General features: G+C 37.7%; 7 protein-coding genes across 7 annotated transcripts in view; 3 read left to right on the top strand and 4 right to left on the bottom strand.

Moving 5' to 3' along the window:
• LOC115949801 overlaps positions 1 to 162 on the bottom strand; it is a 644-nt gene extending 482 nt beyond the window's left edge. Inside the window, exon 1 of the mRNA XM_031067078.1 lies at positions 1 to 162. This exon is cut by the window's left edge and continues 4 nt beyond it. Within this exon, the coding sequence (XP_030922938.1) occupies positions 1 to 162 (162 nt within the window).
• Positions 163 to 20,458: 20,296 nt separating this feature from the next.
• Positions 20,459 to 21,499, top strand: LOC115949800. The gene has a single exon (XM_031067077.1). It carries the CDS (start codon positions 20,459 to 20,461, stop codon positions 21,497 to 21,499), a length of 1,041 nt encoding a protein of 346 aa, XP_030922937.1.
• A 5,763-nt stretch (positions 21,500 to 27,262) lies between these two features.
• LOC115949799 lies at positions 27,263 to 40,755 on the top strand. Its single transcript, XM_031067075.1, has 4 exons — positions 27,263 to 27,326; positions 27,551 to 27,613; positions 37,848 to 38,045; positions 40,295 to 40,755. The coding sequence occupies exons 1-4, from the start codon at positions 27,263 to 27,265 to the stop codon at positions 40,753 to 40,755; spliced, it is 786 nt and encodes a 261-aa protein (XP_030922935.1).
• Positions 40,756 to 40,945: 190 nt separating this feature from the next.
• On the top strand, positions 40,946 to 41,977 carry LOC115949798 (uncharacterized protein At2g29880-like). Its single transcript, XM_031067074.1, has 2 exons — positions 40,946 to 41,290; positions 41,456 to 41,977. The coding sequence occupies exons 1-2, from the start codon at positions 40,946 to 40,948 to the stop codon at positions 41,975 to 41,977; spliced, it is 867 nt and encodes a 288-aa protein (XP_030922934.1).
• A 3,865-nt stretch (positions 41,978 to 45,842) lies between these two features.
• LOC115949797 (uncharacterized mitochondrial protein AtMg00860-like) lies at positions 45,843 to 46,772 on the bottom strand. The gene is made up of 2 exons (XM_031067073.1): positions 46,686 to 46,772; positions 45,843 to 46,220 (listed from the first exon to the last, which is right to left on the bottom strand). Exons 1-2 carry the CDS (start codon positions 46,770 to 46,772, stop codon positions 45,843 to 45,845), a joined length of 465 nt encoding a protein of 154 aa, XP_030922933.1.
• Positions 46,773 to 49,977: 3,205 nt separating this feature from the next.
• LOC115949796 lies at positions 49,978 to 50,712 on the bottom strand. Its single transcript, XM_031067072.1, has 2 exons — positions 50,529 to 50,712; positions 49,978 to 50,255 (listed from the first exon to the last, which is right to left on the bottom strand). The coding sequence occupies exons 1-2, from the start codon at positions 50,710 to 50,712 to the stop codon at positions 49,978 to 49,980; spliced, it is 462 nt and encodes a 153-aa protein (XP_030922932.1).
• Positions 50,713 to 66,915: 16,203 nt separating this feature from the next.
• On the bottom strand, positions 66,916 to 67,611 carry LOC115949795 (phylloplanin-like). The gene is made up of 2 exons (XM_031067071.1): positions 67,431 to 67,611; positions 66,916 to 67,208 (listed from the first exon to the last, which is right to left on the bottom strand). Exons 1-2 carry the CDS (start codon positions 67,609 to 67,611, stop codon positions 66,916 to 66,918), a joined length of 474 nt encoding a protein of 157 aa, XP_030922931.1.
• Positions 67,612 to 72,089: the final 4,478 nt, after the last annotated feature.

The raw sequence follows: 72,089 nt of genomic DNA, 5'->3' as shown, positions 1-72,089 counted from the left end.
GAAAACGACTTTGTTGGTACCACTGGCATTTGTATTGCTGTTGCCTGGGCAATAAACAGTGCCGTGGATTTCGATAAGGTAACCCATGCGTCCGGCTCCAGAGATTGGAACTGCTAGTGCAGCAACCATAAGGGAAACAAAGAGAGCTAATTTCATTGCCATGGTTATTTTACTATTAGTCTCTTACAATTGACTTGCTAAAATGCTGTGGATTGGAACCAATTTATAGCATATGAGAGAGCAAAAGTAACTGTTACAATAAGAAACAACATAACTACGGTTCCCCAATGTTTTTGCCTAAAACCATGGACTACTAGGATGTGGTTTTGTAATCCCTAAAATGTGGTTTTAGGATTACCCCACACACATATATATCTTATATTTTCCTATCAAATGGTAAATAACATGGACGGAACTAGGATTTGAACCTAGGGGGCCAAAGCATAAACCAAAAAAATTTTAAGTGACATGGTTTATTTAAAAAAAAAAAAAAAAAATCATGGTAGACAAAACAATTGCACTTTATTACCATAAATATTTAAGTCAAGAAGGAAATAATATGAACTAAAAAAGTTGAAAGTTACGGATGATGCCGTAAATATCACTAATGAGCTACATGTTCTTAATTCGCACGCTCGCAACGATACTTGCACAGCAAAGAGAGAAAACCTAACAGAGAGCACTGGTGTGGTGCTTGTCGAATACCCTCCGAAGGTCAAGTTAGAACTATTCTCATAACTCTAGATTGCTAGAGAGGAGTCAATTATGCGTACCTTGATTTGTGAGGGTATTGGGGCTTTTATAGTAGTAGAAGGTTGACCTCTCCTCCTCAGTGTAGAAGTCTTTTTCTCATAGGAATCCGCTTGAATAGTCCCAAATGTGATGGACAAGACATTTTCTTATAGAGAAGATATTCATTAATGCGCATATCTTCTAGAATCCTTTTTGTGCTATAATTCTTATTTGCCTTGGGATCCTGTGGTGGTTAAGTGTGTGTCGCAAGTATTTCCATCTAGGGCTTCTGGCTGCCATGTGGGTGCTTACGTGGGCACTTGATCTGTTCCTGTTACATCCGTTTATGTAGAATCGGTCCATAATAGACCTTTGCACAATTGGGCTTGCCCTTTATCGGCCCTCGAACGTGGATCTTTCAAGCCCACTTCATGGAGATCCGTCAACCTAGATTTTTACCTTCTTCAGTTACAATATGATATTCTAACCTTTTTGAAGAAGAAGAATAAAAAAAGAAGAGGACTCCAGATCTCTAGATTTTGGGTAATTAGAATTAATATGTGAATTTTATCACGTTGACCAACTCACCAATATGATAAACCCAAACTTTTGAATGCAACTGAAAATCACACTAATGAAGTTTTCAAAACTTTGTTTAAGGATTTTAAAAAATTGGGATATTAATATTAAGAGTTGGTGAAAGTTCAATTATGTGTATAAACACCCTTGAACGTTTAGACCCCCAATTTACAAATAACCAATTCAAGCATAATGTCAAACAACTAGTGTGCGGAAAATGAACATAAGCTATAATATAGAATTGGATAAACTATCTAAGCCAAATTAAAATCACAACTCACAGCAGATAATAAAAGACAAAGATAAAAGGGAAGGAAGATGCAAACACAAAGACAACACGCGATGTGTTATCGAAGAGGAAACCGAAACCCTCGGTGTAAAACCTCTCCGCCGCCCTCCAAGCGGTAAACAATCCACTAGAAAATGTAATTGGGATACAAAGACAGCAATAGACCCTCTAAGCCTAATCTACCCAGTGCACCTTGTAAGGTTGAATTTAATCAACTATGTGTTGGCTTTATTCCGTGACAAATTTGCTTGTAATACAGCAATTAGAAACCTTGTATTTAGGTGAGAATCATGTAAGGGTAGTGTGTGAGAGAGTGTGAAGAAATGCTCAAAACTGTGCAGTGAAGCAGGGACTTGCGGCTTGATCTCGCGGGAGGCTCGCGGCTTGCAAGTCGCCAAAAGTTGCACACGCGTAGAGCATGCAGGGGAGTTGAACAGTCATGTCACCTGGAGCACTACAAGACAAAAATCCAGACTGGCCATTAAGTTAGCTCGCGGCTTGAACTCGCGACTCAGTCAAGTCGCGAGGTCAAGTTACCAGCTAGCCCTATTTTGGAAAAATTGACTTTTTGCATTCCATTCTCACACCAGTATAAATACCCCTCATTCCCACAAAATATGTATGGCCATTCAGAAAGAAAAACCCTAAGAGAGGTTTCTTCAAAACACCCACCCAATTAGAGAGAGCTACTCATTCCTAGAGAAATCTTTGTGGTCTCTTTTCATTCCCTCTCTCATTGTCATACCTATTGAGAGGAGATTTCTATCCAAACACTACCCACACCCATTTAGAGTGTTGAGTGTTTTTGAAGTTTTGGGAAGCATTGGAAGATGCCAAGGATGGCGGATGCTATGGATTATAGCGGAATCCGATAAGCTAGAAAAGAAAAAGGTTCGGCGCAACCTCGTTGGAGCAAGAAGTTTGGAGGGCTTAGGTACATTGGGTAGATTAGGCTTGGAGGGTCTATTACTGTTCATGTATCCCAACTACATTTTCTAGTGGATTATTGACCGCTTAGAGGGCGGCGGAGAGGTTTTACGCCGAGGGCTTCGGTTTCCTCTTCGATAACACATCGTGTGTTGTCCTTGTGTTTGCATCTCTCTTCCCTTTATCTTTGCCTTTTAATTTCTGTTGTGGATGTGATTTTAATTGGTTTAGATTGTTTACCAATTCTATATTAAGCTTTTGTTCATGTTCCGCACATTAATTGTTTGATATAAAGCTTGAATTGGTTAATTTGTAAATTGGGGGTCTAAATGTTCAAGGGTGTTTATACACATATTTGAACTCTCAATTGGTATCAGAGCGGGTACACTTGTTTTGGTTTTATTACCTAAGTGTGATCCTTGACCCCTTGTGTGTTTTGCCATGGATAATACTTTGTATGCTTCTATGGATATTGTTGATTGTAACATGCCATGTGTTTGTGAAAATACCTCTATGAGTGTTAATCCTCATAAGTGTGATGACATGTTATTTGAATCTATGGATGTTGTTGACAAAATCTTGAAGAAAAATGCTAAGAAGTTTCAAAAGAATTTAAGCAAGTTATTTTGTGAATAGGATGATTTGATTGCTAAACTCAATGAATCCAATGAATTGGTTAAGAAATATAAAAAACTTGCTGAAATTTCTCTTGAAAAGCTGAAAGAGTTTGAATGTTTGAATGTGGACTTGGATGCTAAACTTGTTTTGTCTAACAAACTTGTTGATGAGTTAAAATATGAAAATGAATCTCTTAAAATGCATGCTAAGTGTTTGATTGCTGAACCTACTGCTAAAAAGGATGATAATATTTGTTGCAATCATGTTGTGGTACCCGATTTTGTGTCTAGTGTGTGTTCTACCTTAAAGGACAAATCGGTGTACATTCCTCCATATAAAAGAAATCAAAAAGTGGAGAGAAAGACTGTGAAGTCAAAGCCTCTGTTTAGGTCTCAACCTAAGGTTTTGGATGGATCTAAGTTTGTTCTAACTTGCTACCATTGTGGTGTGATTGGTCATATAAGACCCCAATGTCATAAGTTGAAGAGGGAACAAAACCATATTGCTAGATCCCTTCCCAAAAGGCCTAGTGGACCTAAACACATTGTGTGTCACCATTGTGGTGCTTTTGGTCATCTAAGACCTCTTTGTTCTAAGTTTCATGTTCTTAAAAGAATCAAAAGAAAAGAGAAACTTGAACTTTTTGGAAGTTGTGCTAAAAAGAATAAACCGGTTTTGAGTGAAAATAGTATGTTGTTAAAGAAAATGTTTAATGCTCTTAACTCCTTGACTATGTGCATCTCCAGTTCTCATTCTTCCAACCCTCGTCTCGCTTCTCTTGAGACACTCATTCCAAACAATCGTTCCGTTTGGATGATGAAGGGTTCATATGGTTGAGCTTGTGCTCTTTTTGGTCCTTGACCTAATTCTTTCGATCTTTGTAGGACCCTTCTTGCATTAAATGTCATATCATCATGCATTTTGTGCATCTTGCATTTATTTGTATGCATTGTTTTGTTCTTGATCTTACTTTTATGTTTCTGTTTTGTGTGAGTAAAAAATCCAAAACCACATAAAAAGTGAAAAATTCAAAAAGTTTGATTGTATATGTTTGAGCACATATCACATGTGAGTTTGGCCTTATACTTTTGTACAAATGGCTTTGTGCATTTACGAGCTTAGCTTGTTATTTTTGCACTAATATCTTTGTGGGAAAAATCTTGACATCTTTGTGTGATTGTTGTAAATCGATCTTCAAGCTTGTCATGAATGATTAGTCAATAGTCATGTTGGTTTTGATACATGCGTAAACTTGTGCTTATATCTCTTCCCACTCTTTTATTTTTATTACTTAAAGAGCTCAATAAATGTAAATCTCAAAATGAAAAGAGATAATGAGCTGCAAAAGCCGTTGCACATACTAGTATTCGACTAGGAAAAAGGGAAAGCAAATTATATGAAAATGTATGATGCCCAAAAAGCCAAAGGCTTGTTCATCAAATTGAAATATAAAAAATTTCAGGCATCAATCTAAAAAATGAGATGTATTGCTCAAAATGAGTTGTATTGATTCAAAATGATAAAATAATATGAATTGTAAGAAGGCAAATGAAAAGATTCAATCTTATGTAATCATTTTCTTGTGGGAGGTCATATATGTTCATTTCTATAATTAAGATAGACCACTTGACTTAGTACTAGTTGTGTATGACTTGATTGAATTGATCATTGAAGCTTCACTCTAGACTAAGGACTATTCCACATTTGATACACACACATAACACACTTGCCTAATGTTCAATGAATGTCTTATTCATTTGTTAGATTGTACTTGTCTAAATGTGATGTGTGTGTGCTCAATCTTATATGGATTAATCCAAAAAAAATTTTGATCATTTTATATGTTTTTGGAAGTGATTTTTATCACTTTTTATGTTTATATTTAGTGCTTACTTTGTTTTTCAATATTTAAACATGTTCTGTTTTGAAAAACAAGTGTCAGAATTTTTGGCTACTTATTTTGGCTACTTGCGTGAGCTGCCAGTTTTGGCTACTCAGTTTGGCGACTTGCAAGCTGCGAGTTTAAGTTGCGAGTTCATACAAAGAGGTTTCGCGGCTCTCTCGCGACTTGGCTCGTGACTCGCCAGTCGCGAAACGCCCAGAATCAGCTTTTTAAAGAGTTTTTTCGTGGGAAACTTGTTTTAAACCTCTCCCATCTTTTCTAAAACCCCTCTTTCAATATTTTTACATCAAAACCCAACCAATTTGAATGATTTTTCATTCCCTTAACATCTCTAAGGTAATTATAAACTCTTTTCATTAATTTTGATTCTTAGATTATGTTTTGGAGAGTTTTGTGCTCTTGGTTGGGATTTTCATCATAGGGGTTGGGAAAACTTATTTTTTGTCAAATTTCTTCATGGGATTGGTTTCTTTTGCTGATTTGCATTGGATGTTGGCCTCTTGTGGCAGAAAGAACATGTATTAAGAGTGGATTTCATGATGTTCTTACATTGTTTCATATTTTTGTTCATAGTGTGCATGCTAGGTATTTGATAAAATGCCTCTTAGACATTTTCTCGCTTGTTTGGACTCCAATGAGTACCAAACTTTGGGGTTTCTCATGTTTTCTCATTATGAAGATGTTTGGTTCATTGGTTGTATATTTAACACACCTTACCCCACATGTGCATTTTTCATGCATTGGTCATGCATTGCACACAGCCACCTTTTGCACACACCTTTGCTACCCTTGTCATGCATTGGTCTAGACCTTACTTCTTCATCCTAGTATGTCATGTCTACCTTATACTTTGTAACATTTTACATTGTCTTAGGTTTGAGCTTCATTTTCTCATTCATCTCGCACCCCTCATGCATCATTAGCATTGTTCGTACCTTCATCTCTTGCCCTCGTTTCTTCTTAACCCTTTGTCTATTCCTGACAAAAAGGGGGAGAGTATACTCTAGAGAGTATATCGGAGTGTTTTGTCATTTCTATATGACTCTTGTGCACATCCTTAGGGGGATAAATTCTATCTCTCATGCACATTTGTAGGGGGAGAGATATTCCATAGGGGAGATGCATATACCAAGGCATTGAGATAATAAGAAAACTTTGCTCTGTTTGTTTTCTTGTTGGCTTTATTGTGCTTTGAGTTATGCTTTGTGGTTCTCATCACATCATATGTTTGTTTTGGACATGCATATATCCCTATGCTATTGTGCACCATTGAATGCATATTCGGATGATCATTTACTTTGCTATGTGACCATTGTAGTCATTTCTATATGACTGTTTTGGTGTATGATCAAGTTGCTCACATGTTTCACATCATGTTTACTTGATCGCAATTTACTTGTTAAATTATACTTGTCCTTTTATTACTTGCTTTACCTTGAGAGTCTAATGTGTTTTGTGCAAGTGTTTCAGGTTACAAGTATATATGTTCCAAGTGCATCATAGCTTCTCATCACTTTGAAGGGGAGAAACTTTATGCACTTTTAGTTTATATTGTTTAAGTTTATATTCAGTTTTTTGTGTTTTGTACCCATGTTGCTTTTGTAAGCTTTTAGGGTTTATTTCTTGTAGGCTTTATGGTTTGTACCATGCTTTATGTAGCCTGTATGTTTTTGTTAAATCAGTACCTCTATCCAAATGTCATGCATTTTCTAGTTAAGTACTGTCACTCTTGTGCCCTTGTAGGATTGTTCCTAGATGCATATACTTAGTGTATTATGCATTGGTTGAGTGTAGAACATGCAAGTGACTTGCATTGAGCTTGTTTACTTGTTTGTTCAAGTGTTCATTCCAAGTGTGAATGAGTATTGTGGTCACTATCTTGTAGTGATTGCTTTGTTGATCTAGCCATGGTTTGTTTCTTAACTCCATCTTTGTTTGATCACATATTGCCTGTTTCATATGCATTTCATGCTTTTCTGCATAAAATGATCATGGTGTATTGTTGTGTTTCAGGAGATTTATGGTCATATGATTCAAGAGTTTCACAGCTTCTAGATTTAGGTGTGAGCGAGTTTTGCCATTGTTCCCAAACTCACGTTTAAGTCTAGAGTCTGTTTTAGGGTGTTTTGTCATGGAATAGCCAAAGGGGGAGATTGTAAGGTTGAATTTAATCAACCATGTGTTGGCTTTATTCCGTGACAAATTTGCTTGTAATACAGCACTTAGAAACCTTGTATTTAGGTGGGAATCATGTAAGGGTAGTGTGTGAGAGAGTGTAAAGAAATGCTCAAGACTGTGGAGTAAAGCAGGGACTCACGGCTTGATCACGCGGGAGGCTCGCGGCTTGCAAGCCGCCAAAAGTTGCACACGCGCAGAGCATGCAGGGGAGCTGAGTAGTCATGCCACTTAGAGCACTACAAGGAAAAAATCCAGACTGGCCATTAAGTTAGCTCGCGGCTTGAACTCGCGACTCAGTTAAGTCGCGAGATCAAGTCGCCAGCCAGCCCTGTTTTGGAAAAATTGACTCTTTGCATTCCATTCTCACACCAGTATAAATACCCCTTATTCCCATAAAATATGTGTGGCCATTCAGAAAGAAAAACCCTAAGAGAGGTTTCTTCAAAACACCCACCCAATTAGAGAGAGCTACTCATTCCTAGAGAAATCTTTGTAGTCTCTTCTCATTCCCTCTCTCATTGTCATACCTATTGAGAGGAGATTTCTATCCAAACACTACCCACACCCATTTAGAGTGTTGAGTGTTTTTGGAGTTTTGGGAAGCATTGGAAGATGCCAAGGATGGCGGATGCTATGGATTATAGCGGAATCCGGTAAGCTAGAAAAGAAAAAGGTTCGGCGCAACCTCGTTGAAGCAAGAAGTTGGAAGACTTAGGTACATTGGGTAAATTAGGCTTGGAGGGTCTATTGCTGTTCATGTATCCCAACTACATTTTCTAGTGGATTATTGACCGCTTGGAGGGTGGCGGAGAGGTTTTACGCCGAGGGCTTCGGTTTCCTCTTAGATAACACATCGTGTGTTGTCCTTGTGTTTGCATCTCTCTTCCCTTTATCTTTGCCTTTTATTTTCTGTTGTGGATGCAATTTTAATTGGCTTAGATTGTTTACCAATTCTATATCAAGCTTTTGTTCATGTTTCGCACATTAATTGTTTGATATAAAGCTTGAATTGGTTAATTTGTAAATTGGGGGTCTAAATGTTCAAGGGTGTTTATACACATATTTGAACTCTCACACCTAAGCCCTCCAAGCTTCTTGCTCCAACGAGGTTGTACCGAACCTTTTTCTTTTTTAGCTTCCCGGATTCCGCTACTAGACCATAGCATCAACCAATGTAGATTGGTTCCTTCCTAACTGCTTCCCAGTAAACCAAACAACCCTCTCACAGTGATGAATATGGTGAGAACAAGGTTTTGGTAAAATGTCTCTCAAGAATATGACAATGGAGAGGAAGAGAGTTGAGGAATTTGAAGAGACTCTAATGTATAGATTGTTGGTGAATCAATCTTGTTTTTCTTTAAGGTTTCTCTCTCAAAATTCTTTCTGGAAGCTCTCATACATTTGTGGGTATAAGGGGTATTTATACTGGAGTGAGAGAGGAATGTGAAATGTCAAGTTTTACAAAACAGGGGTGGCTCGTGGCTTGGCCTCGCCACTTGACTAAGTCATGAGACCCAGTCGCGAGATAACTGTATGCCCAGTTGTCCTGTTTTGTCTTGTAGTGCTTCAGCTAGCATGATTGTTCACCTTCTGGCACACTTGGCACGTGTTCTGCGTTTGGCGGTTTGAAGCCGCGATCTACTCGCGAGAGCAAGCTGCGAGTCTCTGTTTTCTTGCACACTCTTGAGCTATCAACACTTTATCTCACTCACTACCCTTACATCAAACCCACCTAAATACAGGGTTACTAAATGCTGAAATACAAGCAAATTTGGCATGGAATAAAGCCAATAAAATGGTTGATTAAATTCAATATTACAATCTCCCCCTTTGGCTATTCCGTGACAAAACCCTAAAACAGACTCTAGACTTAACATGTGAGTTAGAAACAGTTGAACAAAACTCACTCACACTTAACTCTAGTAGCTGTGTAGCACTTGAATCATAAGATCATGAAACTCCTGAAACACAACAATACACCATGATCATTGTATGCAGAAAAGCATGAAATGCATATGAAACAAGCTAAAGGTGATCAAGCAAAGATGAAGTGAAGAATCAAATCATGGCTTGATCAATCAAGTGAGCACCACAAGGTAGAGTTCACAGTGCTCATTCACACTTGGAATGAACACTTGAACATACAAGTTAACAAGAACAAAGCAAGATACTTGTATGTCCAACACTCAACCAATGCATAATACACTAAGTATATGCATCTAGGAATAATCCTACAAGGGCACAAGAGTGACAGTACTTAAAACAAAATGCATGACATTTAGATTAAAGTACTGATTTCAACATAGCATAAAAGGCTGCAATAAACAAGGTACAAACCATAAAGCCTACAAATTATGCATAAAAACATTAACCCTAAAAGCTTACATAAGCACATGGGTACAAAACAGGTACAAAACACAATATAACAACTTAAACTAAAGCAAATATAACAACTTTAATTGAAGAAGAATGCAAAAACACTGCCCCTTAGGTAATATCCTCCCCCTCTGACTAGGCCTATCACTCCCCCTTTTTGTCATGGAATAGGCTATATATTCTCTTCTAGCCTTCTCTGAATTTGATCCAATTGAGTTTGAAGTGAGGTAAACTTCATATCCCATTGAGTGCTGTGATGGTGTAGAGTAGATGTGAGTCCATACATCTTTGTATTCAACTCGTGTACAGAGGATACAATGTGATCAAGTTTTTCATCAAGGGAGAGAGTGCTGAAATGAGAGCCACTATGAGATGCGGAAGGTTCCGGTTTGGCTCTCTTCCGACTGTGTCCAATGCTTGCGTTGAATGTACGCATGTTGATTGGACTCGGTTTTAAGAGAGGAGATTCATCTGCCGTTGGATAAATACCCTTGAGCTTCAAGATCCTTGAAATGAGACAGCAGAAAGGAATGCACGTTCTGGAAATAGTTCGTAGAACCGTTTTGTGCAGAACATGAAAGATATGAGCACAGATGTCAATTTCTACATCAGAGATTAGATCATGAAGAAACAGAGCACGTTCGAGGTTCATATACCCAGTGCTTGATAAAGGGTACAAATTGTGAAACATCACAATTGTAAGCACTCTCAGTTTTGGAGGAAGAGAGGAAACACTGATGGATTTTCCGTTGGGTGAGAACTTCAAGTCTTGTCCAAGACTTTCCTTGAGAAGCTCCTCATCAGGACAAAGATCATCATAAACCGGTGAGTGTCGAAATATTGGTCTGTTGATGTGAAGGATCTCTGCCAAATATGCAGGAGAGACTGAAAAGCTCTTTTCCCTAACCCAGCACTTAAGTTCATCTTTTTCCACAATCGCGTTGGCATAAAATTCCTTTACCAAATCTTCATACGCGTCATCCAGATCAGAGAGAAGGTAATTCCAATCCTTGTGAGCAAACCATTTCAGAATGTCAGTGTCATGAAGTGATGATTGATCCACAGTTCTTTCTAGTAATGGTGTAGCATTTTGGAAATAATTCTCATGAGACTGATAGGCTGCACAGGATCTGAACTTGTTGGGATCGAATCTCTTTGATGAAGAACGAGTCTCTTTTGTTTGGGGTGAGTAGTCATCAACATCAATGACGTGTTCCTTCCCTTTGGAACTGCCTCCTTTCACAACTGCTTTCTTGAATGGTGACATGTCTAGTCTAAATCATGAATAGAAGAAGTGACAGAACACAATCCAACAGACATTATTAGCAGAGGGTTAGAGGCAATTTAGGGATAATAGAGAAACCCTAATAGCTCGATGAAAATGACCAGAGAATAGCAATGAGGGACAAAAATGGCCCAAATGTAGCTACACAGTAGAGTGGGTCAGATTAAAACCACACAATCAGCATAGTAAAACACACATCCAACACAGGAACAATTTGAATCAACACATCAACAACGTATTAGACAAGATGAGAAACCACTAGCAAACCCTAGCTAATCACATGATGAAGACCAAAACCAACAACTTATTAAAGCTCAAACTGAATCAATAGCTTTCACAAGCTGAGCATGAACATAGAGCAACAGTCGAAACTCAAACTCATCTCAAAAACATAAACAAATGCGAAAAATCCAGAGGGAAAACCACAAAATCAAGTAAAATAGAGTTCAAGAAAGAAAACCCATACCTGTTACTTGAAGATTTTGAGCTGAAATGAAGCAACAATGGAGTTTGAAAGTGGGTGCATGGAGTGTTTGAGAAGGAGATAGTTGAGGAAGAAGATGAATAGTCACAAAAGTTCGAGGGAAAACTGAAAAAGATTTAAAAACGGCCCCTATTTTTGCCAAACACGCATTTTTCGCGACTGAAGTAAGTCGCCATAAAGTCGCCAGTTCAAGCCGCCAAATAACTCAAAGACAAAAATTTGAAAAAATTTTCTAAGTGTTTTTCGCGACTGGAAGGTCTATTCGTGAGAGAGTCGTGAGCTAAGCCGCGAAAATCTCTGAGTAACTCTCGCAACTGGATCTTCCACTCGCGAATAAGTTGCCAAAAATGACATGTGAGAACGCGACTGAGGCTCGCGACTTGAATAACCCGCGACTGAGTCGCCAGAACAGGGCAAAACTGAATTTTTGAAATTTTCAAATTTTGAGAACAAAATACTTTCCAAAAACACCTAAAACACTCAAAAATTTTTTTGTGCTTGAATTAACAAAGATTGAGCATGTGAAAATACATTTCATCAAGTACAATTACACAAATGATTATGGCATTTATCAAACATAAACTTGTGTGTTGTGTGTGGATATCAACAAGGAGATAATCCTTAGTCTAATGTGAAGCTTCAATGATCAATTCAACCAAGGCATACACAGTTAGCACTAGATCATGTGATCTATCTCAATTATAGAAATATGTATATATGACCTCCCACAAAACTTGATAACGTATCTTGGAGCTTTACATTTGACTCCACTTTCAATCATAACATTTGATCTTTTTGATCCTTTTTGAGACAATCGCCTCTCATTGTGAGAATGATATTAGATATTTTACCTTGATGAGATAGCCTTTGGCTTTTTGAATAAACATTCACTTGAATTTTAGGTCGCTTACCCTTTTTCCTAGTCAAATACTAGAATGTGCGACAGGCTTTTGCAGCTCAATATCTCTTTTCATTTGGAGATTTACATTTGGTGAGCTCTTTTTAGCAAAAATAAAAAATAAAATAAAATAAAGAGTGGGAAGATATATAGACATAAGTCTATGCATGTCTCAAGATCAACGTAACCATTCACTAATCATTCATGACAAGTTTGAAGATCTATTTACAACAATCACATAGATTTCAAGATTTCTCCTACAGTGATATGAGTGCAATGAAACAAGCTATGCTCGAAAATGCACAAAGCCATTAGCACAATGGTACAAGGCAAAACAAGTTTTAAGACAAAAACTCAACAATGTCAATCAAACTTTCTAATTTTCTAATTTTTATGTGATTTTTGGATTTTTGACACAAGAAGAAAAAGATTGATCAAAAACAAAAGAAAACCAAAAGAATGCACAAATAGACAAACAAACAAAATCATGCTGCACAAAAAGCCAACAGAGTAGTGTGTGCCCCAACACAAGCAAACTTATCATATCATAATTATGTGAAGCACACAGCACACAAGAGAGTCAAGGAATTGTACCAACACCAATGGTCTTACGGAGTGATTCAAACTGTGGACCATCGAGAGGTTTGGTGAAGATGTCCGCCTTTTGATTGTCGGTGTGTATGAACTCAAGACACACAACTTTTTCTTCTACTAGATCTCGAATGAAATGGTAACGTATCTCTATGTGTTTAGATTTTGAATGCTGGACAGGATTCTTGGAAAGATTGATGGCACTGGTGTTGTCACAGAAGACACATATTGTCTCTTGAGGAATTCCATAATCATGAAGTAATTTCTTCATCCAAAGAAGCTGAGTGCAGCAACTTCCAGCGGCGATGTATTCTGCTTCAGCAGTAGATAGAAAGACGAAATTTTGTTTCTTGCTCATCCACGAGACAAGATTGTTGCCAAGGTAGAAGCAGCCTTCTGAAGTACTCTTCCGATCGTCTACACTACCAGCCCAGTCAGCATCTGAATACCCGGCAAGGCAAGCATTTGAGTCTTTTGAATACCACAGACCATAGTTTGAAGTTCCATTAACATATCGAATGATTCGCTTGACTGCAGTCAGGTGAGATTCCTTTGGATTAGCTTGATATCTGAAACAAATACCAACACTGAATGCAATGTCTGGTCTACTAGCTGTAAGATAGAGTAAACTCCCAATGATACTCCTATATAAGGTAGGACTTACTTCTACTCTAGAAGAATCAACATTCAGTTTAGTAGATGAGCTCATGGGAGTAGAAGCATGTTTTTTGGAGTCTAGTCCAAACTTCTTGATAATGTTTCTAACATACTTCTCTTGTGAAACAAATATGCCCTCCTTCTGCTGTTTGACTTGTAGACCCAAGAAAAATGTGAGTTCCCCCACCATACTCATCTCAAATTCCTTCTTTATCTCTTCAAAAAATTGAATAGCACGATCTTCAACGGTAGCCCCAAACACTATGTCATCAACATAAACTTGTGCCACAAGGAGATAATCTTCATCATTTTTGACAAACAGAGTTCGGTCAGCATACCCTCTTTTGTATCCTCTATCCAAGAGGTAATGTGTAAGCCGATCATACCAAGCTCTAGGTGCTTGTTTTAAGTCGTAAAGGGCTTTCTTCAGTCTCAACACATGATCAAGAAAGTGAGGATCCTCAAATCCTTTTGGTTGCTCAACAAACACTTCTTCATTTAGATATCCATTCAGAAATGCACACTTAACATCCATTTGGTAGAGTTTGAAGTTCATAGTGCATGTAATGGACATTAGAATTCGAATGGACTCGAGTCTTGCCACAAGAGCGAAGGATTCATCAAAGTCTACTCCTTCTACTTAAGTGTATCCCTGAGCTACTAACCGAGATTTGTTTCGAATTATCTCTCCATCTTCATCAGTTTTGTTTTTGAAAATCCATTTTGTGCCTATGACATGAACATTTTCAGCCCTTGGAGCAAGTTCCCACACATCATTCCTCACAAACTGATTCAGCTCTTCATGCATTGACTCAACCCAATTCTCATCTTGAAGGGCCTCTTCTACCCTTTTTGGTTCAAATTGAGTAAGATAGCAGTGATATGTTACATGATTGGCTAGCAAGATGTTTCCTTTTCTGAGGCGAAGACCTTCATCTAGAGACCCTATGATGTTGCTTTCCGGATGGTTCTTAATTACTCTTGAAGATGGCTTCTTTGATATGGAGACTTCATCACTTCGAGAGATAGAAGGATGGAATTCCGGAGGAGTAAGAGGACTTGACGTTCTAGACATCGATCTCGTTTCCATTCTTGGGTTGATGGGAGTCGATTCTTCTTCTGGTGTAGGTTCTTCACCTTCTATATCAAGAGCTTCGACCTCAACATCGGGTTCTCTGGTGCTCAGCCCTTCACCATCATCAATCATTTCCACCTTAGGTAAGGCATCATCAATCTTGACATTGATGGACTCCATCACTGTCTGAGTTCTCTTGTTAAAAACTCTATATGCCCGACTCGTAGTAGAGTACCCAAGAAAAATACCTTCATCACTTCTCGCATCAAACTTCCCAAGATTCTCTCGATCATTTAGGATATAACATTTGCTTCCAAACACCCGAAAATACTTCACTCTAGGCTTCTTTCCATTCCAAATCTCATAGGCGGTATTCTTTGTTCCTACTCGGAAAAATATTCTATTGCCAATGTGACACGAGGTGTTGACAGCTTCTCCTCAAAACTTTTGAGGTATTTGTTTGTTAAGCAACATGACTCTTGCCATTTCCTGAATCACCCGATTTTTCCTCTCTACCACTCCATTTTGTTGTGGAGTTTTGGGGGCTGAAAATTCTCTTTTGATTCCATTCTTTTCACAGAAAGACTCGAATCTTGCATTCTCAAATTCCCTCCCATGATCACTTCTAATTTTGGCAATAGGGACCCCTCTCTCGTTTTGTAGTTTCTTGCACAGAATCTCCAACTTCTCACATGCTTCTGATTTTTCTCTAAGGAATTCAACCCAAGTGTATCTTGAGTAATCATCCACAATGACCATAATGTATCTCTTTCCTCCTAGACTTTCAGTTCTGGTAGGCCCCATTAGATCAACATGAAGTAACTCCAAACACCGAGAAGTAGCCATAACATTCACCTTGTGATGACTTGCCTTTGTTTGCTTTTCCATTTGGCATGCACCACAAACGGTCTTCTTCACCTTTCCAAACTTAGGAAGTCCCTCAACAGCTTCAAGTTTGGACACTTTAGCTACTTGTTTGAAATTAACATGCGCAAATCTGTGATGCCAAAGTTCCAACATATCCACCCGAGCACTCCTACATGAAATGGGTGCCGTGGGAACTATTCCATAACAGTTATCAGTAGTCCAATTTCCCTCCAAGACTTGAATCCCTTCTTCATTGATGATCAAGCATCCCTTCTTAGAGAATTGTACCAGGAAATCATCATCACAAATTTGAGTGATGCTCAGCAGATTTGCCTTCAGCCCTTTTATGTATAACACATCTTTCAACAACGGTAATCCAGGTATCTCGATAGTTCCTTTGCCTAGGACTTGAGCATGACTTCCATCACTAAAAGGTCACATAGTCACCAACCTTTTCTTTGAGTGTCTTAAACAGTAACTTATCCCCTGTCATATGGCGAGAACAACTACTGTCAAGATACCACAAACATGCATTAAACACCTTCAATGAGGTATGCACAAATAAGCTCACATGTGACAAACATTCTTGACCTTCAAACAAAAATTTATCATCAGATTTCATGCTTCTTTCAGATTGACCTTTCAATTTCAGATTCTCAATCATCTCACACAACATTCTATTCTTTCTTTTATATTTCTTAATCAATGATTTAGATTCAGATATGCTACTGTGTAAGACATGATTCTGATTTTCAAAAAATTCCAGCATGTGAACAAATATTCTAGCACGTTTCTTAGTTTTTAATAACTCTACAAGATCATTGGTAAAACACTCTTCAGACATATGCATAGAATCATTTTCACAAACACTTGAACTACAATTCAGCATAGTATTTTCCATAACAGCTACCACAACACAGGGGTCTAAGACCACACTTAGGTAATAAAACCACAACAAGTATACCCACTCTGATACCAATTGAAAGTTCAATTATGTGTATAAACACCCTTGAACGTTTAGACCCCCAATTTACAAATTAACCAATTCAAGTATTATGTCAAACAACTAGTGTGTGGAAAATGAATATAAGCTATAATATAAAATTGGATAAACTATCTAAGCCAAATTAAAATCACAACCCATAACAGATAATAAAAGGCAAAGATAAAAGGGAAGGAAGATGCAAACACAAAGATAACACGTGATGTGTTATCAAAGAGGAAACCGAAACCCTCAGCATAAAACCTCTCCGCCGCCCTCCAAGCGGTAAACAATCCACTAAAAAATGTAGTTGGGATACAAGGACAGCAATAGACCCTCCAAGCGTAATCTACCCAGTGCACCTAAGCCCTCCAAGCTTCTTGCTCCAATGAGGTTGCGCCGAACCTTTTTCTTTTCTATCTTCCCGGATTCCACTACTAGACCATAGCATCAACCAATATAGATTGGTTCCTTCCTAACTGCTTCCCAGCAAACCAAACAACCCTCTCACAGTGATGAATATGGTGAGAACAAGGTTTTGGTAAAATGCCTCTCAAGAATATGACAATGGAGAGGAAGAGAGTTGAGGAATTTGAAGAGTGTATAGATTGTTGGTGAATCAATCTTGTTTTTCTTTAGGATTTATCTCTCAAAATTCTCTCTGGAAGCTCTCATACATTTGTGGGTATAAGGGGTATTTATACTGGAGTGAGAGTGGAATGTGAAACATCAGGTTTTACAAAACAGGGGTGGCTCGCGGCTTGGCCTCGCGACTTGACTAAGTCGCGAGACCCAGTCGCGAGATAACCGTATGCCCAGTTGTCCTGTTTTGTCCTATAGTGCTCCAGCTAGCATGATTGTTCACCTTCTGGCATGCTTGGCACATGTGCTGCGTTTGGCGGCTTGAAGCCGCGATCTACCCGCGAGAGCAAGCCGCGAGTCTCTGTTTTCTTGCACATTCTTGAGCAATCAACACTCTATCTCACTCACTACCCTTACATCAAACCCACCTAAATACAGGGTTACTAAATGCTGAAATACAAGCAAATTTGGCACGGAATAAAGCCAATAAAATGGTTGATTAAATTCAACCTTACAGTTGGCAATGCCACATCATCAATATTGGCTTCTAAAAGAATTTTGCATTTTATCTTTTGAAAGATATTTAAATATTGTAATTGACTTTCCCATAGTTTATAAATCAATTAAAAATTCATATAAATTATTGTAATCCCCGTAAGAGAAATTTTTTTATGAGATTCTTTTGGTTATGAATTATTGAATTCTGATATTGGTGATTTGTAGATTTTTTGTTGTGTTGTATTTGGACTATAGAGGGGCCACGGGCCCAAAGAAAGGGTTAAGTGATGAGTTTCTTTTGCGCTATTTGGACCAATCTAAAAATTTGAGGGGGCCAACTATAAACTCTAAAATATGAGTCATTCAATATAATACTTAAATTTTTCAAAGAAATGGTTTATGTGAAGGGGGGGGGGGGGGAGGCATGGCCCCCTACCCCTTAGTGGGTCTGTCTCTGGTAAATAATATCCAATTGACATGAAAATTGAAATGATTGTTAAGAACGTATAGAACATGTAATTCAACGGTGAGATTTTCAAAATGTAAATTCTATAACAAGTGATTGAGTGGTGTAACATTACTTAGAATTACACTAGGTGTAACTTGAACCCAACCCTTCAAGTTACATCTAATGTAATTTTAAGTAATGTTACACCATCCAATAACTTATTATATAATTTATAGTTTTAAAATCTCCCCGTTGAATTACATGTTTTATACGTTTTTAACAATCATGTCAATTTTCATGTCAATTGGATGTTAAAGTTACACCTGGTGTAATTCTAACTAATGTCACACCACCCAATAACTTGTTATAGAATTTATATTTTGAAAGTATCACCATTGAATTACATGTTCTATACGTTCTTAACAATCATGTCAATTTTCATGTCAATTGGATGCTATTTACCATTTGATTCACAAATTCATCTTTTATGCATTATTGGGTGGTGTAACATTGTTTCGAATTACACCAGATATAACTTGAACCCAACTCTTCAAGTTACACCTGGTGTAATTCTAAGTAATGTTACACCACTCAATAACTTGTTATAGAATTTATGTTTTGAAAATCTCACCGTTGAATTACATGTTCTATATGTTCTTAACAATCATGTTAATTGGATGTTAAAGTTATACTTGGTGTAATTCTAAGCAATGTTACACTACCCAATAACTTGCCATAGAATTTATATTTTGAAAATATCACCGTTGAACTACATGTTCTATACGTTCTTAACAATCATGTCAATTAGATATTATTTACCATTTGATTCATAAACTCATCTTTTATGCATCATTTTAAACTACAAAAACTTGAATTTAAAAAATTGATAGATGACATGGCTATTAATTTTTTATCACATTGAAATTTTGCTAGCATTGAGAATATATGAAAATAATGGAATTCAATGTTAAATTTGTCAAAATTTGCATTTAATTAAAAAATATTGAGTGGTGTAACATTGTTTATAGTTACATCAGATGTAAATTGAACCTAACCCTAATAATAATAATAATAATAATAATAATAATAATAATAAAGAAATGATGACAAAAAAAGAAAAGAAAAATCATAACTTACTAAATATAATTATTTTTTAAATATATTATTAACATAACTTATATTATATACTACCAATTGGAATAACCACCTTAATGCTCGTGAAAATTTAAAAAAAATTATGAATTTGATTGTATATGAAAGAGCACAAGCAACTATTACAATTTAAAACATTATAACAATAGTTGACCAGTGTTTTGTCTAAAACAATGGTCCACAATGGAGTATAGGTGTGGTTGTTTAATACCTCTAATATGTGGTTTTAGGATTACCATATATATATATATATATATATATATATATATATATATTGTGGGGGCTAAGTAATCAGGAGGTACTGTTAAAGCCGTGCTAATTGGGCCTATGGCTCGATCCGAGGACATTAGACCATCCGAGAAGGTCCCAATACGACTATAAATGAGAACGGAGTAAAGAGAATAGTAGAGAAAATATGAGATAAGTCCATTGAGTGTCCGAGGATATAAGCCATCTCGACAATAAGTATCTGAGGTCAGTAAGAAAGCCATATCATTATGGATTTTCTTTGAAGTTACCTCACCACTAAGAGTAAGACGTTGGACAAGGGACAAGACACAAATATCTTCAAAAGCTGCTACCTCCACATTAAATGACTCCCAACCAACTCTCTAGCCATATTAATGTGGAAGTGATGCCTGAACAGTGATCGAGCAGCCTTACAGCTATTAGTTGAGGGTTCTGGGAGGTGTTGGATGAGACAGGAGGGAGTTCCCCAAATCTAACCTACACGTGGGTGGTAGAGATGATACCAAGATCATAGTATATAACCTAAAAAGATGTACTAAAACAAAAAAAATAAAAAGTGAAGCAATTTTTAGAAGAAGACTGCGAACTCTTGCATAATATTATTGTTCAAAGAAGCCAATATAAGAAAAACTCCTCGAGTTACTCCGAGGACAGATTTTCTCATTCTATTTGTGTCTAACAGTCTTAAATTATCAAATTTAATCGTTTTTTCTTCTGGAATAGATTTTGTTCTTTCATCCATGCTCTACAAATTTATTGCTTGGGCTAAAACCCAATCCCATTTTGGGTGTAATCCAATTTTCGCCCATATAATTGGCGCCATCTGTGGGGAGAGCTTGATCTAGTCTAAAGGAGATTTGGTTACAATGTTCATGATGGAGGAGGTAGGTCCATACCAAGCAGTAGCAAGACCACACCAGATTGATGTTGATCTACATCAAGTAGAATCAAGGGGGTCCTAGCATGGCAATCCGCGCAGGAGCCTCGAATGGAGAGAGGGTCATGAGGGAAGTGTGCACATAACTTATACCAGTAGAAGTCAATTTTGAGGGAAGAGTCATGTTTCCCATGCAAAGAATGACAGGGACATGCAACGTGAAATCGACGAGTTGAAGAGGGAGTTGCGTCATGCTCGGCGAAGACGTTCACCGCCCAGCTTCGAACCGTCCTTTGAGGAGACAGATGGCGCTAGTTATAGACAAAGATCTAGGATTCTGCCCAGCGAGACCTTTTCCTATGAAGAGGAGCACCACCATAGACGTAGGCAGAAAAGCCCGCCTTGCAAAGGCTTGGGGAATGATGCCATGAACAAGGCGCTGAGTCAAGTTTCTAAATCACCTTTCACACGGAACATAGAAGATGCGAGCCTTGCTCAGCGATTTCATCAACCCCCATTCACCATTTATAATGGTTGGACAGACCCAGTAGAACACGTTAGCCATTTCAGTGAAAGGATGGCTGTTCATTCCAAAGATGAGGTCTTGATGTGTAAGGTCTTTCCATCTAGCTTAGGCCCGGTGGCGATGAGGTGGTTCAACGGTCTGAGGGCGAACTCTATCAACTCCTTCAAGAAACTCACCCGAGCTTTTGGTGCTTGCTTTATTACTTGCAGCAGGGTTCCTTGGCCTCTGGAATCCTTATTGTCTATGTCCATGCGGGAGGGTGAGACCCTGAAGGCATATTCGGATAGATATTGGGAGATGTTTAATGAAATAGAAGGAAAGTATGATGATGTGGCCAATAGCACTTTCAAGGTTGGTTTTCCAGCCGAGCATGATTTGAGAAAATCTCTAACTGGTAAACCTATTACTAGCATACGCCAATTGATGGATCAGATTGACAAGTATGGAAGAGTCGAAGAAGACCAACTGCAAGGGATAGGGAAGGCTAAGGTGATCCCTCAGGAGAGGAGGGATTTCAGGTTGAACCGGTACAACAATAACCGACCTTGGAAAGACTTTATTGGGCAGTTAGGGTTTGCCAACTCCCAGGCGGTTAATGCTGTGTTTCGTGAGCCAGTGCAACAAGTACTAGAAAAGATTAAGAATGAGCCGTTCTTTAAATGGCCAAATGAGATGGCAAGAGATCCTATGAGACGCAATCAAAACCTTTATTGCCACTATCATTAAGATCATGGGCACATAACTGAGGATTACAGAAATTTATAGGACCATTTGGACCAGTTAGTCCGAGAAGGGAAGTTGAAGCAACTCTTACATCATTCCAGTGGTAGGTTAAGCCAAGCGAGCTCAGAGCTTCAGGGAGATGCATCTTCAAAACTCCCACTTGGCACAATAAACGTTATTTTTGCTGCCTTAGGGAGGATTGGATCTTGTCCTTCCAAGGTAATGATGGTGTCCCGTACTCTAGTCGAGGAGTCTAGTTCAATGCCTAAGAAAGCCAAGATGGGCGTCCCTTTAGTGTTGGGATTTTCAGATGGGGATAAAGTTGGAACCATACGGCCCCATGATGATGCTCTTGTGGTCATGCTGAGAATTGGTGGGTACGATGTGAAGAGGGCGATGATTAACCAGGGCAGTGCTGCTGACATAATGTACCCTGACTTGTATAAAGGGTTAAATTTGAAATTTGAGAACTTGATGCCCTACAATTCTCCTCTGGTGAGTTTTGAGGGAAGAATTGTCATCCCAAAAGGTCAGATCAGATTACCTGTGTAGATCGGTACGGATGTGGTGGAGGTGGATTTCATCATCATAGATGTTTTCTCTCCCTACACGACTATCATGGGTAGACCTTGGCTTTATACCTTGGGAGGCATCTCCTCTACTCTGCACCAGAAGGTGAAGTATCCATCCGGTGACCAGGTTTTGGAGATAGTAGGAAGTCAGGCTGCAGCCCAACAATGCCTGGTAGCGGCTATCCAACATCGGCTTGAGGCGGAGACCTCGACCATCGCTGATAATGGTTTATAGCAATCAGAAACCTCGGCGTTACCCTTAAATGGATCGGCCGACAAGGCAAAATGCGAAGATCTGGAAAGGGTAATCGTTGGCGATGATCCGGAGAATTTCTTTCAGGTTGGAGCTAAACTGCCTTCGTAGGAGAGGGAGCAGTTGGTTGAATTCCTTAGAGAAAATGTTGATGTGTTCGCATGGAGTGCGTATGAAGCCCCGAGTATAGACCCAAGTTTCATTTGTCATCATCTTAATGTTAATCCTTCCATCATTCTGAAGAGATAGCCACCTCGGCGTCCGTCAAAAGAGCACGCCGAGACTGTTAGAAATGAGGTGGCTAAGCTAAAGTAGGCAGGGGCTATCAAGGAGGTTTTTTATCCTCAATGGTTAGCCAACACGGTGGTGGTGAAAAAGAAGACTGGAAAATGGCGAGTGTGCGTTGACTTCACGGACCTCAATAAGGCTTGTCCTAAAGACCCCTTCCCTATGCCTAGGATAGACTAGCTGGTGGATGTAACAGTAGGTCATCCTCGAATGAGTTTTTTGGATGCCTTCCAAAGATATCACCAAATATCGTTAGCATTGGATGATCAAGAAAAGACAGCTTTTGTTACTTCCATTGGAAACTATCATTACAAAGTGATGCCCTTTGGTTTGAAAAATGCAAGGTCTACTTCTCAATGGATGATGACTAAGATGTTCGAACCACAATTGGGCAGGAGCATTGAAGTCTATATCGATGATATGGTTGTAAAGAGCAAATTGGTGTCTGGGCATGTGGGAGATTTTACGAGCATTTTTTGGAATTTTGAGAAAGCACAAGCTACGTCTAAATGCTTCAAAGTGTTCATTTGGTGTAAGCTCCAGAAAGTTCTTGGGATACATGGTGACTTACAGGGGAATTGAGGTGAACCTAGATTAGATTAAGGCCATTAATGGTTTACAAGCACCTCGGAATCCCAAGGAGGTGCAGAAACTGACAGGGATGACTGCTGCTTTGAATCGATTTATATCTAGGTCAATCAATAGGTGCAGACCCTTTTTTCCTTTTACTGCATAAGTGGAAAGGGTTTAAGTGGACTGAAGAATGTGCTGTAGCATTTCAGCAGCTGAAAGAGTACTTATCTCGGCCACCTATCATGTCCAGTCCTGAGATGGATGAGGTCCTATTTGCCTACTTGGCTGTGGCCTCTCATGCCGTAAGTTTTGTTTTTGATACAAGAAGACAGTGGCATCCAAAGACTAGTCTATTATGTAAGTAAGTCACTTCATGAAACCGAGGTGTGTTACTTATCATTAGAAAAGGCTATCTTGGCAGTAGTGCATGCTACATGAAAACTTTCCCAGTATTTTCAGGCGCACGTTGTGGTGGTTCTAACTCAATTACCACTTAAGTCCATACTTCGAAGTGTAGATTATATTGGGAGGATTACTAAATGGGGCACGATTCTGGGGGCCTTTGACATCAAATATATGCCTTGCACCTCTGTGAAGGGCCAGGTCCTCGTCGATCTAGTAGTCGAGTTTACTAAACTTCCAGAAGAAGCAGAGGTGAAGCAACATGGCATGGATGAAAAATCGGTTGACCTAATCTCCACACAAGACACCTCATCTTGGAAAGTATATGTGGACGGAGTAGCAAACCAACGGGGAGTAGGAGTGGGGCTACTTCTTGTATCCCCTGAAAAGATCATCATTGAGAAGTCCTTGAGGTTGGGATTTTCGGCTACGAACAACGAAGCAGAGTATGAAGCTTTGCTGATGGAAATGACTATGGTCCAAAAAATGGGTGGAAAGGCAGTGGAAATGTTCTCTGATTTAAGACTAATCGTCGGCCAGGTAAAAGGGGAACTGAAAGCTCGAAATGCAAGAATGTAGGAGTATTTGGGTCAAGTTAGGCGTGTACAAGCGAAATTTGAATCTTTTGACTTGTCACATAATCCCAGAGGTGAGAACACCCATGCAGATTCCTTGGCAATGCTTGCCACCTCCTCGTCACGGAATTTGCCCCGAGTGATAATTGTTGAGGATTTATGCACCCCTACCCCAACAAGGATGGTCTTGCTCCTGATCTATCAAGTCAACTTGGGACCAAGCTGGATAGACCCTATACTCCTATTCCTCGAAAGCGATATATTGCCCGAGGAGAAAATAGAAGCTGAGAAAATATGAAGGAAAGCTCCTCGGTTTTGGTTATCCAAGGACAAAAAGTTGTATAAACTTTTTTTTCTGGGCCATATATGTTTTGTGTACATCCCGAGATATCAGATTCACTCTTAGGAACTGCATGAAGGAATTTGCGAAAGTCACACGAGGGGAAGATCCCTATCTCACTGGGCCATTAATCAAGGATACTGGTGGCCAAATATGCAGAAAGAAGTGCAAGAGTATGTTAGAAAATGTGACCAATGTTAGAGATTCGCTCCAAACATCCACCAGCCTGGAGGAATTCTTAATCCTCTTTCCAGCCCTTGGCCTTTTGCTCAATAGGGCTTAAATATTGTAGGCCCTTTCCCTAAAGCACTAGGGAACAAAAAGTATTTGCTGGTTGGCACGGATTATTTTACTAAATGGGTCGAAACTGAACCTTTGGCTAATATCAGAGATGTGGATGTGAAAAGATTTATCTGGAAGAATATCGTTACTCGATTTGGGGTTCCTCACACCTTTATCTCGGATAATGGCCTTCAGTTCGATAGCAAAGCCTTCAGGCAATACTGTTCTAATCTGGGGATAAAAAATAGATATTCCACTCTGGCCTATCCTCAAAGGAATAGGCAAGTTGAAGCTGTCAACAAGGTTATAGTGAATGGACTTAAAAAGAGGTTGGACGACGCAAAGGGAAAATGGGTGGAGGAGTTACCACATGTCCTTTGGACGTATCGAACAACGTCTCGACGGTCAACATGAAAGACCCCTTTCTCAATGACATATGGAACCGAGGACGTAATCCTTTTGGAAACTGGTTTCCCAATGTTGAGAACTAGTGCATTTACCCTGGGCGGTAATGATGGGTTGTTGGAAAGGAGTCTGGAATTGATTGAAAAGCGAAGGGAGAATGCAATGGTCCAACTGGCTTACTACCAGCATAAGCTCAAGGTTATGATACCAATGTAAAGCTGAGGTCGTTGGCTGTAGGATATTTGGTATTGAGAAAAGTTTTGGGAACCACCAAGAATGCAGCTTGGGGGAAATTGGGGCCTAATTAGGAAGGACCGTATCAGATCACTTCAGTGGCTGGATTAGGAGCCTATTATTTGGAAGATTTAGATGAAAAAGCTATACTCCATCCTTGGAATGTAAACAATATAAAGAGGTATTATTATTAATAAAAATAATCTTGTTTAGTCTTCCTTTAATTTATGCCAATCATACATCATGTGTTTCCCCATCTATTGAAGTATTAAACAGAAACTAAGTTATGTCAGGTTCCTCGGACCACAAACTTAGTGGAAATTAATACCTTATGACATCTATTGAAGTATTAAATAGAAACTAAGTTATGTCAGGTTCCTCGAACCACAAACTTAGTGGAAATTAATACTCTATGACATCTATTGAAGTATTAAACAGAAACTAAGTCATGTCAAGTTCCTCGAACCACAAACTTAGTGGAAATTAATACTCTATGACATCTATTGAAGTATTAAACAGAAACTAAGTTATGCCAGGTTCCTCAGACCACAAATTTAGTGGAAATTAACACCCTATGACGTCTATTGAAGCATTAAACAAGTTCAATAGAAATTAATACAGCCTCTTGTTATTAAAATGCTAGTGCAACACAAACTTGAGCATTTGAAGGGAGTAAACCCTTAATTCCCATTCTCGGATCACAGGGTTTGTGATTACCTAGTAAAGATATAAACCCCAATAAGCCTATGAGCATCATTTAAAGCATACTGAGGTGCTCTGGACTTAACTTTATTTAATCAAACTTTTGGATGTTTTCTTAAGGTTAAACTTGTTAGAATGGATATATATGTATCCAAAATATATCTATGTGATGTTACAGACTCAATGGTTATCATCCATTTTAACTGCCAATTAAAAGCGTGTGTAAACTATGTTTCTTCTCTTGTGCAAACAAAAGGTAGTCAAGATGAAAACTGCTCAAAACCAAAGTAACAAAACAGATAAAATAAAAATGAAATGAATAATAACTCAAATGAGTTCAACAATTTAAAAATGCACACTTCATTAAAATATGTCCAAAAAAAAAAAAGAAAAAGAAGAGAAAGGACAAAATCCCCTACAAAAGTCATAATTATATGAAGGCCATGCTCATTTCTTCAACTTGATCTGAAGCTTGGAGGTTTTGTTGGCTAGGTTATTTGCCTCTGAAGTAGTTGTTCCTTCTTTTTCTTTGGAGGCTTCTTCGACGGGCAAGACAGTTGAAACCAAGTCTTGTTGAAAGCCCTGGGTAGCTACTCCTACCACGGGAACAACTGCAGCCTTGTCCGAGGGTACTTCTTGAGAAGCACCAGTTTCTTTTGTTGGCTCTTGCTGGCTGGGAACAGTAGGATCCTGAGGCTGAATTTCTTTATTTGAACCCACAACTGTAGAAGCCACCTCATCTTAAGCAAAAGGAAGGTCCGAGGCTCTTAATGTAGAAGGGTCAAACACATTTTCTGGTTTCCTCAACTCAGACGAAGCCTCAACCCTAGCTCAGTTAAGGGTTGCATCCCAAGTTTGGGAGCAGTAAATGTGAGACATAGCTGGGACCTTTGCCTTAAGGGTTTCCTCGGTCTCAACTACTCCAAGGTCGTAACCCTTCTGCTCGGCCTCGTCCCTATCCTTCTCGGCCTCAATCCTTGCTCTCTCAGCTTGATCTTTTAGCTTTTGGGCCTCCTCAAGTTGCTTCTTGAGCGTTGCCATCTGTTCCCTGGCCGCAGTCAGTTGGTCAGTTGTCTTGCGTAGTCGCTTCCTCTAGTCCTCGGCTTGCCTTTCTGCGCCTTCCAAGGCTAAGTTAGCACTATGGCGAGTATTCTGCTCCTTGGTCAGTTTCTTCTTCAGGTCAGTATTGCTATGTTTAGAGATGGTAAGTGATTGCACAGCTACCGTTCGTCTTTTCCTCTTATCATCCAACTACTGGTAGCAGTTATTGGTGATTTCCTCCAGCCTAAAAGTGGCTTGGACAGCCTAAAAAAAAAAAGGGAAAAGATTAATACCGTAGCCAACAAAAAATATATGTCTACAAATAATAATTGTAAGTAAAAGAGAAAAGGGGGTTAACATTATACCATTTCCAGATATCTTTTGCAGTTGAGGAAAACCTCATTCTTCCTCATGGTCTTCAGCTTGCCCATGTCTTTGGGGAGCAGCAAGGTCTCCTCCACGATCGAGGCAACGTGGCATCTAATGCCACCGTTGAAGTCCCTGAGTGACGCATCATCCCTTAGGGGCTCCCCACCATGTATGGGTGCTATGAGCCAGGCTCGTGGCTTTGGAGGTTGAGTGTCCAACCTCTCCAGGCCCCGTTGTGAAGTGTGGCTGACCCTTTGCTGCTTCGCAGCTTGTTGGGCCTCGTCTTCCCTGGTCGGACGGGATCTTCCGGCCTCGACCACATCTTTCTCTCTCTGCACCCTTTTCCTTTTTGGGTCGGCAGGCTCAGGTCTGGTTGGTTGAGTTTGGTGAGGAGTGGGAGGAGGAGATTGGGGAAGAAGAGGGGGAATCTAAGACTGTGTAGATTTTCCTGGTGCACCTTTCCTAGGCTGATTTTCTATTAGCTCCATTAAACTCCTCTAGGGCTTCCTTTGGACAACTATTGCGTCAAAAACATCCTCGGGGGGTAGAGTCTAGTTGAAAACCTCAAATTCGTCCGAGGAATCTGACAAATATAACACTTCCTTTCAGTTTCTTTCTTCTTCTTCTTCTTCTCTTTTTTCTTCCTCTCCCTTGAGAGCAAGCTGGGATGAAGATGCTCCTACTGAAGGAGTGGCAACAAAAAGTGGTTGGGGGGTGGGAAGTATCTTTAGGGATTGGGACGCCCTCTAGAATGAAGAACCCCTGGTAGGCAACACTGATACGGTAAAGCCGAGGGTCGCGAGCTTTGATTACACACTTAGGGGCTTGGAAGGCGAACGAGAGGGGCGTGTATCCAAGGATCAAATTAGCTGCTTGGAGTTGACCGTCAGCTTCATTCACATACACCTCAGCTTGCAAGATCCTATCCAAGTTTGCTTTGTTAATTAAGCCGAGCTTGGGCTTGGTAGCACGCTTGTCTGCAAAGTCATTAAATTAGAATAGGTTTTTGTTGGAAACAAGGATATTAAGACATGAAAAGGAAACGTAAGCCAAAACTTATGAATCTACAGCTATACCCCCACTTGGTTCTCCCTCCTCCATTGGACAGGGTAGGCCATTGTGCCATTTCCCAGAAAAGATAAGGAAATCCTCCTTTAAATTTTTGTTTGAAGTGGGGAGGCACTGGATTAGCCTTACTTTGGGATACCTTGACTTGAGATAATATCCCTGCCCCTTCAAATTGTGCAGATTGTACACCTAATTTACATCATGGTGGGTCAGGTTTAGGTTCATTCTCTCGTTTAAAGCTTCTATACTCCCCAAAACCCTAAATATGTTTGGGGCAAACTGTGTGGGAGATAACCTAAAAAACCTAAGGAAATTCCTAGTAATGGTACCCATGGGAATGGTCATCCGTCCCTCTATGAAGGCAATCATGGGAATGACCACCTCTTCAGTTTTCTTGCCACCAACCCACTCCCCCTGAGTAGCGTACCTCATGCCTACTGTTGGTGGGATCTTATACTTAGCCCGGAAACTTCTCATACCCTTCTCAGACTCAAACAAACACTTAAACTTACCCATTTTCCTAAGAGGTTTCGAAGAAAAATTAAGCAAATTTAAAATGAAAGCTAAAAGGGTTTAAGAAGAATTACAAGTTTGGAAAAGGGTCCTCGGACAAATTTCTAGTATTTGTAGATGCACAGGGAGATGAAAGATAGAGAGAGGTTCAGTGTATAAGCTCTAGGATTGTGTGATTACTGAAAGTAAGCAAGAGAATTGATTTGAAAAGCTATTTATAGTGGTGCAGAAGTTACAAGCGGGAAAATTCCCGCTCGAAAAACAAGAAAAACCCTCCACCTTTAGATTTACATCTTACCGTTGAACGTGGGGGACAAGGGTGTTGTCAAAATTTAATACTGGCGCGCTCTGGACGCCGAAGCGTCAGAAGCGTGCGTTGGACAGGTAAAAAGGCATATAGGAAGTCAGGAATATAGAGTAGAACCATAAACAAGATGGGCTCAGGACGTCAAAATCTTCCTTTCCTTCCGAGGAGTTGAAAAGCAAGATTTTGAGGGGCTATTGTAGGAGCCAATTAATCAGGAGGTACTGTTAAGACCATGCTAACTGGGCCTATGGCCCGATCTGAGGACATTAGACCATCTGAGGAGGTCCCAATACGACTATAAATGAGAAAGAAGTAAAGAGAAGAGTAGAGATAATATGAGATAAGTCCAACGAGTGTCCGAAGATAAAAGTCATCTCGGCAACAAGTGTCCGAGGTCAATCAGAGTGTTATATCATTATGGACTTTTTTCGAAGTTACCTCTCCACTAAGAGTAAGACGTTAGACAAGGGACAAGAAAAGAAAAGGGCCATAAATATCTTCAAAAACTTGCTACCTCCACATTAAATGACTCCCAACCAACTCTCTGGCCACATTAATGTGGAAGTGATGCTTGAACAGTGATCAAGCAGCCTTATAGCTACTAGTTGAGGGTTCTGGGAGGTGTTGGATGGGAAAGGAGGGAGTTCCCCAAATCTAACCTACATGTGTGCGGTAGAGATGATACCAAGATCATAGTATATAACCTAAAAAGATGTACTAAAACAAAAAAAAAAAAAAAGTGAAGAAATTTTTAGAAGAAGACTGCGAACTCTTGCATAATATTATTGTTCAAAGAAGCCAATATAAAAAAAAAAACTCCTCGAGGTACTTCGAGGACAGATTTTCTCATCCTATTTGTGTCTAATAGTCTTAAATTATCAAATTTAATCATTTTTTCTTCTGGAATAGATATAGTTCTTTCATCCACGCTCTACAAATTTATTGCTTGAGCTGTTTAGGCTAAAACCCAATCCCATTTTGGGTCCAATCCAATTTCCGCCCTTACATATATATATCTTGTTATTTTTATAATAATTTATATATTTATTTAGAGGTGGGTTCAAAACATCTTTTTGAAAGATTATTTTTTGAGAGTTTTAACCTATGATATCCGTTTATAATAATTGTATTTTTTATTATCAGATCAAGATACCAATTAGTTTTTGGTGCAGGCAATGATTGAATCTCATATCTATTATTCAATTATTAGAGACTTTATTAAATCTAATGGCTAAAAATACATTATTGACATGCCATCTTTGAAACATTTATTGCTTACCATTTTAAATTGCCCCTTTAATAACATTATTTATTGAGAGAGAGAGAGAGAGAGAGAGAGAGAGAGAGAGAGAATAATGAGAATTCCCACCACGAATTCTTGGTGTGATGGTCACTCCACAATTACAAGTTATTGTTGGGGTGGAGATTGGGGTAAGACCGTATTCAAGTCTTTAGGAGGGAGTTTTACACACATCATATCATATATTATTATATAATAAAAGTTGCGCTTAGAAACCGTAGTTGTGCCAAGTGGCTACTCTCATTAATTAGTAAAGTAATTTTATATAATTTGTTAGGTTATATATTTCCTTTTTTCTCAATAAAAAAGGTTATATATTTCCTCAAATTAAAGGATAAATTTAACAACTGTTTAATTTAAGTAAAACATTATCATTTAAATTTCAACAAATTAAATTCTATTCAATCTAAATTCTATTATAAAAAATTTCTAAAATTAAATCTCACACAAACCCATGTTTTCTTTCTAAAAAAAAAAATATACAAAAAACAACCAACATTATGATTAAGGATAAAACTTTATCATCTAAGTTTTACAAATTTAAATTCTACTCCAACTAAAAGTATATTATCAATATTTTAAGAAAAATTAATTTGTAAATTAATTTTATATTATTTATTTGGATATATTTTCTCAAACTAAGGGATAGTATTTAATAATGGTTTAATTTAGATAAAATTTTATCATTTAAATTTCAAAAAAATTAAATTCTATTCAAACTAAAATTCTATCATCAAAATTTTTTAAACTTAAATCCCAGAAAACCCACATTCCCCCTCCCCCCCTCAAGTTGCATCTTATTCTAAATTAATATTTTATTGGGATATTAAGTTACAAGACTCTTGACTAAGGAAATCTATTCAAACTAAAAGTTTATAATCAAAATTTTCTAACCTTAAATCTCATACAACCCCCGTTTTGTTTCCCTTAAAATGTATAGGGTAATATTTTATTAGGATATTAAGTTATAAGACTCTTGACTAAGAGATAAGATTTAATAATAATTTAATTTAGATAAAACGTTATCATCTAAATTTTAGAAATTTAAATTTTACTCAAACTAGAAGTTTATTATCAATTTGTTTTGAATATATATATATATATATATATAGCCATGACTTTTCAATTCAATCCATTTTAACCAAGAAGCCATCTCTATAATTAAATCCCATGCAATAGACCCCATGTTTTTTTTTTTTTTTTTCCCACAAGATGCAACTTATACTTATGTTTTAATCTAATAAATTTATCTTACTTATTGTTCTTTACTTCTAAATTTGCGTGTAGAATATTATAATAGAGGAAGTTTACTATAAAGAAGCCTGCAAAACAATGGTCATTCGTTTTACTTCCTAGTTCTCTTGAGTATAATTTTAATTTAATTTTTTTTTTTTATATTCTAAAAATTTTGAACTCTTTTTTTTATATGTTTTGTTTTGGGTTTTGGTTATTGTATTTAAATTTGTGAGTGCATTGATTTTTTTTTAATTAGACTATCACTAGGAAAAAATCGGTATTTATTTTATAACTTGCCCCACCATTCCTTAAAAGTTACCATGGCTTTTGAGTGGAATTGTGATGTGTCTTTGTGTTAGAACCCCTTTTCCTCTCCCTTGTGTGTGTGTGTTTTTCTCCCAAAAAAAAAAAAAAAAAGTTGGGCTTATAAGCCCTTATTGTGCTAAATGGCTACTCTCATTAATTAATAAATTATTTATATATTATTTGTTAAGATATATATCCTGGAATTAGAGTTTAAATTTAACAACTGTTTATTTTAGGCAAAAAATTTTTCATTTAAATCTATTCAAAATAAAATTATATTATAAAACATTTATAAACTTAAATCTCACACAACAACCCATGTTTTCTTTCTTAAAAAGAGGAAGAAGAAAACTTAATGTTTTGACTAAGGATAAAACTTTATCATCTAAGTTTTAGATACTCTAACTAAAGTCTATTGTCAACATTTTGATAAGAAATAATTAGTAAATTAATTTTATATTATTTGTTAGGATATATTTCCTCAAATTATGGGACAATATTTAATAATTGTTTAATTTAGATAAAACTTTATCATTTAAATTTCAACAATGTTAAATTCTATTCAAACTAATTAAAAGTATATTATCAAAATTCTCTAAAATTAAATCCCACACGAACTGCTCAAGTTTTTGTTTTTTTGTTTTTTCTTTAAGTTTCAACTTATTAAATTAAAATTTATTTATGATATTAAGATACTAGGCTCTTGATAAAGAGATTATATTCAAATTAGAAGTTTATTATCAAAATTTTCTAAACTTAATACCCACACAATCCACGTCTTTGTTTTTATGTTTTTTCTCAAGTTGTATCTAATTATCAAATTAATATTTTATTAGGATATTAAACTACAAGGATTTTTACTAAGGGATAAGTTTTGACAACAATTTAATTTACACTAGCCTCATTACACGCGCTTTGCACATGCGATGAGGCACTTTTTTTATTTTGAATTTAATGTAATTTTTCAATTTGAATTATTCTATTGTTAGTGAGGTTATATGTGAAGGGATTTTTAAGAAGTTAAAATTTAGGATTTTGAAAATGTATAAACTACTGGGTTTAGTGTGTGCTAGTTTTTAAGAAAAAAAATTTATTTGGTAGTTTTTTTTTAAAATAATTTTGTTGAATTACAATTTTAACCTTATTTTTTATTTTTTAGGAATAAAGATTTTCTTATTAGATTAGGGCATTGTTGACATTTTTTGAAACCATAACTAACTTTCTGAATCCTCTTAATATATAGAGATAAATGTTATCATCTAAATTTTAGAAATTTAGCCATGAATTTTCAATGCAATTCCTCTTAACCAATAAGCCATCCCTATAATTAAATCACATAAAATAAACCATGTTTTTTTTTTTTTTTTGTGTTTGCTTCCCCCCACCCCCCAAGATGTAATTTATGCTTATGTTTTATTCTAATAAATTTATCTTACTTATTGTTCTTTACTTTTGAATTTGCGTGCAAGATATTATACCAAAGGACGTTTACTATAAAGAAGCAAAACAATAAACACCCATTTAAGATCTTGATTCTCTTATGTAAGTTATTTTATTTTATTCATATTCTCAATCTTTGAACTATTTTGTGTATGTTTTGATTTTGGGTTATGATAATTCTATTTAATTTGTGATTGTGTTGATTTTTTTAATTAGACTTTCACGAGGAAAAAATCAGTGTTGAAGAACTATTTTGTTTATTATTATTTGTGATGGCTAGGGCATGGATTAAATATAACCCAAATAGGAATGATCAAACTCATACCACATCTCATATTATGAAATTAACACAAAGCACAAAGATAATTTTAAAATATAAAAATAGATAAACATTGATAAAGTCAAAAGTCTAAACAATTAAAACTTAATATAATTTTTTTATTAAAATTCTTTACTTATTTTGTAATTTATTATTACTATTTATTTAATAATTTAGTTTTAATTATTTTTTAAAAAAAATTCTAGCTTACATATGAATCTTCATCAAACTATGCATCGCTTGATGAAATAGGATTTAATTATATACTTAAATTAGACTAAAATAGGATTTCTATCTCAAATTAAAAAAAAAAAAAAAAAGTTTTTAGACAATTTGATTGATGTAGATTATCTCTTTCAAGTTAACTTTCTAATCTCAATATATGTGCTTTCTAAAAAAAAAAAAAAATCTCAAAATATTTGCATGAGATTTTTTTTTTATTATTATTTTTTTATTTTTGAGAATTATGTCCATGAGACTTAGATTTCCTAAGTTCATTGCTCTTTGTTTGGATTTATTGTAAATGTTTAAGATAATATGTGCCAAAGTTATTAATTCGCTAATGCCATTATTATTCGATTCTATCATTTATTATTTTGTTTCGTCCAATTTATAATGGTATATCGGGTTGCTCTCCTCTCCCCATTCTATTTTTGTTTTTTAAGTTTTAAATCAATGAAATAAAGCATAATAAATATATCTTTTTCCTTAGTTTTAAGATAGTTGAAAAATTTTTCCTCAAAAAAAAAAAAAAAACGATAGTTGAAATTGTCTGAGAAAAAAACAAGCTGGAAATTTTTGAAAGAAACATTATCGCAATACTTATTTTCATTCAGCCGAAAGCGATGAAAACTATTACACTCTTTGTGTTCGGTAGAAATTGAGTGGGAAAAAAAAAAAAAAAAAAAAAAAATCCTTTTTGTGTCCTAATGTGTTGGGATTTTTATTTGAAAATTATGTTCTAAAAGTTGGTATACATGTAAAAATTAATTTTTTAATATAAAAATCTTTATTTAAAGAATATAACTTTTTATTATTATTTGTTTATGTTCAGTTTGTGGTAAAAATGCTAAGAGACTCCCTAAATTTTGAGAGAAATTATAAAGTTTTCATGATGGACAAGTGTCATGATCCATTTTATTAAAAGATTTTTATCTGTTTAAAATTGTTGAGTCAAATTTAAAAAAAAAAAAAAAAAAACAGAAACTGATTATTGACTAGCAATTTTAAACAAATAAGAATCTTTTAGTGGAATGGTGGATAAGTGACATAGTCCACCATGAAAACCGTATAATTTCTTAAACTTTGGGGTAGTGATCATTATACCCCTAAACTTTTATTTTAGCCAATTCACTTCTTAAACTTTACTCATTTTCCAAATCAATGCATCTGTTACTCTGGTTTAAACTCGCTAATGTTGCTCATCGAAACTCACGTGCAACGAAATCGCCAAAGCTAGTTGCCCAAACTGATAGAGAGAGAGAGAGAGAGAAAAAAAAACATGAGGGGTTCAACGGTGATACATAGAGAGTCTGAGGGCTCGCCTGACTTTGTTGTCCCAACGCTGCTTGTTGTTTCCGCCGTCAATCTCGTTGTCCTTGGCTTCTATTGCTGTTCATGCAGTAACTAATAAATAAATAGGCACAATCTGGAACATTGAATGGAATCAACAGTACACTGTACTACTGCTCCATTTAGAATAGCTCTTGACCTTTGCACATGTACCTGTTGTTGTTGTTGTTAAGCTTCTTCATTAAGCCGTGAAAGTGAACCCCTCTCTCTCTCTCTTGTCAAAGATCCCCAATCGCACACACCAAGTAACTAAAATAACTCTATATTTATATGTTTTTGATTTTTTTTTTTTTTTTTTTTCACTTAGATTTGATCCATTCATCCCAATTATTTTATCGTGTTCACTGTTCAGTGTTTTCCAATTGGTTATGGACCAAAACATTAGAATTACAGTTTACATTTAATGGACTTTTGTATGTTTGGTTTTTGTGTGGGCACCTATTTATATATTAGTTGCTGTTAAAAAACCATGAGTGGCTGCCAAGGACAGGGATATTGGCAGCAGCAACAGGACCATGAAGTCCGGTGAGCCATAGCCTCTCTCTCCTCTCAGCCTCTCTCCGTTTCACCGTTGAACCCAAGGTTTTATCTCTCCCTATCCACCGGTTTGGGCTTCTGGCTTTAGGAATTTAGTTGCACGTTAGTGTCACGTAAGCAGCGTTAGTGAGTTTAAACGGTAGAGTAACAGATGCGATGATTTGTCAATTTTTTTTTTTTTTAATAAGCTATAATTTGTCAATTGAATAAAGTTTAAGTAGTAAATTAGCTAACGTGATGTGAATTTTCTGTTAAGTTTCCCTTTCTTTCTCAACTGAACCCAGCTCTATCTCCGTACCCCTTTTTTTTTTTTTTTTTTTTTCTCAGGCAATGGCAAAGCTAGGAATTTATCTGGAGGGCTATATATAATTTTTTTTTTTTTTTGGTTATGAAATGTAAAATAGTAATGTGCAATTGTTTTTGAACTTTTTCCTTTTGATTGAAATACCCTAATATATTGTTAAGTGGACCAAATTATGGACCAAAGTTTAATTTTATTGGATATAAAAAAAACTTAAGGTGGTCACAAATCTTTTTTTAAGGGTAGAAAATGTTTATTATTAGGTAGGGGGCCAAAATGATAAGGTTATTTAAAATTTTTCAAATTATCTAAAACATTTCCTTTTTTTTTTTTTTTAATTTTTTTGGGGGCGGGGGGGGGGGGGGGGGGGGGAGAGCCCCCCTTGGTCCCTTAATAGCTATGCCACTGCTTTCACATGATGTGAATTTTCTGTTAAGTATTTAATGGCAAAGTGATATAAGTATTTATTTGACATATGTGTAAAGTTTAAGGACTAAATTTGGCCAAATTAAAAGTTTAAGGGGGTGTACTGGCCATTATATTAAAGCTCTATGAGGTGTGAAGGTATTTTTCCTTATAATGATCACTACTCCAAGGTTGAGAGGATCTCTTGGCATTTTCCCCTCAATTTGCTAAATAACTTGAACTAATTTCATTAACAACAAAATAGAAATAACATCCAGTGCGATGCACGGATTACAAGTAAACTTGTTGATGATAATTTATATCCCAATTAAAAATCTAACAATGATGTGCAATTAATATAGAAACATCCACTCTTTTGTGGTCAATTGTCTTCGTATTTGAGTATTTGATGTAGAGCTTTGACTTATTTTTGTGAATTTATTAATCTACAATTGATATGGATTAAATTGTGTAATATAAATTTATGCAGCTTTCTAGATGTGGGTTGACAATCTTTTATGAGATGAATTATCTTGGAAAAAAGAAGAAGAATCAATACAAGCCAAAATAAACCTTGAGTAGGTACGTACGGGGTGTGACATTAAAAAATAATTAGTTGTTTTTTTAATACCTAGACCGGGCTGTACGTGCAAGTCATACAACTACCTCAAGTAGATCCAACATAATCTAAAATTTATTTATTTTTAATTGTACATGTGTAAGAAAATAGGCTAATTGAATAAAGTTGTCAAATTGCCGGAAGTTGTAAATCTTTCGCTCTGTTTGTTTCACCGGAAAACTATCTATATAGATAGTTTTCCACATTTTCCAGTGTTTGGTAGCATAAAAAAAAAGTAGTCAACGGAAAACTATCTTTAGTCAATGGAAAACCCTAATAAAAACAAAGCTTATTTTCTATGAGTGGTTTTCCAAATTTTTTTTTTGGAAAACAATCTCTCTCTCACGCATCACATCTCCTATAAATATTATTTTTTTCTTTACCCTCTGTAGCCGCGGGAAACAACTATTTTGGCGTCTCTGTCTCACAGTCTCACGGTAAGCTCTCAGTTTTCTCCCTTCTCTTTGCTTTTTCTCTCCTCTCATATTCTCACTGTCTCTCCCCCTCTGGTCTCTCCTCTTTTCAGTTTTCACAGATCTCTCTCTATCTGTCTCTCACGGTCAACAACTGTTCCTTGCAGTATTCCCACGGTAAGGTTCTTGATTTCAATTATGCTCACACGGTTTACTATCCAGATCTTCAATGGTAGCCATTATTCAATTATATGTCACTGTGATTATTATCAAACGTTTTGTATACAAAAACATGAAAAATCATGTTAGAAATAAACCTGTGATTTAATGACTATTTGGCTTTTGGCATGTATCTTTTCTATATATTCAGGCCTATGTGTCCAGCCATGATAGAGATATAGAAGAGGAGGTTTTGTCCATATATATTTTCATGTTAATGTCATATTAGAATCCTCTCTCAATGTGTAGGGAATTAAAATTATTAAAGATTTTGTTGTTGTTGTTGTTGTTGTTGTTGTTGTTGTTTTCGTTAGGAGCAATGCTCTGTTTCTCGGTCCAGAAACAGAGTGTTTGTAAGCCAGTCAAAACGTGGTCCAGAAATAGATTGTTTTTAAGGGCAAACGTCCCTCCTTCACCATCTATTACCTTGTCAATTTTTAGCCTTTAATAACAAACTCAATAGTTATTGTTTCTCTTTACCGTAATTTTTGACACAATGTATAGACCAAATCAGTATCAGGTACCATTTGCTCCCTTTACCGTAATTTTTGACACAATGTATAGACCAACAATAGTTATTGTTTCTACTAGCAGGGGCGGCTGACCTGAAAAAAAAAATGTATATATATATATAATATATTGCTTTACTAAATTAATACTTTTAAAATTATTTTTGCACACTTTGTTTTAAATCTTACACATTCTGATCCCATATCAGTTTATCTCACAATCAAACAACAACTTGTTGTATTATTTATGAAAGATGAGTGTGGTTGTGTGAGTTAATAGTTATATAGTGTAAGTGGCATTGAGTTTTTTTTTTATTTAGTTTAAAATATTTTTATAAAAAAATGACAAATATATAACCACAATTGCATAAAAACAAAAATATTATACAAATTTAACAAAATAACATGGTCATACTTATATTGACAATAGATAATGAGAACTGATAATAGAACTATAATGAGATGATTTTAAAATATAAAAACTCATAGAAAAAAATTGTAAAATTTTATGTATTTGTGTGTTTTTGTTTTCAATAATTCAATATATTCAATTTTTTTTTTCTAAATTAAACGATTGTTTAATTTAAGTTTCTCAATGACCTCCCTAGAAAAAATTCCTAGAGCTGCCATTGGTTTCTAGTATTTATGGAGTGATGATGTTGTTACCTTATAGTTCTGTCTCATCAAACTTAAAGTGTTCATTTTTTTTATGAAGTGATTTCTCGATATACCTATATATATGAATGCTTTCTTTAAGTACACATTTAATTCATACTCATCATTTTTTTTTTTTTTTGGGGAAATATAGATGGATAACCCATCACTTCCTGCTGCCATAATGGGGGCAGCTACATCTGTTATTGCTTTGGGTGTCGTTCTTTTGAAAGGACTAAGATCTAGAAGAATTATGCCTAGAGAACCTCATGTTAATCGAGAGTATGAAAGAGAGACATATATGAATGATATTCTTTGTAGAGGTGATATGCGTTGTCTCCATCATATAAGGATGAGACCTATTGCTTTTTATGCGCTATGCAAAATTTTGAGTGAGAATAATCTACTTCAAGAGACCATTCATATGTCCATTAAAGAACAAGTGTTAATTTTTTTACACACTATTGGACATGATGTGAGGTTTCGAGTTGTTGGTGGGAGGTTTTATAGATCAGTTGAGACAGTGCACCGATACTTTAGGCATGTCCTTAGAGCTATTTTGTAATTATACAAACACATGATTAGAGAGCCTGACAAAGATACACCCTTGGAGATAAGAAATAGCAGCAGGTTTAACTCCTATTTTAAGGTAAATTCCATAGGCTTTTATTTTCCTCTTTTTTTTATATACATATAAAGATATAAGATAAATGTAACTTATATTGGTCGTAATTAGGATTGTGTGGGAGCTATTGATGGAACTCATGTTTGTGCATCTGTTCCAATTCAAATACAAGGAAGGTTTCGCGGCAGAAAGGATGGAACAACACAAAATGTCCTCGCTGCTGCTACCTTAGGCTTAAAATTCACTTATGTATTAGCTGGTTGGGAAGGAAGTGCCCATGATTCACGTGTCTTAAATGATGCACTCTCTAGGCCAAGAGGATTAAAAATTCCTGAAGGTATTATAGGAATAGAAAGTGATTTTATTATGGATAATAGCTTTTGGAGTGATTTTTTTTCCTTTTGATTATGAACGTGTAGGTAAATATTATCTTGGTGATGCTGGTTATGGAGTTCGGAAAGGAATTATATCCCCTTATCGTGGTGTTCGTTACCATTTGAAAGAGTTTAGTGATAACCCACCAAGAAATGACAAAGAATTATTCAATCTTCGCCATTCTTCTTTACGCACTAGCATTGAGCGTTGTTTTGGGGTTTTGAAGAAACGTTTCCGTGTGTTAGATGCAGAACCTTTTTGGTCATTCCCAACACAAGTGGATGTAGTCTTAGCTTGTTGCATAATTCACAATCATATCATAGGAGTTGACCCTTTAGACTCAATTATGAACAATGGGCTTCGTGGTAGTCCACTTGCAAATGACAGTACAAGTAGAAGAGTCCAACAATCACAAAGGGAAGTCCAAGAAGAAAATAGAGAATGGGTTCAAATACGAGATAATATCTGTCGTAGTATGTGGGAGGATTATAATGCTATGGAGTGATTTCATACTCTTTATATTAGTTGGTTGTGTAATGGATTTTTTTTTGGTTTCATATCATCAAGACTTTTATGTCACAATTATTTTTGTTTAGCATGCACAACCCCAGTTCATATTTTGTATTGAATATTATTTATATTCTTCTTTCATTTTGTCTCATTTTTCTTGTGAATATCATTGTAATAGAATTGCAATGGGAAATAAAAAGGATACTCAGAAGGTCAAGGACACCAAGACCAACTTCAGGTGGTCACAACCAATGCAGAATTTATTACTCGAGATACTTGCAGATGAGGCTCTTCATGGAAACAAGCAATCCAACACATTTAAACATGCATCATATGCTAAAGTAGCTGAAGCAATTACTGAGAAATTTATGACTGAATGTACTCCAAAGCATGTGGAACATCGCTTTAAAACACTTAAAACCAATTGGAATACAATTGCATTACTTCGTAATAAGAAAAGTGGGTTTGGATGGAATGATGATTTGAAAATGATCACCTGTGATAGGACAGTGTATGATGATGAAGTCGAGGTAAGAAACTTTTATTATTTTTATTTTATAGGTAGAAACTTTTTAGTCTGTATCATTGTAAAGTTTAAAAATTTTCATTATTCTTATTGCTCTCATATTAGTTTTTGGCTCAATTCCTTTCTTTTCTTTTTTTTTTTAATTTTTTTTTTTCCTTTCTTTACACAGGCACATCCAAATCATGCACAATTTCTAAACAAGAAAATTGAGATGTTTGATGAGATGGCTTTGGTTGTGGGTAAGGATATGGCCACAGGAGGTTTTTCCAAGGGAGTAGGTGATATAGGTGTAGAAGCATTGGATGACTCACCTCCGCTTGTTGATGCTGATGTTGATGACATATCCAAAAAGAAGCAAGTTGATCCCTCACATGTGGCCTCAAATGAAACAAGGTCTCATAGGAAACGAAGTCATGCTACTATGATTGAAGATGCTGTTTACCAAGATTTGTCCATACAACTTGGTAAGGTTGCTTCTGCAATAGAAAAGATTTCTGAAAATCAGCTAAATTTTGGTAGTCTTTATGAAGAAGTTATGAAGATGGATGGATTTGAAGAAAATATGCTTGCATCTGCATTTGACCATTTGAATGGGGATGAAAAACAAGCAAGGTCATTCATGTTGAAAAATGACAAGCTCCGTAGACAATGGCTGCAGAACTTCTTTGACAACTATTTAAGCCAATTTTGATTATGTAGGTGCATTTTTGTTAGAATTTATGCTTTTCTATTTGGACAATTTGGCATTTTGGTATTTATCAGACTATTTGGCATCTAGTTTGTAGGTTTTGAGATCATTATAATGGGTATTGGTTTGCAACTTTTAGTCCTTTTGTTTCATGGGCATGTGGATTTGGAAGCAACTTTTAGTCCTTTTGTTGGCTAAAAATTATTTTAATATGGAATGATTGGTTTGCTATTGTTACTAGTGGATATTGATTGCATAATTTTGGTGGTTAATAGTGTAAGTGTCATGTTCAATCATGACAGGAAGCTAAGAAAGCTATCTGCTACAAAGGTGTGGGATGGTAAAAGTTTTCTAAAAAAATAAGATAGTTTTTCAAAAAAATAAGATAGTTTTCCAAAAAATGTTTGTACCTACCAAACACTAGAAAACATTCTCAAGCCCATTTTCAAGGTCATTACCAAACACTGGAAAATGAGATAGTTTTCCAAAAAATGTTCTCTGGAAAATGACCTATTTTCCAGAAAACATTAATGCTGAAACAAACAGAGCACTCAATATTTTTTTTAATAAAAATTGAAAAAATTACCAAAAAAGTTGGTCTTTTTTTTTGTTTTCTCATAAAAAATTTCTTTAAAAGGTTTACTAATATATGTCATAAAGGCATACGCTAATAAAATCATTTTTTATTTATTTATTGAATGTAAATTAAATTCACTATTAGATTACATTTACTTCTTATATTATCCATACTTGTAAAATTTTTAAAAAATAAAAAATCGATAGTTATGCCATCAATCAAAAAATTAAATTAAATAAGGAAATAATATAAATCCTCTTTTTACACCCTCCGATAAATAAATGTGACATCAGAATTTTTAAAATAGAACACTTTCGACCGATACACCCCCATAAAACTTGATTAAAATCCAATATAATCAGAATACTTGGTATTAAAAAAAAAAATAAAAAAAAAAATTGAAGAATGATCTTCACTGGAAGTCGTGGTTTTGAGGTTTGGAGCTCCAGCAGTTCTTTATTCAGATTTGCTATAAAGCATTAAACAAAAGAAAGCTTTGTCCACCATGGATTTCAATATGTAAAAGGTTAATTTGAAGTACAAAAACCTTTCTAAACTTTCTAAAATGTGATTCCTTTGAATCATCCATGGCAAACCTTTCCATGCATGCTTTGTCCATGGATGCTTGCATTGCTTTTAACTGAATATTGGTGAACTCCACATGGGAGATCACATCGACAACTCCCAGACAACTCCATATGATTGATCTACTGTTTCTGGTGACTCTTTCAAATGGTCCTGGTGATAAGATCCAAGATCTTATATGGATTTAGCTGAGTTCAAGGACAGCTAGCCTCCAAGAAAAGAGAAATGTAGAAGAGTAAGAGAGAGAACAGAGTAATGAGAAAAAGAAGTAGAATCAAGTATGTTATTTCTTATATCCCTCATGAATATCTTCGGGCTTATTTATACAATAGAATCCTCAACTAACTAACTAATCCCCTAATCAAAGATTACCACCAATGATTACAATTATACTCAATGATTACAACTCACCAATCAATGCATTATCTGTATAGTAACTAACTAGCTACTCAATGACTAACAACCATGCTCCAACTGCATTAACTAACTAACTACACTCCAATCATCTACCTACTCAGCTCCCTTGGCACATCACAGTAGCACCTAAGACACTCTCAATGCACACAACTGCCTTGGTAAATTGGCCTTGTATCAATACTCCCTTCCTTAAAGAACCTTGCCTACAAGGTGAGGGAATTGCTATTGGAGCTGACTTAGATCTTCCCAAGTAGCATCCTCTAGAGTACAACCTTGCCATTGCACTAAAACTTGTGTGATTGTCTTGTTTCTAAGCTGGATAGACCTGTCCTTCAAAATTGCCACAAGCTCAAGCAGAAGAGCACCTTTAGATGAAACAGAAGGAAGTTGAGTAATAGGAGTAACCTGTTGCCCCAACTTAGCCTTGAGACAGGAGACATGAAAAACAGGATGAATCTGAGAACCAGGAGGTAATTCCAATTTGTAAGCCACCTTTCCAACCTTCTATATAGAAGGGACCATAGAATTTGGGGGACAACTTACCAAGGGTATTAAGCTTCAAAGACCTTTGCCTATAAGCCTACAATCTCAAATACACCCAATCTCCCTCTGCACAGCACCTCTCAGTCCTGTGCCTATCTGCTTGAGACTTCATTCTATTTTGTGCCTGTAACAAATTTTGCTCGAGCAAGGACATCACTTGCTACCTAGATTTCAAATGGCCATTGACAGCTCCTACCATAGTTTTGTCAGGAATATAGTCCAACAACCTAGGAGGTGGGTAACCATATAAAGCTTCAAAGGGAGTCAACTTGGTAGAAAAGTGAAAATTGGTATTAAATCAAAATTCAGCTAAAGGAAACCACTCCACCTAAGCAGAGGGTTTAGCTGCTGCAAAAGCCTTTAGGTACTGCTCTAAACTCCTATTTACCACCTCAGTTTGACCATCTGTTTGAGGATGGTAAGCTGAAGACATAGCTAGTTCCACTCCTTGAAGTTTCATCAATTCACTACAAAAACGAGAAGTGAAAATTGGATCCTTGTTACTTACCATAGAAGTAGGCATACCATGGAGTTTAAATACATATTGCAAGTACAGTAAGGCAACCTTAAATGCAATATAGGGATGGGACAAAGCAATGAAGTAAGCATACTTAGTGAACCTGTCTACTACCACCAGAATTACATTCTTCAATTGAGGCTTAGGTAAACCTTCAATGAAGTCCATGCTCATAGCTAACCAAGGCTTGGAAGGAATAGGTAATGGTTGAAGCAATCCAGTTGGTTTACAGTTCTCATACTTCACCCTTTGGTAGATATCACATTTCAAATCCTTCTTCAAACCAGGCCAATAAAAATCTTCTTTAACCCTGTGTAAAGTCTTCAAATAACCTAAATGCCCTTCCAAGGGTCCATTATGAACATGTTACAAGATTGTAGACTTGAGAGCACTGGTAGGTCCCAAATAAATCCTACCTTTAAAGAACAACAACCCATCAACTAAGGAAAAACCTTTAGGAGGTACACCACCATCCTACCTTTAAAGAACAACAGCCCATCAACTAAGGAAAAGCCTTTAGGAGGTACACCACCATCCTGAAAAGTAGACAAAATAGTCTAAATAGCTGGATCAGCTGCATAACTTGCCTTAAGTTTAGCCACCCAAGTTGGAGTGGGGAATGAAATGATACATAGGGTCCCCAAGGAAGTAGGACCAGCTGAATTAGGCAAACTAGCAATAGCATTGCCCAATTCTAAATTAGCCTGACCTCCCGCAACCAAATTTGAATCAGCTTGATCTTCAACAACATCTTGACTGTCTTGAAATGAAATTTCTTACTTAGACACTTCCCCCCTCCTTGACAAAGCATCGTCCACCACATTTTTAGACCCCTTCTTATACTCAACCATAAAGGCATAGCCTAACAACTTTGCCAACCATTTTTGTTGAACTGGTGTACCAATTCTCTGATGCAATAGATATTTAACGCTTTGCTGGTCTGTTTTGATGATAAAAGCTCTACCAACCAAATATGGCCTCCACTTCTTCACTGTAGAAATCAAAGCTAGGAATTCCTTCTCATAAGTAGACAAGGTAAGAGCACTACCTTTCAAAACATGACTATGGAAGGCAATGGGCTTGTGCTTCTGCATTAAAACAGCACCTATACCATTGCCTAAAGCATCACATTCCATTGTAAAGGTCTTAGTGAAGTCAAGCAAAGCTGACGCAGGAGGGCTGGATGTAGCAAATTTGAGCTGATTGAAGGTTTCGTTAGCTGCAATACTTCAAGTAAATGAATTCTTCCTCAAAAGTGCTGTTAAGGGGGCTGCAATATGACCAAACCCTTTGACAAACTTCCTGTAATAACCAATGAGGCCTAGGAAACCCCTTAAAGATTTCACATCCTTAGGCACAAGCCATTCTTGCATAGCCAAAATTTTTTTAGGGTCATTTTTTACACCTTCCCTAGAAATGATATGACCCAAGTATTCAACTTCCAAGCAAGTAAACATGTATTTAGATATCTTAGCATACAATTGATTCTTAGCCAACACTCCTAAAACAACTCTAAGATGCTCCATATGAACAGACATGCTTTCACTATAAACCAAAATATCATCAAAGAAAACCAGAATAAACCTTCTAAGAAATGGCTTGAACACCTAATTCATTAAAGATTGGAATGTAGAAGGTGCATTTGTCAACCCAAAGGGCATCACCAGAAATTCATAGTGCCTTTCATGAGTCCTAAAAGCAGTCTTAGGAATGTCTTGTTCCCTCATTCTAATTTGATGATAGCCAGACCTCAAATCTAGCTTGGAAAAAATGCAAGCCCCATGCAACTCATCCAAAAGTTCATCTATAACAGGGATAGGGTATTTATCTTTTATAGTAGCTTGATTTAATGCCCTATAATCTATACACATGCGCCATGAACCATCTGATTTCCTAACCAAAAGGGCAGGGGAGGCAAAAGGACTTTGACTATTTTTGATAAAACCTACTTCCAATAATTCTTTCACAATCTTTTCAATTTCATTTTTCTAGTAGTATAGGTACTTTTATGGTCTCTGGCAGATGGGTTGAGTCCCCTTTTTAAGGTTAATTTGGTGCTCATGGCCTCTCACTAGAGGTAAGTCCACTGGTGTAGCAAACACTTCATGAAACTCCTGCAACAAGGCTATGATCTTAGGTGGAAGGGAAGACTGCTTCATTGCTGAACAATCAGCTGTTATCTACAAAATTAGTCCCTTTCTAGTAGAATCTTTAAAGAATTGGACCCCATCTTGGTCCTCAAGACCTGTGGCAGTGTTAATTCCTTGCAACAACACTTGCTTGCCTACATAAGTGAACCCCATAGAAAGATGTTTGAAATCCCAATTGATGATGCCCAAGGTATTAAGCCACTAAGTCGCTAACACCAAATCACAACCTCCCAATGGCAACACATGCAATTGAACCATAAAGATATGCCCTTGCAAATACACAAGAACACCCTTGCACAATCCTTAAGTTTTGATGGTATCCCTATTAGCCATCTTGACTTCAAGAATCTGTGACTCATTCACTGGAATATGAAGGTCAGGAATTACAGATGCATCAATGAAATTATGAGTGCTACCAGAGTCCATAAGAATCACCAATGAAATAGATTTAATCCTTCCTTGACCCTCATTGTCCCTAGATTAGGACTGCCAACCAAAGCATATAGAGTGATTTTAGCTTCTCCCATCTCCTCATGCCTTCTGCAATGGTAACCCCATCTTCAATCTCAGCAAATTGTACCTAGTTAGAGCCTCCATGGGATCATCGTAGTTGTAAACCCAAATTTGATTAACATGGCTTGGACCAAGGCTTCCTAATTTCCAAAAAGACTAGCATCTTTTCCTTCTTGAAACCAGATCAAGACATCTCCATCCATATGGAAAGATGCCATCATCAACTTCTCAGATTCTAGTATTCTATAATACTTGAAATATTGGTTGGCTTTGTAAACCCAAGAAGTTGGTTCCTTACCATAGAATCTAGGAAAATCTAGCTTTACAGGTCTCGACAAGCTTGAAACAAGATTGTGGCAGTTATGAGCTTCAGGAATGTGTGAATTCTTAGAATTGGGTTCTGCATTATCTATTGTACTCAGTTTCTGTAATATAGTAGCCAATTGTTGGCTCATTTCATTCAGGGTACGGGTATGGATGCTAATAATCTTGTGAATTTCTTGGATGTCTTTGTTGTGGTGATCTGTGGTGGATTTCAGGGAAGCTATGGTTTCATTAAGAATGGTGGTAGAACGGGTTCCAGTCATGGTGGAACTTAGAATCATAGGAAAAACTTGCTCTGATACCAATTGATAAGATCCAAGATCTTATATGGATTTAGCTGAGTTTAAGGATAGCTAGCCTCCAAGAAAAGAGAAATGTAGAAGAGTGAGAGAGAGAACGGAGTAATGAGAAAAAGAAGTAGAATCAAGTATATTATTTCTTATATCCCTCATGAATATATATATTTGGGCTTATTTATACAACATAATCCTCAACTAACTAACTAATCCCCTAATAAATGATTACCACCAATGATTACAACTCACTAATCAATGCATTATTTGTATAGTAACTAACTAGCTACTCAATGACTAACAACTGTGCTCCAACTACATTAACTAACTACACTCCAATCATCTACGTGCTCAGCTCCCTTGGCACATCACAACAGCACCCAACACATCCTCAATGCACACAATTGCCTCAGTAAATTGGCCTTGTATCACCTGGCAAAGGTGGCGGCTCCGCACCTACTTCTTGCTGTTGCCAATGTCTCACCTCTAACGGCTTTTCTGTTCCAGCTAAAAAGTTTTTAGGCTCTTTTTCTTTTTCTCTTTTAATATTCAGACTATGGGATAGTGATATAGTGTTTTAGTTTCCATTCTCACTTTTAAGCAAATTTGATGTGGCAATACTTGATTGGTGGGTAAAAACGTATGTGTTCAGGCTACATCTTTATCAAATTTAAACTCCATCAATCAAATATTTAAATTTTAAATTTTTGTAATATAAAATTATGCATAAAAAAAAAGTTTACAAATCAAAAAAAAAATAATATTTGTTTGGTACAAAATTTGACATGCGTGTTAAGAACACAAATAACATGTAATCTAAATGTTAAAATTTCAAAATATGTAGTCAGTCGTGTTAATTTTTTGGGTAAACTACATAATTGGTTCTTATCCTTTACATCATATTTCAATTTGGTCACTGATCTTTCAATTGTGTCAATTTAGTCTCTAACTTTTTGGAATTGTGTCAATTTGGTCATTGCCGTTATGTTTTGGATGGAAATATCTAACGTGTTTAACAGTATAATTAAAAAATAATTTTTCTATCACATCAACTGCCAACAATACAGCCACGTCATACTTAAAAGAAGAAAAAGAAAAAAGAAAAAAAAAGACCCCCTCATGTGTTTGTAATTAGAGGCTAGGCGATTGACTTTATATACTAAAACTCAGTTTGTCAGTTATAGTCACTGTATAATGGCTATGCATAGTATATATATTAATGGACTTGGTCAGCTCTATTGGTAATACAAGCAAATCATTTCCTTTCACTCCATATTTCTTGATTTCCTCTTATTTGCTCATAGTAGTTAGTCACATTACCTTTGGGAACTTTCACAACTATTTGTTCACTTCTACGAGATCCACTACTACCACTCCTTTCGAGCTCTCACCAATAATGATACCTGCAACTTCATATTGGATCAGTGAGTTAGGGACTAATGGCATGAGAGTGAGGGAGAGAGGGTCTAATGAGATAGAGTGAGAGTTAGGGATTTAATTTTTCCCCCAATCTAACTCATGTGAGAGGAATTTTGTTCTTAATTTTTTTTAAGTATGATGTGACTGTATTGTTGGCCGTTGATGTGATAAAAAAACTATTTTTTAATTAAACCATTAGATACATCAGATATTTCCATCCAAGACATAACAGTAAAGACCAAATTGACACGACTTCAAAAGTTTAAGGACTAAGTTGATACAATTGATAGGCCAGAGAACAAATTGAAATATAGTGTAAAGAATAGGGACCAATTATGTGATTTACCATAATTTTTTTAGAGGAAATTTCAATTAAACTCTGTCATTAATTGAGTAATTAATGACTCAATATTTTTTTTAAAGAATTTTTTGAGATATATATATATATATTTTAAGAAGTTTAGATTAAAGCCTTTATTATTATTATTTCAATGTGAGATAAAGCCTTTATTAAGTACTGCAAAGGGGTTTATATTCAGAAATTAAAGAGATTTATATTATTAAGATTACGTGGAAAAAGAAATGCTACCTTACTAATTGATAATTTTGATCTTATTAATTCATGAATTCTAACATTAGTAATCTTATGCTTATATTGCTCAAGCTTAGGGAACGATATGAAATCCCACTGGACTAATGTTCGCAATTTTAAGATCCCCGACAACAGTGTCCCCTATGTACTTCAAAGGTGATTCCAGGTGGCCCACAGGAGAATTGGGGCACTTGGACTTGATGTACGGTGAGAAAACCAATGAATTGCAACTCTTCAATATTATAGGGACCGTATAATGTTGAGAATCCATGTAAAACACAAATCCTCCGTTGTCGTTGGTAGAGGCATTTGAAACCATTTGACCTCCACACGTAACTTGTATTTCTGCATCTATAAGTAAAAAAAAAAAAAAAAGAAAAAAAAAAACACCATGGTGAGGCTGCAGAATTAATTAGTACCATATATATAGTTGAGACTAATGTGTGTGTATATATATATATATATATATATATATATAGTCGCGGTGTAAATACTTTGGGGGAAAAAGAAAGTATAACCAACACAAACACGCTAACAAGATATAAAGATATTACACAACCTTGCATGCTGAGCTAGTTAGGGAGCTATGCAGGTTAAATATTTAACCTGAGCAAACATATATACCTTGGATTACGGTGTTGTTGGTACTACTGGCACCTATATTGTTGTTTTCTGGGCAATACACAGTCCCGTTGATGCGGATATCATAACTCAAGGCGTCACCTCCAGGCCCCAGTTGGACTCCAGATATTGGAACTGCTAGTGCAGCAACTATAAGGGAAACAAAGAGAGCTAATTTCATTGCCATGGTTATCTCTTGCAATTGACTTGCCAAAATGCTATGCATTGGAACCAATTTATAGAATATGAGAGCGCACAAGTAACTATTACAATAAGAAACATCATAACTACGGTTCACCAATGTTGTCTAAAACCATGGTTTACTAGGATGTGGTTTTGTAACACCTAATATGTTGTTTTAGGATTACCATATATATTGATTTTTTTTTTAATTAAAAAAATGATTACCATATATATTTATTTACCAATATACAATACTAAACAATAAAGATGTAGTTGTATTTATTCATGTCTGTATATCTTCCTACAATGTTTGACGTAGATCAAAAAGCAACATTCATGCATGTGTGTATATATAGAAGGAGAATACAAGTAGGGTGATCGACAAATTCAGTGAAGAGAGATAATAACTTCTTGTTGTTAGTTCCCCTTTTCAGCTAGCTTAATGATGACGATGATGATGATAATAATAATAATATATAAAAGAAACAATAGAGAAACAAAAATATATGATTTTATGATCGGTGCAACTTAATTTTCATTTAGATACATCATTAACATCACTTTCATATATTATATACCTAATGATGCCAAAATCGTCAGTTTGGGTCACTCACCCAATCCAAAGTATTAGACAATCTCGTAGGACCTGCAAGATAAAGGAAAGATAGATCGAATAGACCACTGGGTTGTGCCCGGTGGGGGAGCCTTCGACGCTTAAGTTAGTATCAACTCATATTTATCATATTTAGATAGTGTTTTGTAGTAGCTTTTGACGTACCTTTACAAGTGAGATGGACTGTCCCTTTTATAGGTGATTGGGATAGCTGTTGTACATAATTGGAGGTGATTATTGCCCATGTGTAATAGTTATCATATTGATGGGTGTTTAAGACCGCTGAGTAACAGTCGCCATTAATGTGTTGAATGTGCTTAAGCGGTTACATCTTTTGGTTTGTTAATGATGCGAGGTCGTCCATATTAATAGACGACCTTAATGTTTTTTTTTTTTGGACTCATCAATACCAATTACAATACACCATTTTAATGATCGTGAAAAATAAAAAAAAAAAAATTATGAATTTTGTAGTATATGAGAGCCCAAGCAACTATTATAATAAGAAAGACCCATATTTTTCTAAAACCATGGTCTACAATGCAGTGGTGGTTTCAAGAATTTTGTTTAGGAGGGTCATTAAAAAACTTGATGAGTTTTTTTTTTTTTTAAATAAAAAGAGAACTTGAATATATCGTGGACTGACCAAAAAAAAAAAAAAAGTTTTACAATTTCCTTTTACAAGTTTTCAAATTTTAAATTGTTATATGATAGTTCATTATGAGTATTTATTGCCATTATGGCTAGTTATGACCATTTTATTTTGTTAAGTTTGTCTAACATTTTTTATTTTTAGACAGTTGTTATTATCTATTTGTCTTTATTTTTTTATAAAAATATTTTAAATTAAATGAATAAAGTCAACTCATTGGTTTTGTATTAATTATTGACGCACACAACTACATTCATTCATACATAAATAATACACTACGTGTCTACTTAACAAATCAAATACTTGAACAATGACTAACTTTACAATTTTTTTCTTGAATTTTTCTGACTTTATAACAAAAAGTTATTATAACATGATAACAATACACACACATGCAAACAAACCCTCTCTATTTCCTAGTTACTAAATTATATAAAGTTATATTATATTTAAGGTTTTGTTAACGGATACCTTTAAGACAATTATTATATTTCCCATGAAAGTGGTGTCAAAATATTTCTCTTATATATATATTGTACACACAAACTTCCACACACATCATTATTTACAAAAATAACATTATACTAAAAGTAATGCACACAATCAATATTAGATACACTCGCACACATATAATATAAAGAATAATGTTAGAGATACAAATTATTTTACAAAAAAATTTACAAATTGCTAATGTGGTGAGTGATTATTGATAAATGAAAAAGTGATATTAATGGTGAGTTTAGATGAAAACCAATAAGAAGTTGGTTACATCAATTTTTTGTAAAAATGTTGTAAAATAGTTTGTGACTGTAATATTATTATAATATAAATTTATGATAAATAGTGACATTTACAATCCACATACACTTATTCTTACTCTTAGAGTGAGAAATATTTGTAATAAGGGTGTATAAAATTTAAGTTAGGGTGGGCAAAAATAATATTTTTAAGAACAAATTAAAAGTATTAAACTAACAAAAAAAATTATATACATACATACATATATATATATTGTGGGGCCCGGCCCAGAAATAATGGGCAATTCCAAATTCAGGCCCGTCCGAGGAGCGTCCTGTCCGAAGAGAAACCACGTATGAAGCATTACTCAATCCCAATAAACGCCAAGGAAACCTGTCCGAGGAGTAACTCCTCCTCGGACATCACGAAGCTCAGACGAGGAACTCTCCCCAGCCACTTCAGTTCATCCTCCCAACATATAAAATGAATAAAATCCAAAATATCCCATGGAGAGCTACCATCACATTAATTGCACCCCAACCACCCTCTTGGCCGCATTAATGAGGAAATGACCCCTGAACAGTACCGCCTTGGCCTCTGCAACTCACATGGGGAGAGATGAGGGCGTTTGATGGGACAGACACTCAAGTAGATGCTTAGATGATCAACAAGTGTAAGGTTGAGATGAGAGGAGGGGAACTATATAATGTAGTGGAGTCCCTCAAAGAATGGGACGAAAAATACTGTATGAGGAACTAAAGAAATAGAATTATACGTGAGAGATCCATTCTTGTGTTTTTGTTTTCTGCAACAATGCTGTCCATGTATCAGACCGAATAGACTCACTGAGACTAAGTTCTTTGACCCATCCTCTACAAATATTTATTGTGGGTTGCGCTTTGGGCCAGGGCCTGATCAATAGAATTTGGGCCAGGAAAATCGTGCAACTACAATTGGCGCCGTCTGTGGGAAGAACTAAAGCATCAGCTAGTGCAACGGTCGAGCATGGCAAAACTGGCTCCGCACCAGGAGGATCCTCACCAGGCTAATTCCCAACGGACACAACTCGCCGAGTCCCAAAGGCAAAATAACCCCGTCAACCCAGGCCCCAGGGGAAATCATGAGGGAAGTATGCATACTACCCGGACCAGCCAGAGTCACACTCAGATAGGAAGTCACGTGTCTTAGAGGCGAAATAGTCACCAGGCCATGCAGCGAGAGATAGATGACCTAAAAAGGGAGTTACGGCGCGTGCGGCGAAGACGATCTCCCTCTGACTCAGGCGAGTCTTCTAATGCGGAGGATGCGAGTTACAGACAGAGGTCAAGGACCCCCCCAAGTGAAACCTTTACCTATGAAAAGGAACCACGCCCTGTGCGGAAGTATGAGAGCACATCTAGCAAGGGTTCGGGAAACGACGCCATGAAGAAGGCGTTGGATCAGGTTTCAAGGTCCCCCTTCACGTATAGAATTGAAGGGGCTAAGCTGCCTCGACGGTTCAACCAACCAGCATTCGCCATCTATAGCGGTCGATTAGACCCGGTAGAGCATGTGAGTCAATTTAACCAAAAGATGGCGATTTACTCGCAAAATGAAGCCCTTATGTGTAAAATCTTCCCGTCCAGCTTGGGATCAATGGCGATGAGGTGGTTCAACGGCCTGAAGACAAATTCCGTAAGCTCTTACAAGCAGCTCACTCGGGATTTCTGCTCCCGCTTTATCACCAACACCAGAGTCCCCAGGCCCCTCGGTTCGCTATTGTCCTTGTCCATGCACGAAGGAGAGACTCTGAAAGCATACTCCGATAGATACTGGGAAGTATATAATGACCTGGATGATAACCACGATGTTGTCGCTATCAGCACATTCAAAAGCGGCCTCCCCACCGACCATGGCTTAAGGAAATCCCTCACTGGTAAACCGGTTGCTAAAGTTGATCAGTTGAGGGATAGGATAGACAAGTACAAAAGAGTGGAGGAAGATCAGCTGTAAGGGAAGGGGAAGGAGAAGGTTATCCACCCCAAAGCAAATGATTTCAGGTCGGAACGGCACAACCCTGGTCAGCCGAGGAGAGATTTTTCGCGACAGGCTGGGCAGAGTAACCCGCAAATAGTGAATGCCATATTCAGAGAGCCCGTACAACAGGTACTGGAGAAAGTAAGAGATGAGCCCTATTTCAGGTGGCCGGGAAAGATGGCTGGAGACCCTTCCAAACGTAACCATAACCTGTACTGCCACTATCATCAAGACCATGGGCATACTACTGAGGACTGCAGGAATCTGTGGAATCATCTAGATCAGTTGGTCCGAGAAGGAAAGTTACGTCACCTACTGCACCCGTCGAGTGGCCATACCAGCCAAGCAACACAAGAGCCTCGAAAGGACGTGACCTCAAGACCACCCACCGGGACGATACATGTCATCCTCGCCGCACCAGGAAGAACGGGACCACCCATCCCCAGGGTGTTAGCTGTCGATCGGCTCCCCTCCGGGAGCAGGCAAAGGGAACACAAAAGGTCAAAAAAGGGAAGCTCTTTGATACTGGGGTTCTCGGATGAGGATAAGAGAGGAACTATTCAACCTCACGATGATGCCTTGGTGGTCACTCTGAGGATTGGGGGCTTTGACGTGAAAAGGGTGTTGGTGGATTCGGGAAGTGCAGTAGAGATAATGTACCCTGATCTATACAAGGGGCTGAACCTGAAGCCAGAAGATTTGGCAGTTTATGACTCCCCTCTTCTCAGCTTCGAGGGAAGAATGGTTACGCCAAAAGGACAAATCCGACTATCCGTACAGACTGGGGCGGAGGTGGTGGAGGTGAATTTTATCGTCGTCGACGCTTACTCACCCTACACCGCGATAGTCGCCAGGCCATGGATCCATGCCCTGGAAGCCGTAACCTCCACACTTCATCAGAAGGTGAAATACCCATCCAAAGGACAAGTAGAAGAGATCCGAGGAGATCAGGCCGTATCCAGGCAGTGTATGGTGGCCGCCGTCTTACATCGGCCCCATGCCGAGTCCTCGGCCCCTGAAAGTTTGTAGCAATCAGCCGCCTCGGCAGAGCAAGATGACGGACTGGCCGAGGAGATAAGGTGTGAAAGTTTAGATAAAATCGCTGTCAACAACGACCCGGAGAAGTTCTTCCTGGTCGGCTCTGAATTGCCCTCTCAAGAAAAGGAGGAACTGGTCAGATTTCTTATAGAAAATGTCGACGTGTTCGCATGGGACGCCTACGACGCCCCGGGCGTCGATCCTAGCCTTATTTGTCACCACCTGAACGTTAACCCCTCTTCCACTCCGAAGAAGCAGCCACCCCGACGCCCTTCAAAGGAACATGCTAGTGCCGTAAAAGACGAAGTGGCAAAGCTAAAAAGAGCGGGGGCTATCAAAGAGGTCTTTTACTCAGAGTGGTTGGCAAACACTGTGGTGGTAAAGAAGAAGACAGGGAAATGGAGGGTCTGCGTAGACTTCACGGACCTGAACAAGGCGTGCCCAAAGGACCCATTCCCCCTACCCCGAATTGATTGATTGGTGGATGCAACCGTGGGGCACCCTCGAATGAGCTTCCTGGACGCCTTCCAAGGCTATCATCAGATACCCCTTACGCTAGAGGACCAAGAGAAAATGGCTTTCATGACGCCCATCGAAAATTATCATTATAAGGTGATGCCGTTTGGGCTAAAGAACGCAGGCTCAACCTACCAAAGGATGATGACTCGGATGTTTGAACCACAACTGGGCAAGATCATTGAGGTTTATATAGATGATATGGTTTTCAAGAGTAGAAGGGTGTCCGAGCACGTGAAGGACCTCGGAACAATCTTCACTATATTAAGGGAGCACCGGTTGCGGCTGAATGCCTCCAAATGTTCATTCGGGGTCGGGTCTGGGAAATTCCTAGGGTATATGGTCACCCACAGGAGAATAGAAGTAAGTCCCGATCAAATCAAAGCCATTAACAGCCTACAGGCTCCTCGGAATCCGAAGGAAGTACAGAAGCTCACTGGTATGATTGCGGCGTTGAACCGGTTCATTTCGAGATCGGCGGATCGATGTCGGCCTTTCTACCTCCTGATAAACAAGTGGAAAGAGTTCGCATGGTCGGAGGATTGCGTTCAGGCTTTCCAGCAACTTAAAGACTACCTGTCCCGACCACCCATCATGTCCAGCCCTGAGGCAAATGAGGTGCTGTTTGCCTACATCGCCGTAGCTCCCCACGCTGTAAGCCTGGTACTGATACGGGATGATAATGGGGTGCAGTGACCGGTGTACTATGTGAGCAAATCACTACATGAGGCCGAGGTGCGATACCTACCTTTAGAAAAGGCAATTCTGGCAATAGTGCATGCAACCCGAAAACTTCCTCATTACTTTCAGGCGTACACGGTCATCGTTCTGACTCAGCTTCCCCTCCGAGCAGTGCCTCGAAGCGCTGACTATACAGGAAGGATCGCCATGTGGAGTGCGCTCTTGGGAGCCTTTGATATAAAATATATGCCCAGATCCTCTATCAAAGGACAGGTCCTCACAGACTTGGTAGCGGAGTTTGCTGAGCCCTCTATAGAAACAATAACCGAGAAGAGGGACATGGATGGAAAGTCGGTTGGTGCGATTTCAACAGGGAGGAACACGCATTGGATGGTCTACGTAGATGGCGCAGCCAACCAGAGAGGGTCAGGAGTTGGGATAGTTTTAATATCCCCGGACGGTGCTGCCATTGAAAAATCATTAAGGCTCGGATTCTTGGCTACGAACAATGAAACCGAATACGAAGCCTTACTTCAAGGGATGACGATGGTTCAAAGGTTGGGCGGAAGAATAATAGAAGCGTTCTCGGACTCCAGACTGGTAGTTGGACAGGTGATGGGTGAGCTGGAAGCCCGAGATACTAGTATGCAAGAGTATCTGGGACAAGTCAAGCGGCTGCAGACGAATTTTGAGTCCTTCAATCTGACACACATTTCCAGGAGTGTCAACACCCATGCAGACTCGCTGGCCACTCTCGCCACATCCTCGGCACATAATCTGCCGCGAGTGATCCTAGTTGAAGATCTAGCCCAGGCAAGTCCCATCAGCAGAGGCCCTGCCAGAGTCCATCAGATCAGAAAGAGTCACAGCTGGATGGATCCCATAAAGAACTTCCTTCAAAACGACGTCTTGCCGGAAGAAAAATTGGAAGCCGAGAAGATACGAAGGAATGCTCCTCGGTTTTGGCTGTCAGAGGACCACAAACTATATCGGCGCTCCTACTCTGGACCGTACCTACTCTGCGTGCACCCAGAAGAATCCGAATCTCTACTTGAGGAGTTACACGAGGGGATTTGTGGAAGTCATACCGGAGGGAGATCGCTGGCGCACAGGGCACTTACCCAAGGGTATTGGTGGCCGAACATGCAGAGAGAGGCCCAAGAATACGCTAAGAAGTGCGATTAGTGCCAAAGATTCGCCCCGAATATCCACCAACCCGGAGGAGTTCTCAACTCCCTCTCGAGTCCATGGCCGTTCGCACAATGGGGCCTTGATCTAGTTGGACCCTTCCCTAAGGCCTCGGGGAACAAGCGATATATAATAGTCGGAACGGATTACTTCACTAAATGGGTGGAGGCTGAACCATTGGCCAACATTAGGGACGTGGACGCCTAAAAATTCATCTGGAAGAATATCATCACCCGCTTCGGGACTCCGCGTACACTCATTTCCGACAATGGTCTGCAGTTCGACAGTAGAAACTTTAGGGAGTATTGCCGCGAGTTTGGAATCATCAACCGATATTCCACCCCCGCCTACCCTCAGGGAAATGGGTAGGTCGAAGCCGTGAACAAGGTCATAGTGAACGGACTGAAGAAGAGACTGGACGAGGCAAAGGGGAGATGGGTAGAAGAACTCCCCCACGTCTTATGGACTTATCGGACGACGCCGCGACGATCGACCGGTGAGACCCCCTTCTCGATGACTTACGGGGCTGAGGCCGTGCTCCCGATTGAGAACAACTTTCCCACACTAAGGTCTAGATCGTTTACCCCAAACGATAACGACGAGTTATTAGAACGGAGTCTGGACCTAGCCGAAGAAAGAAGGGAAAAAGTGATGATTCATATGGCCTATTATCACCAGAAGCTGAGACAAGGGTATGATGCTAACGTCAAACCACGGCCTCTAGGACCAGGTGATCTCGTGATGAGGAAGATTCTTGGCAGCGCAAAGAACCCCTCTTGGGGCAAGTTGGGGCCCAATTGGGAGGGATCATACTGTGTCACATCCGTGGCCGGAATAGGCGCCTACTACCTAGAAGATTTAGATGAAAAAGCTGTACCTCGACCATGGAATGTAAATAACCTCAGAAGATATTATTATTAATGAGATGGCTTAGCATACGTTTTCTTTCATGATTATCCGCTGCTTGCTGGGCTACTGACAATCATTAATAGTTTTAAACAGAACCCAAGTCCTGCATGGCTCCTCGGACCACAGACTTGGGGGAAATTATTACTCATGACAATTTTTATAAGTTTTAAACAGAACCTAGTCCTGCATGGCTCCACGGACCACAGACTAAGGGGAAATTAATACTTAAGGCCACTATTCATAGTTTTAAACAGAACCCAAGTCCTGCATGGCTCCTCGGACCACAGACTTGGGGGAAATTATTACTCATGACAATTTTTATAAGTTTCAAACAGAACCTAGTCCTGCATGGCTCCACGGACCACAGACTAAGGGGAAATTAATACTTAAGGCCACTATTCATAGTTTTAAATAGAACCCAAGTCCTGCATGGCTCCTCGGACCACAGACTTGGGGGAAATTATTACTCATGACAATTTTTATAAGTTTTAAACAGAACCTAGTCCTGCATGGCTCCACAGACCACAGACTAAGGGGAAATTAATACTTAAAGCCATTATTCATAGTTTTAAACAGAACCCAAGTCCTGCATGGCTCCTCGGACCACAGACTTGGGGGAAATTATTACTCATGACAATTTTCATAGTTTTAAACAGAACCTAGTCCTGCATGGCTCCTCGGACCACAGTCTTAGGGGAAATTATTACTTATGATAGATTGGGGAACCATTACTTAAAGGAAATCATTTTAAGGCATTCGCGCAGTCGGGCACCATCGCAACCCTCAAATGCGCAACCCAAAAACCCCTTTCATTTTGACCGTTTACTTGTATCTACATCGTTGCGAATGTTTAAAGGGAAAAAAGAAAAAAGAGCGTTACTGGCATACATCCGTAGTAAGCAAAACGAACATTTTATATTAGTATTCCAAGTACATTAGAAAGAGAGGTCCTTACAAAAGGATAAAAAAAATAGGACGATTCTCATTTAAAAAAAAAAAAAAAAGAGAGAGAAACATAAAGAGCTAAGCCTGGGCAGGAGGATCTTCTTTTGACTCGGGCTGAGGGGGAGGAACCTCTATGGAAGAGTCCGTAACATGATCTTTCGCCATATCAGGCACAGGTGCGGCGCCAGGCACCACCAGATCCTGCTCAGAGGCCGCTTGGACACCATCAGGATGTTCTCGGATCTCCTTAGGATAGAAAATGCTCTCGGGCAGTCTCAGCGCCGAGTCAGCAGGAACTCCTGCAGCGTCGAGGGCACGAGACCATGAGATGCCGCAATATTCCCGGCATACCTCGGGGATCTCCTCGGATAGCCTAGCCTCCGTCTCTTCGGCCCCGAGCTGGCGAGCGGCACTCTTCTCAGCCTCTGTGGCCTCTCGGATCAGTTGGGCCTCCTCTTTGACCCGTCGCAGCTCATCCTCGACCTTTTGCAGAGCAGTCTTGAGGTCCTGCACTGCCTGTTTCTCGGTGGCGAGGTTAATCTGGGTCGAGAACAGCTCCTTGCGCTGGTCCTCTGCCTGGGCCTCAGCACTCTTCAAACCAGTGTCTGCAGATTTGCGCCGGTTCTCCGACTCTTTGAACTTGTCCATGAGTTCAGCGTAATCGTGCTGGAGGGACCCCAAGGTTTTCTCCACCTCCACCCGCGCCTGGTTCTCGACCTCAGCCCGACTACTGTTACCGCGGCAAAATTCCTCAGCCACGAATACCTGCTGGGTAATCTACAAACGAAACAAGATTGCTTTAATCTAACAAGGTCAAATAAATTAATGAAACAGTAAAAGGATTACTTACCATCGCGAGATCCCTTTTAAGGGATAGGAAGATCTCGGGCTGAGAGAACCGCCTATAAGCCTCCATATCCCGAGGAAGGAGTAGGGGCTGCTCTAAGGCCTCGGCCACGTACCCCGCCCGGCCTCGATTGTACTCTCGGATCGAAGCATTGTAGGGAATGGCCACCCCATCCAGCTCCAATCTGGGGCTCCATACACGCGGGGTAGCACGTACCTCCGCAAGATTCTCCTCGTCCCGACTCTCCGAGGAGTTGCCCCTTCTGCTCCTTGGCACGCGAGTGGTTTTTTGCTGCTTGGTCGGCTGGGCAACCACCTCGCCCTCCTCAGGAGTGTCGGCCGGCCTTTTCTTCTTTAAGTCCGGATTAACCTTAAGGCCAAGGTCCGAGGTGTCCGTAGGGGCCACAGGAGGGAGGGTCTTGCCCTGTGGTGGAGTTGGTGCCTTCGAGGACTGTCCTTTCGACGACTGGCCTTTCCCTCGGGAGGCCATCAACTCCTTTAGAGTTTTTCCTTTTCCTGCCATGGGCTCTATCTCTTCGTCCGAAGTATCGTCCGAACAGATAACGATGAAGGAACACCCACTGCAGAATGTCGGTCCCGCTCTCCTTCGGGATCGGAAAGTTCCACCAAGGGGGTCTGCTGGACTTCCTCCTCAAAATAAAACTCGTCTATCTCTGCCTCAAGGGAAAGACGAGATAATTCAGCTTCCTCTTCAACCTGAACGGCAGCACCAGGCTCGTTTGGCGGAGGTAGCTGCTCTGCCAAGTAGGGATCTCTAACACCGGGCAACACGACTGGTGGCAGATCGTGTTCAGCTAGGAGCCCGTCCTTGGACACGTCAATCCTAGCCAACCTCGGACTACCAGCCCTTATGGCGTGACCGATAGCCTGGAAAGAGCTGCTCAGAGGTTGATAGCCCAGAACCAGATGGGCAGCACGCAACTGCCCGTCCTCGGAAACGTAGATCTCCGACCTAAGAAGGTAGTTCAACGCTGGCACGTTCACGAAGTTTAGCTGAGGGGCGACGTGAACTTTATCTGCAAACAATCAAGGAAAATAGGATTAGTTCACGAAATTTTCCAATTATAGGGAAAGCAAAAAATATATAACCCCTCAATGCTAAATCCTATCCCAAAAAGGACCGATCCTAGAGACGCCGCACCTGGGTTTCCTGCCCGAGTTGGACAATGAATACCGTCGAACCACTCCCCAGAAGTAATAAGGAAGTCATTCTTCACTGTCTTATTGGATATTGGGAGACAAGAGATCAACCTAACATCCTCGTTCCGGGATTTAAGATAATACCCCTCATCCCCGAGACGATGACATTCGTACAGATAAGCCACATCGTGCCAAGTAAGGCCTAGATTCATCCGCTCGTTTAAGACATCTACACAGTCTAGTATCTTGAACATATTCGGGGCACACTGATACGGCGTCAACCTATGGTTGAACAAATACTCCCTTGTAATCCTACGCATGGGAAGTGTCATCCCTCCCTCTATGAAAGCAATCATGGGGATAACGACTTCTCCCTCACGTCTATCTGTCAATACTCCTTCAAGAGGACAGTACCGCAGCCCAACCCCCGGGGGAATGTGGTATTTTGCCCTAAAAGCCTCCATAGCGGCTGAAGTTTTTACTAATTTCTCAAATCTACCCATCTGAACTGAACTGGGGAAACGAAAGTAAAAACTAAGAAGAAAAGTAGAGTTCGAGGAGGGAATTGAAACGGCGAGATGAACAAAACGTACCGGTACCTTCACAAAACGCTCGATGGGACGCCTAGAAATCTCTCTTGGACGAAACGCTTCACAGAAAACGGCTACGGTGGCGTAACGGACGCAAGTGCTCGTATATCTCTAGGATTTGATGGAGTTCTCTGGAGTCCTTTGAGGTTTACGAAACGCAGATAAAAAGAAGGAACTGAACCCCTCTGACGTCTTAAATAGCCAGGAGGAGAGAGAAAAAATCACTCCTGCCTAAAAATACGAGAAAAAACGATGGTCGTTCGATCTACGCCACACCGTTGGATGAGGGAACATAACGCCTCCAAAAGTTAATGGCCGTGCCTCGTAAATTGTAGCGCGTCAAAAGTAACGGTTCGCACGCGCGCCATAAGCTCTTCTTATTTCCACCCTCTCCCAAATATCAAAACCCTGTTTTTTCCTCCTCGGAAGGAGATAGAAACCGGAGTTTTGAGGGGCTATTGTGGGGCTCGGCCCAGAAATAATGGGCTATTCCAAATTCAGGCCCGTCCGAGGAGCGTCCTGTCCGAAGAGAAACCACGTATGAAGCATTACTCAATCTCAATAAACGCCAAGGAAACCTGTCCGAGGAGTAACTCCTCCTCAGACATCACGAAGCCCAGACGAGGAACTCTCCCCAGCCACTTCAGTTCATCCTCCCAACATATAAAATGAATAAAATCCAAAATATCCCATGGAGAGCTACCACCACATTAATTGCGCCCCAACCACCCTCTTGGCCGCATTAATAAGGAAATGACCCCTGAACAGTACCGCCTTGGCCTCTGCAACTCACATGGGGAGAGATGAGGGCGTCTGATGGGACAGGCACTCAAGTAGATGCTTAGATGATCAACAAGTGTAAGGTTGAGATGAGAGGAGGGGAACTATATAATGTAGTGGAGTCCCTCAAAGAATGGGACGAAAAATACTGTATGAGGAACTAAAGAAATAGAATTATACGTGAGAGATCCATTCTTGTGTTTTTGTTTTCTACAACAATGCTGTCCATGTATCAGACCGAATAGACTCACTGAGACTAAGTTCTTTGACCCATCCTCAACAAATATTTATTGTGGGTTGCGCTTTGGGCCAGGGCCTGATCAATAGAATTTGGGCCAGGAAAATCGTGCAACTACATATATATATATATATATATATATATATATATATATATATAAAATTGAAGTCAAGGGGTTCATTTGAACCCCCTGAACAAGGTGTAGCGCTGCCCCTGCTACAATGGAGTATAGGTGTGGTTTTGTAATGAAAAAAAATCCTAAGACAATATTAAATATCACAAGTTTTATCACAATTGTCTACGTGGTAAACCATGAGTAGTAATACCTCTAATATGTGGTTTTTGAATTGCCATATATATTTTGTTTTGTTTTATGTTATAGTAATAATTTATATATTTATTTAGAGATGGGTTCAAATTATGCTTAATTTAAATCTCAAAAAAAAAAATTTGCAAAAAAAAGAAGAAGAGAAGTTACGCTTAATTTAATTTTATATTGGTTACACATTTTTTAGACTAAAATTTTTTAAGATATCTAATGGTTAAAATACACTATTAACATGTCGTTTTTGAAGCATTTATTTTTTACCATATTAAATTATCCATTTAATGACAATTCAAAACTTTTGTTGCTTAGCCTTTATTGAGAGAGAGAGAGAGAGAGAGAGAGAGAGAGAGAGAGAGAGAGAGAGAGAATTAATGAATTTTACCATATTAAATTATCCATTTAATGACAATTCAAAACTTTTATTGCTTAGCCTTTATTGAGAGAGAGAGAGAGAGAGAGAGAGAGAGAGAGAAATGAGAATTAATGAATTTTAAGGATCAACAATTCAAAGAGTAATGAGAATTAATGAATTTTAAGTATCAACAATTCAAAACATAAGGGTATTTTTGGTAACTTTTTTCCCCTTATTTTCAGTTTCCAAAAATAATTTTCTATTTTTGAAACTAAAAAACTTGTTTGGCAACTCAAAATGAACAGAAAACAAAAACTGTTCTCAAAACTCAATTTGTGAAAGAAACTGAAAACATGAAAAAGACTGTTTTTAGTTTCTAGTTCTTAAAAGTCAAAGAAAATACACATCTAATTTAATAAATCTGTCTCATTTAATAAGTTAGCATTAGAGTTCAAATCCTAATAACAACATATTTTTTTATTTTTATTATTTTCTTCAATTTTTTTTTATATTTTAATTTCAATTAACCAAACATGTTTTTAGATTCAAAAATATAAGAAAATTGTTTTTTCTTTATATTCCCAAAAACAAGTTTTTAAAAATAGAAAACAAAAACTGTTACCAAACATAACCTTAGTGATCAGTAATTGGGTTTTTTTTTTTTTTTTTTTTTTTTTTTTAAATGAAAAAATATTATTATACAACAGTTCAACATGTTAGCAATCGCGTTCCAAAAAGAGAAAGAAATAAGTAATTAGCAACAATGGGTCATTGTTTCAAATGTTCTCATCACATTATCAATGGAAGTATGGAACTGATTATGTAGAACTTAATTAGTAATTCCTAAATTTTAGAACATTTTATAAAACGTTGATTGTAATGAAATTTGTATTTCTCTCAAGCCCCATTATTTATGCTACTTAATGGGCTTTGGCTTATTATCATCTGGACTATAATTTGACAAAGTAGGTTCTGACCTTTTGAGCCGAAATTTTTTGCTAGCAATAGTTACACAACTGCTCCTTGGAGGTTGCGCTTTAGGAGTTGTAAACTTTAGGCATCTTAACTCTTAAGAGCCAAGACTTGCTACTAGGGTTGCACATCCTAAGGAAGAATTCACATATGATGATTTTGTAATTGAACTTGTTGGTAATGACTTTTATCCCATTTAAAAATCTAACAATGATGTGCAATATATATACAAACGTCCATTCTTTTGTGGTCAGTTGTCTTTATATTTGTTGTAGAGCTTTGACTTATTTTTGGAAATATATTAATCTATAATTGATATGGATTAATGCAACATAAAATTATTTAATTTTTTTAATTGCACATGAGTAAAGAGATAGGCTAATTTAAGAATATTTTGAAATTGTTTTGAACTTTTGTTATTTCCCCAAAATGACTCAACTAAAAAAAAAAAAAAAAAGATAAAAGTCTTTATCAAGTACTAAAAAGGAGTTTACACCCTCCAATGTTCATAGTCATATATGTACGTTTTTAGACCCCTTAAAACACAACCAGATTAATCTAGTTAATTAGCCAAGTGATTACTTAGTCAAATTATCAGATCTAGGTTAACATAAACATATCATATCATTGTAAAGTGAAGAAAATAAAGAACACAACGATATGACAACCCAGGAAAGCCAAACCAGTAAAAAACCTGAGGAAGATTTAACCTAACTATCCTCAAGGCAAAACGAATCTACTATGAAAGAATTAAAGTTTACACAATAGTGACTTAGACCACTAACATTTTATTGCTACCTTGAGTAGGAAACTTACTACTACGATCACGTGACAGTTTCGAGTCCATGGACTACTTACTTGGATTCCTAGCAAGTACAAGCACACCTGCTTGTGTATCTTTAAACTCTTAATGCAGCAATTGAATTGATCATCAAGTTCTTGACATAATCTTGATTTTTGATAACCTTAAGTATGTGTGAAGGCAAACACCTCTAGATTTCACAAAAGACTCATACACACAGCATAAGGAGTAACCTAAAACGTGACAAGGGTTTACCCTTTTATACCTAGGGAAAAACATAAAACCCTACACGTCAAACGGGCTTGGGGCTGAGTTGGAAAATTCTACAGAAAAACATTCTGCCCAAGTTTCGATCGGTCGAGTCTAATTCTCAATCGATTGAGTCAGGTAGATTTACACAGTAAATCCTGCAGCAACTCGATTCCAACTTTAAATAAAAAGCATATACTTTGAGAAAGTCTAAACAAGACTAAAATGTTTTGCTTATGGTTTGCCAACATTACAAAATGAAGTTTTAATACATTAGTTCCTAATTCCTTAGAACCTAACAATATATTTAAAAATGGTTTGGTTAATAGGTTCTCTTAATCCTAAAGTATTTGTTGATGAACTATTTTACTTTTACGGAAAATATAAAAACATTGTAATAGTTACTTTTTTCTTTTACTTTTAAAAATTTTAAAAAATATTTTTTAAACTAATGCCGTTAGAGCATCAGTTAACTTTTTCCATTTAAAAGTACTATTCTTAAGAGTACATGGAAAGAAAAATGAAGCTACCATAGATTGATCTTATTAATGAATAGTTGAACACTAACAATGGTAAACTTGTGCTTTTGTTCCTCAAGTTGGGTGAACGAGAATAAATCCATTTGGAATAATGTTCACAACTGTAATATCCCCGAAAACAGTTTTCCCTATGTACTTCAAGGATGATACCAAGCGCCCTACGGTAGATTTGGAAATGCACTGATCGAAGGGTGAGATAATCACTAATTTGCAACTCTTCAATAATATAGGAACAAAATACTGTTGAGGATCCATGGAAATCAAAAATCGTCCTGTGGCATTGGTATAATTATAACCAGAAGCAACCACGTGTCCTCTAGCTCCACACGAGAGCAGTACTTCAGCATCTATAAGTAATTAAATAAATAAATAACCATGGTGAGGCTATAGATGATGAAGAATTACCATAGTTGAGACTAATGTGCATATATAGTCGTGGTGTAAATACTTCAGGAGGAATAGTAATTACAAACAGTACTCTAACAAGATTTAAAACTATTACACAACCTTGCATGCTGAGCTAGCTAGGAAACTATGCAAGTAATGTAATATAACTTGAGCAAACCTACTTGGGAAAACAGGGGTGGCGGTACCATTGGTACCCATACTGGTGTTGACTATGCAATACAGAGTCCCCTGGATGTGGATCAAATTGAAGACGATACTTCCAAGCCCTGGTTCGGCTTCAGATATTGGAGCTCCTAGTGCAGCAATCATAAGGGAAACAAAGAGAGCTAATTTCATTGTCATGGCTTGTATTCTGTTATCAATGACTATTAGTCTCTTACAATTGACTGGCGAAAATGCTAGGTATTGGAATCCCTTTATAGAATTTGAGAAAGTACAAGACTACAAGCAACTATTACAAAAAGGAACGTTATAGCTACGGTTCACCAATGTTTTGTCAAAAACCATGGTCTACTGGGACAAAGTTTTGTAACGTCTAAAATGTAGTTTTAGGATTACTGTACGAATGCTCGAAAATGTGTGAAAACACAAGAGCTATTTAGACCCCAAAATTAAAGTTACGACTCGATTGATTTTACTCTAACTTAATACTAAGTGCAGAATAGAGTAAATGCAAGCAGATAAACAAACAAGCTACTCTAACCCATAAACATTATAATACAGTAGTAAAATGAAAGGTGAAAGAGTAGGGAAGAAGAATGCAAACACAAGATAACACGCCGATGTGTTATCGAAGAGGAAACCGAAGAACTTGGAGAAAAACCTTTTTGCCGCCCTCCAAGCGGTAATCGATCAACAGACGCCTCAGCTATAGTATCACCTGTAGAAGTGGGAGGAGGGGGTGCGACACTGGAAGACTTAATCCTAGGATGTTTAGAGCTTGCTCTCAACTGAACAGCACTCTACCTAAGAAAGGTGGCACCTATGGGAGCAACTATGTGAACAGGCTCAGACATGAGGAAATCATCTAAATCGAGATGCAAAAGAATCTAATGAATGAAAATCGGAAAGAAAAGAGCATGAGAAGTAGAGCTACTCTTATAAATCTTGTTCAAAGAACGAAGAAACAGATGAGGAAAACTAATAGGAGCATCAGTAACAAGGGCATACAAAAATGCATAACGCTCCAAAGGAATGATGTGCAAGTGAGAGATAGGTCACAAGGAATGACAAGCAATCCTAAAGAAAAGATAGTGAATCTCAGTGAGCTCAGCAGTAGTGATCTGAGGATTAGAACCCCATTGGATAAAAGACCCAGTGATGTAAGATATGATGTCGTCTAGGGGAGGAGACTCATCATAAGAGTAGACAGGATGTTGGACTATAGGTACCCCAAGAGCATTAGCCACTACCGAAGGAGTAATGGTGTATTATTCACCTCATATCCAACTCTTAACTAAAGTGTTGGAATCATAGACGTGGATAGAGAGGTTCGAGTAGAACTCTCTAATCAGGGTAGCCAGAGGTGGATGATCAATATCCATCAACGGTAATTAGCCCCTATGCTCAAAGTTATGCCTAATCTCAGGATCAAGCTTATCTAATATAACCTTTCTCTTAGCCCAAATGTTCCTCTTAAGGTTAAGTTTCTCAAACGTCTCTTGGTTTTTCTCACTCGGAAACCTCTCACTCTCAAAAGAAGGGACAGAAGAAGAGGAGACTTTCCTATTGGCTCTAGTCTTCCTAGACATAATGCTAAGGATAGGACAAGGCAAACACAAAAGAGACAGAGGAAAAACAGAAGAAAACCAAGGACAGACTGCAAGTTTGCATAGAAATAGAGAAATAACAATTCTATATGATGCATGAACAATATCAACACATGATGTATGCTCTAATGCAGTGAGAATAAGCTTAATCTAACTTTAAAATCACAAAATTAGCTTGAGCATAGAGTTTATATCAAAAACCCCAAAATTTGAAAAACCACTTATATAATTTTCAAGAAATTAACCAATTGATCATTAATCAAGATAGATAACACAATATAATGATCATATTAATCAATCCAATAAGCCAATTTCATCAAATTAAACCTAATTGAACAAAATCCCCAATTCGGGTAGTTTCAAGCCCTAGAAATTCCAAATTTTCCCAATTCAACAAATTGGTCAAATTGAACCACAAGGATCATGTTTATAGCATCTCACAACAAAAACCCATTAATCAATTTTGAAAAAAAAAGAAAAGAAAAAGAAACCCCAAATTCCTTAGGTTTGAAAATTCCCAAATATGCATGATAAAAATGCATGAAACTTGAAAATAAATGAAAAAAAGAAGGGTAATATGGTCTTATTGGCCTTGGGAGAGAAAAAACCTTGCAGAAAGATAGGAGGAAAATGACAAAAAATTGGTTGGATGCCTTGACCGATTGAATAAAGAGAGAAAAAGTTTTGAAAAGTGTTTGAACACGTGAAAAACAAAGGTTTTTGAAAAACTCTCTATATGACATTCGATTGATCGAAAATTAGGTTCGATCGATCGAAAATGCTTCGATTGATCCAACATCAATCGAGCACCGATCGAAACAGACAAAGGCTGACCAAAATTTTAATCACAATTTCGATTGGTCGAGAAACAGTTTGATCGATCGAAATTCTGGAAAAAACAAATTTTTGAAAATCAAAGAAAATTTATGCAGAAACTCCTCAAAGTATTGAATTTTATGAATAAAATGCATGAGTATGAGGTGAAATGCTTTTCAAAAACACTTGTTTTGAACTCAGTTTTCCTAAAATTAAGATTTTCATTCAATTCACCTTATATTCTCAAGCATCAAACATGTTTTGCATAAAACGTAAGGAATTTTCAAACTTGGTTGGCCAAACCAAAATCACACACAATATCATGTACAAAATTCAGCAAAGAGTAACTTGTGTAGTGTGTGCAACTAGCAAAAACTTGAGATACATGTGAAGTGATATGTAAACAGAAATCAAGCACAATGTCTACAAAATTCATCACATAGAATTTGAAAGAGACTATCACCTAAAGAGTTACATCATATAACTCCCACATCTCCTAGAAAACAAGCTTGCAATCATGTAAGTTTCTTGATTTGCCTCATATTGTACACACCAATTTTATTTGATCAGAAACTTATTAAAAATAGCCGGGATAATGTACACACTAGTTTTATTTGATTGATTTATTTAAAGTTCAATAATGTACACACCAATTTTAGCATTTAAACTGAGGCTACACTTTATGTTCCTTTTGTGCATGTTCTACACTTTCTCGAGCACAAAAACTTACGATATGCACTAAGGTATTCATGATTGGCTAGTAAACAATGGTGAGATGGTTATTTATGCCTTTCTCAAAAAGTTCAAGTTTGAGAATCAAAGGCATGTGACTTCAAGATCAAGACAATGTGATAAAAAACTATAAACATCTTTCCCACACAACATGCACTACAAAGCTTCAACTAGTAAAGTGCAATAAATAAGCTCATCAAAGCTAAAGAAAGTACATAAACATGTTATGTAAAAATAAATTGGCCAACATTGATTTCAAATCCAAGAAAATAATGCGAAACACATTTTGCTTCCTTTTTTTTTTTTTTGAAAAGAAGAAACAAAAACAATCTTAGAATGAAATGCATGAATGTTATGCAATGCAAGTCCTAAAAAAAAAAGGAAACAAAAACAACAAAAACAAAGGTCACAAAGAGTAGAACGATGAAGCACAAGAACTATGTCAAAAAGACTCAATTAGATTGATCATTTTGCATTCAAAACTTTTTAGATGCACCTCGAGCATTAGAGTTCTTATTCACATTAGAATGATTTCCAACTGTAGGATTGGAATAAAGGCTAAGAGCTTTTACCAATTCATCAATAAGTACCATTGGATTTTGTTCTTGAGGCACAAGTACTTTTGGTTTGTTTGCTCGCGTAGCAGCTCGTAGCTTGAAACAATTTGGACGTTTGTTTGTTTGTTTGTTGACTGAATGAGTTGTTATAGCTGTACCCTTTCTTTGGTTGCGGGGAAAACGAACATGATAAGACAACCAAGTTTTGATTCTGAATCTGTTGCAAAAAGAAAAAGAAAAAGAAAAAAAAATTAACGAGTAGTCGAGTACTATTACTATTGAATAATACTAGGTGAGGTAGCATAGTCTTTTTATTTTTGGCTAGGCTCTTTTTTTTTTTTTTTTTTTTGGATAAGTAGCTAATAGCAGGGTCCCTGACAGTGTTCCGCTTTTGCAATGAAGTTCTCATTTAGTTAGTGGTATCCCAAGTACTTAGGTAAATACCTATCATGAAATAGTTGATGTCCTCTTTTATCATTGACCAGTAGTCCGCTACTTTTTAGTGCAATTGTGACTTTTGTCAGGTCATAATTCTCATTATTTCTTGATTTTTGCGGTTGGGTTTTATGAAGTTTTATTTATGGAAAACCACATTTATTGAGGCTGTTATGTCCTTGTAACCTGGCTCTTTTGCCGTCAAACTTTTTTTGTGCACACTGTAATATATATTTTCTGGTTTCTTTTTAGACTTTGTTGTCATCATGTAAGGTGCCACTGAATACTGGCTATGCTGTTGGTCTCCTGATGGGTAATAAGGTACGTATTTATTGTTTTGTGATGTTTATCCTACCATATTTATGCTCTTGAGTGTTGTTGAAATTACATGAACTATGATTGGTAGATACTCTGGTATGTTTCAGAAGGCAGTCACTTGTGTGTTTTTAGGCTAATTAGCTGCTTTCCAAGATTTGCATGACTAGCAATGGTGCCATGTCATTTAGGTGCT

Source organism: Quercus lobata, chromosome 6, assembly GCF_001633185.2.
Source record: "Quercus lobata isolate SW786 chromosome 6, ValleyOak3.0 Primary Assembly, whole genome shotgun sequence".
Classification (NCBI taxonomy): domain Eukaryota; kingdom Viridiplantae; phylum Streptophyta; class Magnoliopsida; order Fagales; family Fagaceae; genus Quercus; species Quercus lobata.
This window is presented reverse-complemented; position numbering and strand designations above follow the sequence as displayed.

Bases quoted from the DNA above. Each gene is read 5' to 3' on its own strand.
- LOC115949796 (XM_031067072.1), bottom strand. From the start codon at position 50,712: ATGGCAATGAAATTAGCTCTCTTTGTTTCCCTTATAGTTGCTGCACTA. The intron at 50,256-50,528 runs GTATATATGTTT...TTTTACTTATAG, and splicing joins CAACAACACCGTAATCCAAG to ATGCAGAAATACAAGTTACG.
- LOC115949795 (XM_031067071.1), bottom strand. From the start codon at position 67,611: ATGACAATGAAATTAGCTCTCTTTGTTTCCCTTATGATTGCTGCACTA. The intron at 67,209-67,430 runs GTAGGTTTGCTC...AATTACTTATAG, and splicing joins CGCCACCCCTGTTTTCCCAA to ATGCTGAAGTACTGCTCTCG.
- LOC115949800 (XM_031067077.1), top strand. From the start codon at position 20,459: ATGCAACGTGAAATCGACGAGTTGAAGAGGGAGTTGCGTCATGCTCGG.
- LOC115949798 (XM_031067074.1), top strand. From the start codon at position 40,946: ATGGGAAATAAAAAGGATACTCAGAAGGTCAAGGACACCAAGACCAAC. The intron at 41,291-41,455 runs GTAAGAAACTTT...TTCTTTACACAG, and splicing joins TGTATGATGATGAAGTCGAG to GCACATCCAAATCATGCACA.
- LOC115949799 (XM_031067075.1), top strand. From the start codon at position 27,263: ATGGCGAGTATTCTGCTCCTTGGTCAGTTTCTTCTTCAGGTCAGTATT. The intron at 27,614-37,847 runs GTCTCCTCCACG...TACCCTCTGTAG, and splicing joins TGTCTTTGGGGAGCAGCAAG to CCGCGGGAAACAACTATTTT. The intron at 38,046-40,294 runs GTAAGGTTCTTG...ATGAACGTGTAG, and splicing joins TTCCTTGCAGTATTCCCACG to GTAAATATTATCTTGGTGAT.
- LOC115949797 (XM_031067073.1), bottom strand. From the start codon at position 46,772: ATGAAGCAGTCTTCCCTTCCACCTAAGATCATAGCCTTGTTGCAGGAG. The intron at 46,221-46,685 runs GTGAGAGGCCAT...TTAATGAATTAG, and splicing joins CACCAGTGGACTTACCTCTA to GTGTTCAAGCCATTTCTTAG.